Source organism: Solanum tuberosum, unplaced genomic scaffold (genome assembly GCF_000226075.1).
Source record: "Solanum tuberosum cultivar DM 1-3 516 R44 unplaced genomic scaffold, SolTub_3.0 scf00603, whole genome shotgun sequence".
NCBI classification, from domain to species: Eukaryota; Viridiplantae; Streptophyta; class Magnoliopsida; order Solanales; family Solanaceae; genus Solanum; species Solanum tuberosum.
Genome location: NW_006239544.1, coordinates 49,315 through 117,307, shown reverse-complemented (window position 1 = coordinate 117,307; position 67,993 = coordinate 49,315). Strand labels below are relative to the sequence as shown.

The window sequence follows — 67,993 nt, the reverse complement described above, 5'->3', positions numbered from 1 at the left end:
TTTGAAGCAAACCTGCAGGCCTTTGATGTTCATACTTCACTTGTTGGCAATTTTAACACTTAGCCACAAACTCTGCTATATCCTTCTTCATGCCCGACCACCAATAAATTTTCTTTAAATCTCGATACATCTTGGTCACACCTGGATGAATAGAATATCGAGAGCCATGGGATACTATCAACAATTTCTGAATCAAGTCATCAACTCGAGGAACACAAATCCTTCCCTTAAAACTGAGCACACCTTCCGCATCAAGAGTGGTTTCTTGTGCCTTACTAATCGTTGTCTTCTCCTTAAGTTCATTTAAACTTTCATCCTCAAATTGTTTGGCCTTGATCTCTTCAATGAATGTGGCCCTCACTCAATGCTAGCTAACACCCCACCTCTTTTTGAGATGCCCAACTGCATGAACTTAGACTCCAAGGTCTGAATTTCCTTAGTCAAAGGTCGCTTGGTTATACTCAAGCAAGCTAGACTACCCATACTCACCGCTTTTAGACTCAAAGCGTCTGCCACTACATTAGCCTTGCCCGGATAGTATTGAATGGTGACATCATAATCTTTAAGTAACTTCATCGACCTTCGTTGTCTCAAATCAGATCCTTTTGAGTAAACACATGCTGCAAACTACGATGATCAGTAAATACCTTAGACTTAACCCCATAGAGATAATGTCACTAGATCTTAAGAGCGAACACTACCGTTGTGATGAGTCCACGATTTGGACTCATTTAAGGCTTTATTTGAATAAACTTAGTGTCCTCAAATGTATATTTTGTGCCAATAACTGATGTAAATCCTTGAATTTCAGGTATTTGGATTAAGGAACAAATCATGGACACTATTGAGCAAAAAGGAACAAGGCAGCTGAAAGAATGATGGAAAGAAGGCATGAGGATCGCCTAACCCATTAGGCGAGTCGCTAAACGGCCACGGTCTCGCCTAATGTTCCAGAGTGCCAAGCCCTGAAGGAGAAAATCTAGTCGGCGAGAGAAAGAAGCAGTCGGTGAGTTGTCGAACAGTTCCGCGATGCAGTGCCATATCGCCCAAAGTTACAAAACCTGAAGATGCTTAAGGTCAAAGCAAAAAGGCAATGAAATTGACCAAATGGCGGATCACCGAGTGGATCGGCAATCCTGACTTACTACGCCGAATGGTCTTTCGCAGCACATTTCTGACAACTATAAATACGTTTTTAAATTCTTAGTTTAGGGGAGAGTTTTAGAATCTAACATTCAATTTTCAAGTTGAGAGCTTAGAACTGAGTTTTTGGAGAGACAATATTTCCTTAGCTTTGAAGATTTGAAGATTTCCATTTCTGAGAAATTAGAAGTGGGTGTTGATGATTCTTCATCTTAGACCTTTGCAAAGACTATATCATTCCTACCCAGTTGATGGAAACACAACTTGGTAACGACTTTTACCTTTTTACTATGTCTAGCTAAAACTCCAATTATTGAGGTGTGATTATGTGATTAAGGGTTGATTTAACTGTTGGGTATTGTTAATTGATAGTTTATTTGCTATTTAAAGTGATTTCGTTCAGTAATTGTGGTTGAATTTAATGGGTTGTAGTTGCAAATACCGTCTCCATATTCGTATTTTTGTGTTGTTTGTTGTTTTAGTTGATAATACAAACAAACCCTCTTGATATTTGACACTTGTGTCACCTATAATTTAAACCATGTTTTTATTCGTAAATGTTTTTAGCTATAATTGACTAGACTTGCCTATTGATTCTCAATTATGAACCACTCCATTGGGACTTGACCACAACTCACATAGTTGGGTTATATTACTACTCACGATCGTTGGTACTTAGTATTGGATGAAGTGTCCTGATACGTGAAATCACACTGCCAACTCCAAATCATGTGCTGGGTAATTCCTCGCATGTACCTTCAATTGATGCGACGCATAAGCTATAACATTCTTATCCTGCATCAACACAGCACCCAAACCAGAATGTGAAGCATGACAATAAACAATAAAATCTTTACCTTCCACCGATAATGCTAGAATAGGTGCGGTGGTCAAGAGAGTCTTGAGCTTTTGGAGCTCTCCTCACATTTTTCAATCTATTCAAATGGTATCTCCTTTTTGGTCAAATTTGTCAAGTGAGTGACAATAGAAGCAAAGTTCTTCACAAATCGACGATAATAACTGGCAAGCCCCCACAAAACTCCTAATTTCAGTCACGGAACTTGGTCGAACCCAATTCCTAACTACTTCAATCTTTTAGGGATCTACCATTACCCTTTCCTTTGAAACTACATGTCCCAAAAATGCAACAGAAGTCAACCAAAATTCACACTTAGAAAATTTAGCATACAACCTTTGTTTCCCAAGAACATCCAGAACAATACGAAGATGGTCGGCATGCTCTTCCTCCCTATTCGAATAGACCAAACTATCATCAATAAAGACTATAACAAACGAATTAAGAAATGGCTTAAACACACCATTCATCAAATGCATAAAGGTTGTCGGCGCATTAGTTAACCCAAACGACATAACTAGGAACTCATAGTTCCCATATCAGGTTCTATACGTCATCTTGGGCACATCCCCAGGCCTAATTTTCAACTGATGGTAGCCAGACCTTAGATCAATCTTAGAGAAAATCGATGCCCTTGCAATTGGTCAAAAATATCATCTATTCTAGGCAAATGATACGTGTTTCGAATAGTGACCCTATTCAATTGCCAGTAATCTATACACATTCTCATACTACCATCCTTTTTCTTAACAAAAAAAACTGGAGCACCCCATGGGGAAGCACTAGGACGAATAAATTCCTTATCAAGAAGTCTTGGATTTGAGCCTTAAGCTCTCTTAATTAGGCCGGAGCCATGCGATATGGAGGGATAAAAATGGGACGAGTACCAGGTTCTAAATCAATGCAGAAGTCTATATCTCTATCAGTAGGCATACTAGTCAAATCATTTGGAAACACTTCTCTATATTCTGACACCACAGGAATAAACTCAATAGATGGAGACTCAACCTCAACATCCCGAATATGAGCCAAATAAGCCAAACAACCCTGCTTTACCAGTTGATTAGCCCAAATGGAGGTTATGATCTTAGCTTGCTTAGGCTTATACACCCCTTCCTACTCTAACTTTTCCCTTCTCGGAATTTCTAAATCAGCCCAAGTCTGAAAACCCTTAAATAAAATTGGGCAAGCATGATAGACCTGGGTGAGTATGACAGACTTTCACACTGGGGTAGAAACATGGATGGGGGCATCAAGTATATCACAAATCATAGCAAATTCTGAGGCAAATCGCACGGATACATATGAATAAGTTAAACCCAGATCAAATAACACATTAGTCATCCGGTCACAGACAAGAATAGTACATGTGATCACTGCGTCAAACGCCTTTGCCTCATTCTTGCCCGGAAAGGCATAACACTGGGCCTATCATCTTGACGGGCAACTTCCCTGCGGGTACCACTGCTCTAGACTGCTACTGCGCAGAGTTCATCATGCGCGGGTGGGGACAATCTCTCCCCATATGCCCAGGTTCTCCACAGTTGTAATATGTACGATCAAAAGATGGCCTGATGCCCGTTGAAGGTGCGACTCCCTGGCTATCCTGAATCAAATTATGAGGTGGAGTTTCCGAGTAATTACCTGTAGAGGCAGGCATAGCCGACTGAATTGGCTTGGCTGCAAGCGTTGGCCTTCCGGACCCCCTAGAATAAGAACCTTGAAAGTTACCAGAGTTCTTGGCCCTTTATGCCAATGTCTTAGCCTGACCGTCTCGCCTCACCCCCTCCACTTTCTTAACAAAGTTTGTTTCTTCATTAAAGCTTCTCCCTGCAGAGGTCATATGAACAGATAATACCTGCAACTCAGAGTTTAGTCCCCTAATAAATAAACGGATCGTCTCCTCCTCAGTAGTCACCAATTGGGTAGCATATCTAGACAAGACATGAAACTTGGCCTCATAAGGAGCCACAAACATACCACCTTGCTCCAAAGCCATGAAATCATCCTTCTTGCGATCTCTCAAAGTCCTGGGCCCATATTTCTCTAGAAACAGAGCATGAAACTAGGTCCAAGAGAGTGGGGTTAAAGGTGAAGATTTGCAGTCCACATAAGCTCTCCACCACTGCTTAGCCTCACCTTGAAGTTGAAAGGTCGCAAACTCAATCCCATGTTGATGGAAAATTCCCAACTTATGAAGCCTCTCATAGCAGTCTAAGATAAACTCATAAGCATCCTCACTCTTAGAACCAAGAAATACATGAGGCTTTAGCTTCAAAAACTTGGTCAACATTCCATGCTCATTACCAGTCATAACAGAACCCAACAAAGGACGAAAGAAAACATGATTACCTCTAGTTCCACCCACCTTAGAGGCAGTGTTAGCAATAGGGGGATTGGCAGGAGCTTGAGTTGCTTGAACATAGGGAAGCACTCCAAGACCAACCAACCCTTTCAAAAATGACATGATCTGCTGAGCTAACACTGGGTCTAAATGAGAAATACTTGTAGTCTCAGCCTACACCTCTTCATTTTCCTCTTCCCCAACATTCTCCTCATCCTCAACCCCTATTTTCTCCTATATTTCATCATGATGCGCATGAGAGGCCTCATTTCCGGGAGCATCTCTAACCGGTGCTCCATCCTTAACAGGTGTTGCCCTTCCTCGGCCTCTACCCATGCCTCGACCGCGACCTCTCGCTGCAGATTTCTCAGCTGGAGCATTTACGGGAGCTACGGGCCTGACACCGTTGAACCTACTATTAACCATCTGCGAACAGAAGAGTGAAGGAGATTATATACCAATTTGAATCGCCAGATACCAATTGGAATCAAGTTATAGCACAAAAGGAGACAAAAGAAAGTAGAGAGATTTCCTAAAGTCCTATAGCCTATCGAAGAAAAGTACAGACATCTGTACCGGTCCGCGAGACTCTACTAGACTCGTTTTGGTACATCAAGATCAACGAACCTAGGCTATAATACCAACTTTGTCAAGACCCAGACCATCGTGATTGACACCCACACTAACCCTCCGATGGGAGAACCATTAATACTAATTAGCTAACCAAAGAACCAAACAACTAAGGCATTTAAGTATACGAAAGCAGGTTAAATGTTAAGGAAAAAATTAGGGAGTTCCATAAACTCCAAACAAAAGTCTAACAACTAAACAAATGCGGAAAATACACCTAGAACCTGAGAGTTAATGTACCAAAACATCTAACAAGATCCATAAGTCTAACAAGAAGGGTTACAACCCCAAACTAAAGTACTAATAACTAACTAGAAAGTCTAAGTCCGAAATGTGGACATAGATAGAAAGAGAACTAATGGCAGCCCGAAAGAACTGGCTTACCTTTGAATTTGAACGATCACTGATCTTCTAAGCGAGGTCTGTCAATAGCCGCCTGAAGATGCCCTGTACTCAACAAAGAAAGAGCAAGTGCAGTATCAGTACACAACCACAGTGTACTGGTAGGATCACACGGCTATCCCACTAAATGCAACATACATAAGTCAAGACAACAATACAATAGCATGCATACACCGAACATATACAATATCATCATCATTTTACGAACAACAAATAATTTCACGATTTGCATATACCACAGTTACATCAAGTCATTGGTCCTCTCATGGAACCCAATCCCAAACTGTTAGCATATCGAAGCGTGGTACCCGATCCAGTGATTATGCCAGAATGTGGCAACTGATCCAAGTTAGTGTATCGGAACGCAACACCCGATCCATTTAACAAGCCACAATCGCAATCACAAGTACATTCTCATAATCATACAATCAAGTTATGATTCATGTCATTCATCATTCATTTTAATCCTACATTTTACAATTAATGTGATCAATAATGCAACATTCGCATACATAAATGTATCATAATGAAGCAAAAACAAACATACATCACACAATCATAGAATCACAATCATCACCTACCTCAAACAAAGCTTAAATCCCCTAAGAAACTTGATTCTTCCCTTTCCGGATTCGTTCCTCTTGTTCTTGGTCTACAAATAATTATTTTAACACGGGAATCAATAAACAATCACTAATTACCCGAATTACTAACAATTCTATCAACCCTAGATCATACCCAGATTAGGGTTTTTTCCACCATAATTCTCATATCAAAACCCTCCTTCATCGATAATTACCCATTAGATTACGTTCTACGGATCGAAAAATGGATTCGGGGAGTTAAAATCTTACCTTTTGCCTCAAGAATGGTGGAAAAATGTTAAGAAAATCCCTGGATTCGTTCCTTAGCTCTCCAGTTCGAAAATTGCAGAATAAAACATTTTTGGAGTTTATTTCCGACTTTAAGTCATGTCTGCCCCGCCATGGCAGCACCCACCCCGCTACTGCGGCCTTGCCCTGGCGGCAGAAATCCCGCCTCAGCGGCTTGCACGGAAATAGTGAGCAAAATTAATAATTCCAAGACCCCATTTCACAACACACCTCCAACCAACGACACTCAGAAACTACCCGTTCATGCTAAGGCCAATTTTGGGAGTTCTACTCACCCGAATTCAATTCCGTAAAATCGTGCGGGTTCCTTAATGACTTATCTATCTACTCATGTGATCGAATTCATAATTAGATCACCCAATTGCTACTAGATTTCCCTAGACCTCACAGACTCCGATTTCGTCCAAATCTGGACTAGATTGGGAAATCTCAAGTTACTACGAAAAAGTTTTTTGGCCCAAAATTTTTCTCTGTTGGCTTTTCTATAACGATGGAACCCAGTCGTTACAATATGAAAGTCTCTCTATATATATATATATATAATTTTTTGAGGTTTTGGTCTAATTACATCAATTTCTATTTCTTTTACTTTGTTTGAATGTAGTGGATCGATAACATTGGGACATTTTACTTTTAATAATTATTTCTACAATTGATTAGATTAATTTCTTTCTTTACTCCTGAGCATCTTTTTTTTTTTTAAAAAATAAGAGTATATAAGCAAAAATTCCAAGTTATTTCAATAATATTTTAAAGATATTTTTGAAGAGTGCTTCCACTTTACCACCAACTTTCACCCAAGAACACCTATAGCAACTTACAATATACATTAAAATAGAAAAATTTCATCAAAGAACAAGTATAATAATTATTGTTATCTGTTATTAAGAATGTTCATGATTTGAATATAAATATTTAATGATTTATAGGGCTTATGCCTCATGTTTCATGGCTTACGTCTCTCTTTAATATACTACGTAAAACGGCTTGTCTTACGCCCCCACCTTTCAAAACACTCAAGATATTATAAATGCATTAGCGTATGTATTAGTAGAACCTTATTTAGTAGAGTTTGCATTAGTAATACGCTCTATTGTGTATAACTAATACATGAAAATACTAGCATGAGTTATACACTCTATATATTTAATGCATGCATTAAGATGGTTAAAGACTCAGTTGCCCCTCAAAATCTTTTTTTACATTTTTTCATCATATTTTTGGGGACTATTTTTGTAAATAAATGTTTTTTTAAAATTGTGCAATGAATGTCATTTTTAATACACCAAATCAAGTAATGCATAAAAAATAACTAATGCAAGCATAACTAATACAAACATTTGCTTATCCACTCTGTTTAGTATCATTCTTATATACCCTACAAAATGATTAGAAATCATTTGATAGAGTGTATTGTATAAAAATAATGTTAAATAGAACGGATATGCAAATGTTTGCATTAATTTATCTCTCTTTTTCAACATCAAACTCGGTCCGGGCCAATGAAATAGAATTTCAATAGGTTATACTATATTAAGACACTTAATAATTTATAATCTCGTGTGATTTTATACTTGTTGTGTCAACATTGTCAAAAGAAGATATTTTTAATATCTCAAGAATAGAGCCAATTTTATAAAATTAGTTTTTAAAGCTAAACTTTTATATGAATTTGAATTTATACAATAAAAATTTTCATATTTTTTACTTGAATTTTGTTTATAATAGTATTATTGTAGCCATTTGGGACATATCTATGCCATTCACAAATGTGTGTGTAATGTTTTAGTAAACATTCAAGATTAATGTAATATTTAGTCAAATTCTCATTGCCTATGAATCTCAAATTTTTGTCAATGTGTTTGGTATAATATTTTTCAATTTTCTTATGTTTGATTGGTTAAATTTTTTTAAAATGTTTTTGTTATGAAATAAGTTCCTTAAAAACGAAAAAGATAATATTTGTAATGAAAGTAGGAATAATAAGTTTTATAATAAGTGACTTTCTATTTTGTTAAAGATATAATTAATCTTGATTTCAGAATGAATTAATATCTCAAACTTGATTTTGTTTTATCTCATCTGAAAAATACGATAAACTAATCCAAAAATTATAATTCCAAGACAATAATTATGAAATAACTTTGTGTGTCTACCCTTTATTGTCTAGCCACCTTAAACTTCAAAAATTATAATCTCTTGAAATAAATTTGTCTACCTTTCCCTTGTTGTCTAGCAACCTTAAACTTTAGATACAATTTTATATTAACAAAAGATGAAAGATATCTTCTTACGCTATAGATACAATTTAAATGATTATTGTATCTTAGTACTCTATTTTTTCTGGCTATCATATTAGATTTGACATTGAGAGTTAGGGAAAAAACCAAAGGAGCATGTTAAATGAGCTATTACAGTTTACTTTAAAATATTTCTGCAATTGATTAATTTATTAATTTCCTTACTCCTGACCATTTTTTATTAAGAGTATATATATGCAAAAATTCTAAGTTATTCCAAAAATATTTTAAAGATGTTTTTGAAGGGTGCTTCCACTTTATCACCCATTTCCACCCCCAAGAACACCTATTATAACAATTTACAATATACCTTAAGATTGATAAAATAGAAAAGTTTCATCAAGAACAAGTATAACAGTTATTGTTATTTATTAATTTAGGGGGTGTTCACGATTTGGATAAAAATAATTCGATTGATTTGGCATCTTCAATTTTTAAGCTTAAAACAATTGTTTTACCGAGCCAACTTTAATTTGGATTCAGATTCTTTCAACTCCCTTCAATTTTTTTAATTTGGTCGGTTATAAAGGAGATTTAAGGTGTGTTTGGTAAAAGGAAAATGTTTTCCTAGAAAATGTTTTCTTGGAAAATAATTGAATTTCTAACTTATTTTCTCATGTTTGATTGGTGAATAGAAAATATTTTCTGGATCTTTTTTAATATTTGATTGGTGAATGAAAAATACTTTTTAGAAAATATCTTTTATTTTTTACTTGAGACTAGAAAATACTCTTTAGAAAAATAATTTCTGATCCAAAAATCAATCTCGATAATTGATCTAGGACACGACCCTGACACCCGAACTAGGACAAGACTCCGATGACCGTTCAATCTAACCCTAAGATCTGACCCAGGACCTAACCCAGGAAAATATTTTTCATGGAGTAAAAAATGATCTTTCTAAAATTTAAAATATTTTCCCTATACAACTTTTGTTTTTAAAAAAAAAATTGACGGAGTGGCCTCGATGGGGGTGGCGGGGTTGTAAAAAATAATTTTTTTAAAAAAATATTGACGGGGTGGCCTTGGTGGGGGTAGGGGTAAAAATATATTTGAAATTTAATTTTTATTTATTTTTTGGATGGGGAGGGTCGGGTATGGCGTACGGGGTAGGGTAAGAAAAAAAATACTAAAACATGAAGTAGGGTTTTGGAAAATGTTTTCCTTAATTTTTGAAGGTAAGTCATTTTCCTTAAATTTGAGGAAAATGAGTTAATTTGGGAAAAAAAACTTTTAACAACCAAACATAGGAAAATTGAAAAACATTTTCCGAAAAATATATTCATTCCTACCAAACACACCCTTAAACTACACATACACTTCTAGCATCATTAATTTTGAACAATGTTTGGTTACTACGTATTTTCTTTCTCATAAATAATAGTTTAGTTTTAGAAATGTTATAAGGGAAAATTAAGCAGAATAACAAACAATTAAAGGATATTAAATGCTATAGCTGTTGTTTTGGTAAATTATAATTCGCGGTCATAATTTTTCCAAATCTTGTTATTAGTTTAATTTGTACAATTTGGTTCCTAATTGTATAAATTTAGAACTTGTATATACTTACCATGGCTATTTATATACGATTTATGAAAATTTCACATTAAATTACCTTGTTTATATATTGACAAGTGAAATATACAAACGGAGTTCTGAAAAATTCCTAAATATATAAATACATAATTTATATAAAGTTATTCTATCTGTATATTCGCAAGCGAAATATACAAACTGCAACCTCCATAGCAAACATAACTATAGCTATGAAGGGCAATTATCGAAACTATAGCTATAGAGCCTTATTATGTTTGCTATTTCTAAAATTATCTTATGTTATAATGTATTTCCCATATTATTAATATAAAAATAATAATAAAAATATTATAAGGTAAGTTGGACTCTAAATTAATTTTATCGTTATGATCTTCTTCAACACTATTGAAGCAACAGCCATACACCATTGAAGCAATCACCATATCTTTAGTTGGCTTACTAAATGTAAGGACTTCTGTTACAATTTATATTTATCATTATTATTCATCATGCTCTTCTTCAACACCATTGATGCAACAAACCTACACCATCAAAGTAATATGAGACAATCACCATACTAGTTATTTGAAAGTTATGCTACACGAGTAAAACGGTAACAATATTGGTCTCATTAGAAGAACTAATAAATTTTTTATTTTAAAAAACACGTAAGTTTTTAAAATATATAAGAGCACTTTCAAGTAGTGCAAGCCAAGCAATGACACAATACTTTCTTAAGTGCAAGTTAATTATAGAGTAAAGACATAAAGAAACAATCAAAGTTGTCCCGTATTTGCATAAAGACACCTTAATTTTCAAAGTGTCCTATCACCCCCACAAAACTATTTAATATCGTTGTAAATGGGCCATTTTGACCCATTTCCTCGTCTGGATTGTTACCACGCACATGAGGCGCGTCATTCCGTGTTTTCACTGCCATGGACCAATTTAAAAGTGCCACATGTCATTTTCTTTCTTTATTATTAATTATTTAATCAATTTATGTCATCTTCCCCAATTCTAAACCCAAAATAGCCGTTGATAGCCCTAATTTTTTCGATTTTTATGGTTTTTTTTCCATAGCAAGATCAACGTTGGTTCTCTCTGTTTGACAACTTCATCATCTTCCCCAAGAAAATAAGGTAGGAATTCGTTTTATCTTTTAATTTTCAGTATAAAACGTTAATTTGAAGTTTTTTTATGGTTTAATTTCTTCTGAATTTTTGTTCACCAACAACAAAACATGATCGGGAAACAAAACCCGACCCTCAATTTGTAAATGCAATAAGGAACTACTACCAAAATCTTGAAATGATTGTGAAGTAGACAATAAATCAGAAGAAGACGACAATAAAGACAATCTTGAAACAACTAAAACAGGTTGAAAAACAGAGGAACTAAAAGGAATCTGATAAGAAAGAAGGAAAAGAAGAATCTCTAAACTAAAACATAAAACAAAAGACCTTACAGAGAAGAAATAAATTTAGAAGAAGAAAAGGAAAAGGAAAGTTGAGAAATAAGAAAAGAAAAGGAAAAACGACTTTCTTCAAAGAACAGGGTCGGGTCGGGTCGGGTTGAATTCTATCATAGGGAGTGAGCAACACGCGCGACTACATAGACGAGGGAATGGGTTAAAATGGCTCATTTACCAAGATATTAAATAGTTCTATGGGGTAATAGGACACTTTGAAAGTTAAGGTGTCTTTATGCAAATACAGGACAACTTTGATGATGTATTTATGTCTTTTCTCTTATATGAAATTGAGTTGGATGTCCAAATCACAATATTTCTTTGTTAGAGTAGTCTAAAATATAAGGTATTTAACTTAGTCAATCTGACCAATTATGGTTGGATGGATAGAGAAATAAAAGAGATTAAATTCCACTAATCAAATTCTTATAATCAATAATAATTTAATACTAAATTATTTTGTATGTGTTGGTAATTGTCTTAAATTGCTTCAATAATATTGAAGTAAAGGGTGATGAATAATGACAAGTGACAACCAAAACAAATAGTAAAAGAAATTCTTATATTTAGCAAGTCAACTAATAAGAATCCTAAATAAATTTCATTTAATTATTTTAGTGTTTTTAAAAAAAAAATTAAGCTTGAACCATTGGTCCCATTTTATTGAAAAGAACATCAGATGGACTCAAAATGAGACCATGAAACAGAGAGAAAAAAAAAACAAATAAACAAATATGTACATTCCCATCCATTTCTTTATCATCTTCTTTCTTCTTTGCATCTGAAAATGTCTTCTCTTTAGGGAATTAATTTAGTGTCTAATTTACCTTATAACATTATTTTTGTTATTTTTATTTAAATATTAATAATACATAAAAATACTTTATAATATCTTTAAAAATAAATCGATAGTATTAATTAATAATATTTCTAAAAATAAACTGACCATATAATTTTATCGTCCACAGTCAATAAATACTAATTAATCTCATCATTTAATACCCAATGACAGACAGAACGAGTAGTGAGAGTCAATATTTCTAATCAGTTTTCTCTGAAAGCTACATCTGGTTGAAGAAGAAGAAACCAACATGCTGAGATTAGCTCCAAGGTTAGTTCTCTTTCCACTCTCATAAATCCTTCTAACAACATACAAAAGCTAAATCTGGAATAACTATAATCTAATTATATGTATATGAAAGCAATAATTCAGTTCTTGAATTTGTAGAATACATTCTAAATCCGCCTCTATTTTGAAATCTGAATATAGCAACTTACAATATACATTAAAGTTGATAAAAATAGAAAATTTTCATCAAGAACAAGTATAATAATTATTGTTATATGTTATTAAGAGTGTTCACGATTTGAATATAAATATTTAATGATTCATAGGGTTTACGCCTCATGTCATGGCTTACGTCTCGCTTCAATATACTAAGTAAAACGGCTTGTCTTACGCCCCTGCCTTTTAAAACACTCAAGATATAATAAATGCATTAGCTTATGTATTAGCAGAATCTTATTTGGTACAACTTGCATTAGTCATATAACTCATGCTAGGATGAGTTATACGCTCTATATATTTAATGCATGCATTAGCATGATTAAAGACTCAATTGCTCCTCAAAATCTTTTTTTACATTTTTTTTCATCATATTCGTGGAGGCTATTTTTGTAAATAAATGTTTTTAAAAAAATTGTGCAATGAATGTCATTTTTAATACACCAAATCAAATAATGCATAAAAAATAAGTAATGCAAAGCATAACTAATACAAACATTTGCGAATCCACTCTATTTAATATCATTCTTATATACCTACAAAATAATTGAAAATCATTTAATAGAGTATACTATATAAAAAATAATACTAAATAAAGTGGGTACGCAAATGTTTGCATTAATTTATCTCTCTTTTTTAACATCAAACTCGATCCGGGCCAATGAAATAGAATTTCAATAGGTTATATTATATTAAGACACTTAATAATTTATAATCTCGAGTAATTTTATACTTGTTGTGCCAACATTGTCAAAAGAAGATATTTTTAATATCTCAAGAATAGAGACAACTTTATAAAATTAGTTTTTTAAAGCTAAACTTTTATATGAATTTGAATTTATACAATAAAATTTACATATTTTTTTATTTGATTTTTGTTTATAATAGTATTATTGTAGCCATTTGGGACATATCTATGCCATTCACAAATGTGTGTAATGTTTTAGTAAACATTCAAGATTAATGTAGTATTTATTCAAATTCTCATTGCCTATGAATCTCAAATTTTTGTCACCAAGGATGTGTTTGGTATGATATTTTTCCATTTTCTTATATTTGATTGGTTAAATTTTTTTAAAATATTTTTGTTATGAAAGAAGTTCCTTAAAAACGAAAAAGATAATTTTCGTAATGAAAGTAGGAATAACAAGTTTTATAATAAGTGACTTTCTATTTTGTTAAAGATATAACTAATCTTGATTCCAGAATGAATTAATACCTCAAACTCAATTTTGTTTTATCTCATCTGAAAAATACGATAAACTGATCCAAAAATTATAATTCCAAGACTATAATTATGAAATAACTTTGTGTGTCTACCCTTTATTGTCTATTGACCTTAAACTTCAAAAATTATAATCTCTTGAAATAAATTTGTCTACCTATCCCTTGTTGTCTAGCAACCTTAAGCTTTAGATACAATTTTATATTTACAAAAGATGAAAGATATTTTCTTACACTATAGATCCAATTTAAATGATTATTGTATCTTAGTACTCCATTTTTTTCTGGCTATCATATTAGATTTGACATTGAGAGTTGGGAAATTATTTCTACAATTGATTAATTTATTTCCTTACTCTTTTTTATTAAGAGTATAAAGTATATATATGCAAAAATTCTAGGTTATTCCAATAATATTTTAAAGATGTTTTTGAAGGGTGCTTGTAACACTCCAGAAATTTTTTCGAACTGAGACTCGAATCATCCTTAGTTGTGAGTAGGATTTTACCGAGGAAATTAAAATTTCTGGAGTGTTAAGGTCACTAGATGTAGCACCTTGAGTTCCAAGAAGACCTAAAGAGAGTTCATTCAAGTCATTCCTAAGTTCTTTTAAGTTTTGGGTCAACTTCAAACAATCATAAAGATGAGTTAGGTGGGCTACAAGGTATCCAATGAAAGGTTTTTGAATTATCTTTCCAACGCCACCAAGTATGCCCTTTTGAAATAAGGTTGTCCAAATAAGGAAATTACCCGAAAATAGTAAGGGGTATTTTGGTCTTTTTCTTACCAAATAAGATTTAATTCATGTTTAGTAATGTTTTAGGGGTCTAATCTGATTGGGTTCAGTTTTATAATCCTAATATACACCTAGGGTTTTAGTTGAGAGTTCAAGAAGAGAAAAGAAGAGAAAAGAGGAGAGGAACAAGGCGTTCGTTGAGGTTTTTGAGTTTCGTTGCGGATTTTTGCCATGGGTTTGATCCCTAAGAGGTATGTAAGCTTCCATAGTGTTGGGTTTGTTCACCACACGCCAATCATGTTATTTTTAGCGTAAGTTCATTCTCAAAAGTTGAAGGAATTGAGTTCTTGATGGGTGTTCTTGAAAGTCATTCTAAATCTTGTTTGGTTGGGGTTTTGATGATTTCTTGAGATGGAAAGTGATTGTTTTGAGTGTTTTTTTAGTGGATTAGTGTGTACTTAGGTTGGGTAATTGAATCTAAGGAAAACTTGAGAATTTTTTTTTGATTAAAAGCGATTTAGGATTAGAAAACGAGAGACGAAATTCGTCGAACTTGGCCTGGAGAGAGGCTGGGGCGGCGTGCCCCAGATGCTCCAGAGGGTCTGGGGCGGCGCCTCAGCAGTGTGCCCATAGTGAGGTTCTGAAGTTTGGGGCTGGCACCCCGCGCCCGGAACACGCCAGGGTCGTCTGCCCCCACTTATTTTCCGTTGGTTGTTCCGTTTGAGCTCCTTTGAAGTGTATCTTCACCCTTTTTTATTCTAAACACTCTAAACTACTTCTAAACATCTAGAAATCATTCATAACATGAATCATAACCTTGAATTCATAATTAAACTTCAAGGTAGAGTTAAGAGTTAAGTCTTGAGAGTTCTTCCGAATACATTTTGAGAAAGTCCCTTTGAGTCCTTTTGAGGAGTCTTCTACAACTTCTAGTAACTTGTTTCAAGACTCGAGCAAGTGAGTATGAGAATGATGAGAATGTATTCATGAGTCTACTTTGTCTTCACGAGATCCTTCATATCATGGACCATAACTCTTGAATTCATAATTCACATTCAAGAGAGAATTAAAAGTAGAGTTCAAGAAACCTTTGAGTTCAATTGTGAATCCTTTGAGATCCATCATCAATTTGAGTTAAGTTTGAGGAAGTAAGTATGAGAATGAGAAGAGTCGTATACACGAGTTCCATATTGTCATGTAGACCCTCGAGTCGAGTCGTTCATGCCCATAATTTTGCATGAACTTCATAAATTCAGCATCTTTGAGAGGAGTAGTATCTTCAAGTTCTAAGTCTTGAGTATTGAATTCCTAATCCCTTTTAAGATTATATTCCTAATCATGGGACTATTACATTTTATCCATGAAGTCCTTGAGTTGAGTTGTTCATACCCAAAAATCCGCATGAACCCTATTAGTCGAGCAGTCTTGAGATGAGAAGTATCTTTGAATCCTTGAGTTAAGTAGTTCATGCCTTTGAGTTGAGCATTCTTGAAATGAGTAGTATCATTGAAGTTCTTGAGTTCCAAGTATTTAGTTCTATCTATGGTTATTGAAAACCTTGCATTGAGTCGTTCACATCCCTAATTCGGCATGAACCATATTTTAAGAAGTCTTTTACAAATGCTTTAAACTTGTTTTAAGACTTGAACATTGAGTTGAGTAAGAGTAAAGGTGAAGTTCATTTTCTTCAAAAGATTATATGGAAACTAAGTATTCCCAAAGAGTAAATGTTTTCACATTTAAACAAGAGAGGAAACGCCGATTTTCCAAGAGAGACTTTGAGTTCATGTTTCTTTAAAAAGTTCTATTCCTAATTATCGAATTTATATAGTGTTATTGAGATCTTTCATATCATGAATCATAACTCTTGAATTCACAACTCAAATTCAAGAAAGAGTTAAGAGTAGAGTTCAAGAAAGTTTTTGAGTTCAATTGTGAATCATTTGAGATCAACTGTCGATTTGAGCTAAGTATTGAGGAAGTAAGTATGAGAATGAGAAGAGTCATATACATGAGTTCCATAATGTCCTTTAGACCCTTGAGTCGAGTCGTTCATGCCCATAAATTCCGCATGAACTCCATCAGTTGAGTATTTTTTAGAAGAGTAGTATCTTCAAGCTCTAAGTCTTGAGTATTGAGTTACTAATCCTTTTGAGGTTATATTCCTACTCATGGGACTACTACATGTTACCCATGAAGCCCTTGAGTTGAGTTGTTCATCCCCATAATTCTGCATGAACCCTATGAGTCGAGCAGTCTAGAGATGAGTAGTATCATTGAGTCTTGAGTTCTGAGTACTGAGGTTCTTTATTTCTATTAAGATCACTGAGTTGAGTCGTTCATGTTCATAATTCCAAATGAACCCTATGATTTGAGTTATAAATTTTAAAAAAGCTTTTTAAAGCCAACATTTGAGTTCTTAAACTGAGTTTTGAGAAAGTAAAGATGAGTTTTGAGAAAAGAGCTTTTAAAAAAATGATTAGTATGACAATCGAGTATGTCATCAATGTATGAGTAGTATGGTATCTAGATATACCATCAATGTTTATGCAGTATGACTTCCCGAGTCATCAATGATCACATTATTATATGGTTTTGAAATGTTTTTGAGAAAGAGAGCAGAGTTGAGTTCATTTTCTTTAAAATGATATATGGGAACTAAGTATTCCCAAGAGTAAATATTTTCACATTTAAGATGGGAGGAAAATAAGATTTTCAAAAAAGTTTTGAGCAATTTGAGTACTATCTCTTTTAAGAGAAAGATTTTTGAGTTATAATCTCAAACCACAGAAAAAGTTATATTTTTAAACATATGAGTCAGTATATTTTGGGAGTAGTATTGAGCACCGATATGGGAGAGTTCAGATAACTCACAACCCCATAACCATGTAGTCAACGTGGGTAGAAAGGGTCATACTTTTTAGATGATTCCTTAATGCTTTTTAGCATAGACTAGTAGATCCACTTAGTTGAGAGGTTCTATACCCTAGCAAAGTATAGGACAGTTCTGGTAGCGTGGGCAAGACGTTGTATCATCACATAGCTCATAGTGATGGTTGTCGGTTAGAGACACTCCCACAGAGTTATATTGTATTTTTATATATACAAACTGAGTTATTATTGTATTCTTCAATACATTGAGTTGTTATCTACTATTTTTAAAAAGCTTTCCATATATATTGCATCTTTTACTGTTGCTTTATCCTTGAGTATCATGAGTTGAGTATCTTGAGTTGAGTACCTTCGAGTTGAATATCATATCTTTGAGTTGAACATCTTATTCTTGAGTTGAGTTAAGTGAGTTCAGAAGAGGTAAATATGTTTCCTTTTTATCAAGTTCAAGCCTATGTTTATGCTTTAGAATTTCCCTTACCTGCTCGTACATTCCACGTACTGAGTCATTTGGCCTGCATCATTTCATGATGTAGATACATATATTCAAGATCATCAACAGGAGCTTCGTTGATACCACATGGAGTTCGAGTTAGCTATGGTGAGCCTTCTTGCTTCCGGAGGGTTCCACTTGTACTTTCAGTTATATACGTTGTTAGGATGTCGTGAGTCTTGTCCCGACTTTCATCTTTGTCAGTTAGAGGCTTCATAGATAGACAGTAGAGTTTCAGAAGTCTGTTAATTTATTTTGTTAAATGTATTAAAGACTTGAGTTGCCTTTTGTTGGCTAGTTGAATATTCCATTTATATTCAGAGTAAATTAATTTGAGTTAAAGACTTTGTATTTGAGTTTCTATGAACTTTATTTAGTTTTAAGTCTTTGTTATGTTTGTAGTTAGTCTTCCGCTTGTAGTTAGCCAGGATGAGGGTTCACTTGGGGACCAACAATGGTTCTCGAGTGCCGGCACGTCCAGAGTGTAGGCTCGGGTCGTGACACTTCATAGATAGAGAATAGAGTTTCAGAAGTCTATTCATTTATCTTATTAAATGTTTTAAAGACTTGAGTTGCCTATTTTATGGCGAGTTGAATAATTTATTTGTATTCAAAGTTTTTCATTTGAGTTAATGCTTTGTATTTGAGTTCAATGATTTATTCAGTTTTTAAGCTTTGTATGCTTGAGTTAGTCTTCCGCTTGTAGTCAGCCATGATGAGGTTCGCTTGGGGACCAACAATGGTTCTCGAGTGCCGGCCACGTCCAGGGTGTAGGCTCGGATCGCGACAGTGCTTCCACTTTATCACTCATTTCCACCCCAAGAACACCTATTATAACAATAATAGGAAATAATTTTCAAAAATTATTTTATTAAAAATGATCGCGGGGGTGTAAAAATGATTTTTATTAAATTTGAAATAATTTTCAAAAATAATTTATTTTTTTAAAATATTGACGGGATGGCCTTGGTGGCGGGGGGCTGGGGGAGGTAGGGGTAAGAATATATATGAAATTTAATTATTTTATTTTTGGATGGGGAGGGTCGGGTATGGCGTACGGGGTAGGGTAAGAAAAAAATATTGAAAGATGAAGTAGAGTTTTGGAAAATGTTTTCCTTAATTTTTGAAGGTAAGTCATTTTTCTTAAATTTGAGGACAATGAATTGATTTTTGAAAAAAAAAAACTTTTAAGCCAACCAAACATAGAAAAAATTTCATTCCTACCAAACACACCCTTAATCTCCATAGACACTTCTAGCATCATTAATTTTGAATAGTGTTTGGTTACTACGTATTTTTCTTTCTCATAAATAATAGTTTATTTTTAGAAATGTTATACGGGAAAATTAAGCAGAATAACAAACAATTAAAGGATATTAAATGTTATAGCTATTGTTTTGGTAAATTGTAATTTGCGGCCATAGTTTTCCCAAATCCTGTTATTTGTTTAATTTTTACAATTCGGTTTCTAATTGTATAAATCCAGAAATTGTATATACTTACCCTGGCTATTTATATACAATTTATGAAAATTTCACATTAAATTATCTTGTTTATATATTGACAAGCGAAATATACAAACGGACATCTGAAAAATTTCTAAATATAAAAATACAGACTTTATATATACTTACTCTATTTGTATATTCGCAAGCGAAATATACAAACGGACATCTGAAAAATTTCTAAATATAAAAATACAGACTTTATATATACTTACTCTATTTGTATATTCGCAAGCGAAATATACAAACCACACAAAATATACAAACCGCAACCTCCATAGCAAACTGAACGTAAAAGAAGAATCTAGAATTTAGAGAGAGAAAATATCTAAGGAGGAAGAAGAATCTTTCATTGAGTAAAGCTTACTGATTACAATGAGTAAAGTAGCTATTTATACATGATTTCACTGTTAGTAACTAATCTTACTGTAACTAACAACTAGAAGATTAGTTATAACTAACTCATGTAAATATTATATTACCCTTAATTGATCCTAGCAGTGTTACCTAACTACCATTTATTTCTTCACATTACAACACTCCCCTTCAAGCTAAGTAGTGCAAAGACATTTAACATTCCTAGCTTGGATATAAGATGTTCATGTTGCAGTCTTGATAGCCCTTTAGTTAACATGTCAGCAGGTTGTTCTTTGGTAGGTAGGTAGTTTACTTTGATCAGTCCTTGTTGCAACCTTTCCCTTATAAAATGACAGTCAATCTCAATGTGTTTGGTCCTCTCGTGGTACACTGAATTTGCAACAATTTGTATTGCAGCTTTACTGTCACAATACATTTGAACTGGTAGTTGTACTTCAGCATCTACTTCCTTTAATACTCCAAGTAACCAGACTAGTTCAGATACAGTAGAGGCCAGGCTCTTGTATTCAGCTTCTGCTGAGCTCTTTGACACTGTGGTTTGTTTCTTGGCTTTCCATTACACTAGAGAATTTCCCACTTTGATCATATACCCTGTTACAGACCTTCTGGTTAGTGGACAAGAGGCCTAGTCAGCATCACAAAATGCAGTGACCCTTTTATCAGATGTACTAGCTAAGAGTAACCCCTGTCCAGGTTGTCGTTTTAGATATCTCCCCACCCTTAGTGCAGCATCCATATATGACTTCTTTGGTTATTGCAAAAATTGGCTTAAGGTCTGAGTACTAAAGGAAATATCAGGTCTTGTCATGTTGAGATATAACAGTTTCCCTATCAATTTTTTGATACTTTGTTGCATCTATCACAGGGTCTTCTTCTGAGTCCTTTTGTCCCTTGTGTATATGATCATCGTACAACTTAGATGTTAGTTTGACATTAATGTCAATAGGGGTTCCAGCAGGCCTTGCTGCTGACAACCCAACTTCTATGGGCTTCTGATATAAGTTCAAGGACATACTTCCTTTGATGCATTAATATACCATCTACTGATCTAATGAATTCAATGCCTAGGAAATATTTCAACTCTTCTAAATCCTTCATTTTAAATTCTTGTTGTAGTGCCTTCTTTGTCTCTTCAATCAACTTTAGACTACTTCCAGTTATCAGCATATCATCTACATACACTAGTACAACAACCATTCCTTCTTCTGATTTATTGATGAACAAAGAGTAATCATGTGAGCTTTGTTTGAACCTGAGTTTGATGAGAGCTTCTGTCAGCTTATGATTTCACTGTCTTGGAGCTTGTTTGAGTCCATATAAAGACTTTGTCAGTCTACACACCTTCTCCCCTTGGCTGACAAACCCCTGAGGTAACTGCATATATATTTCATCATCCAGATCACCCTGCAAGAAGGCATTAAACACATCCATCTGATGAATATGCCAATGTCTAGAGGATGCCAAAGCTACAATGGTTCTTACAGTGACCATCTTAACAACTGGTGAAAAGGTCTCTTGATAATCAATCGGTTCCTTTTTGTTGACTACTTTAGAAACTAACCTTGCCTTGAACCTTTCTATTTCACCAGTAGATTTGTACTTGACTTTGTATATCCACCTACAACCTATAAGCCTCTTCCCTCTTGGTAAATCAATAAGTTCCCAAGTTTTGTTACACTCTAAAGCTTGTATCTCAGTCTGCATAGCATCCACCCACCTTTTATCTTTGATAGCTTCTGCATATGACATAGGTTCCTTAATAGTGGAAGTAGCAGCAATGTAACATTGATAAGATGGAGACAGGTGATCATAGCTAATATAATTACACAATGTATACTGTACATCCTTAGTTGTATTCAGTGAAACAAAGTCCTTCATCCATGTAGGAGTTTGTGTTTTTCTGGTAGATCTCCTACCTACCGGTACTGCAGACTCAACTACATGATCAACTTCATCATTAGCTATTAGAGGAGCTACATTCTTAATAACCTGATCAATGCTATCAGTTACTTCCAGCTCTTGCTACTCTATTACTTCCTACTCTTGATGCTCTATGATATCTTCTGGCACAATATTTTCCTCATCACACCTTAGTGTCATATGAGTGAACTCAGTGAAGACTTGAGACAACACCCCTGAACCATGTACCATGTCTTCAAATATAGGATGATTGTTAGAATCACTCTTATTTGCAAAAGGAAATATATCTTCCCTGAAGATGACATCTCTATAGACAAAGAAGGTTTTATTAGTCAGATCAAAAACACATATCCCTTCTGGACTTCTGAATATCCCATATGAGCAGCTGGCCTTGATCTTACCATCAGTTTGTCATGTTCAGTGAGGTTTTTAGCAAAACATAAGCACCCTAATGTCCTTAAATGAGACAGACCTGGTTGGCTTCCATATAACTTCTCATAAGGAGTTTGATAACCTATCACACTACTTGGTAACCTGTTGATTAGATAAACTGCAGCTAAAACACAGTGCCCCCAAAACCTCAAAGGAATGTGTGCCTGTAATCTGAGTGCCCTAGTTACTTCAAGTATATGTCTATGTTTCCTCTCAGCAACCCCATTTTGCTGAGGGGTATATGGACAAGACCTCTGGTGTATAATTCCCAATTCTTTAAACAAAGCAGTGCATACTTAGTTAACAAACTCAGTCCCATTGTCAGACCTTAACACCTTAACATTTCTCCCAAATTGAGTCTTAACATATTGCAGAAACAGTTTCAAGGAGACACACACATCAGATTTATATTTAAGCAGAAATACCCAAGTCAATCTTGAAAAATCATCCACTATTGTAAGGAAGTACTTGTTACCATCAAACGTGGATGTACTATAAGGACCCCACAAGTCAACATGAATCAAATCAAAACAAGCACTACTTCTTATACTACTTGAAGGAAAAACAGACCTAGTCTGCTTAGCACAAGGGCAGTTTGAGCATTTAGAGATTTTACATATACTATCTTTGTTCATATCAAAGATTTTTGCAAGAACTATAGAAGATACATGACCTAATCTTTGATGCCACAATTCCATGTTGGAAAGTACTCTAGGAACAACAAATGCAGACTTCTTCTTTTCACTTTCAGTCCCATGTGTCAACTGTTGTAGTAGAAAATACAATCCTCCTTCCTCTTTACTAACCTTCTTCACCTTTCCACTGTAAAGTTCCTGAAAAACACAAAAATGAGGGAAGAAGGTGACTGAACAACCTAGTTCCTTTGTGATTTGACTTACAGATACTAGGTTATGCTGGAATTCAGGTAGGTGAAATACATTTGTAACCACACTGTTAGCTGACAAATCACAATTACCCACATGAGTCACTTGAGTGGTGTTACCATTAGGAAGATATACAAATCTAGGAGCATCAAGTTGTGTCACAGACCCTTTAGACATCATATTCAAGTTAGACACCATATGATGTGTAGCACCAGTATCTACAATCCACATTTTTTTATCTTCAGAAACAAAAAATGATTTACATGTCGTATTAACAGCACTGCAATCAGATATAGGTTGATCTGACTTTTGTTGAAACACTTTGAGAATGTGATCATATTGATCTTTTGTGAAAGTACATCCCTGAAGTAGTTGTTTGACATCTCTCTCAGCTTGGCTTAATGGCATATAGTTCTTAACCCATTCATTTGCAGAATTACCACCATTACCATTTTGAGACTCATCAACCTTTCTCCCCCACTCAGGTATATGTACATTTGTGTTAAATCCATAAGAAAAATGAGCATGGGATGCTGAAGGCTGACCAGACTCACTACCCTGAATCTTTCTTTTAGACTTGAAGTCAGGTGGATACCCGACAATTTTGTAGCAAAACTCCTTGTTGTGGCCTTTACATTTGCAGAAATCACAAATCAGCACATAATTCTTCTTGAACCTTTGATTCACCCCTAAGCTACTGGTTGTATTCACCCATGAGCTACTACCAGCTTTGGAATATAGGGCAATAGATTCCATACTGATTGAATTTAGTCCCATACTGCTGTTTGATGTGTGAACGACTGCCTTCTGACTTTCATCTCCCACAATCATAGCATAGGCATGATTAATGGATGGCAATGGGTTCATCATAAGAATTGGCTCCTAGCCTGATGGTATGATTCGTTCAGTCCCATCAAGAACTAGTACAACTTCTGCCTATTCATATGTTCCACAAATCCTTTTGATTTCTCACAATTACAACAAGGGCATGGTACCAACACCTCAAACTCATCCCACAAGGTCTTAAGTCTGGTAAAATACACAGAAACAGTAGCAGTACTTTGTTGTAAAGAAATTATATCTTTGTGCAAACTGTATGTTCTGGATCCATCCACCCTATCAAATCTTTCCTTCAAATCATTCCACACATTCATAGCACTTGAGGCAAAGGCAATGCCACTTAATAAACTCTTAGAAACAGAGTTCATCAGCCAAGATAACACTATAGCATTAACTCTTTCACAATGTCCCCATAGTTCTTCACCATATACTTCTGTCCTGCAACTACCATCAATTAGCCTTAATTTATTTCTCCCTAACAGAGCTAACTGAATTGATCTACTCCACAACATATAATTTTCAATACCAGTCAACTGAAACGAAATCAGGTTGATCCCACTAATATCAGTAGGACTCAAAAACAGAGGATGATTATAATCAATACCTTGATTTGAAAGAGAACTGTCATTGTTATGAGCAGATGTACCACTGGTTTGACCAATGTTGAGATTCTGAGACAGATCCACCGCTACATTATCAGGAGCCATTGAACAAACTCTGATTCAACCCAGGATTGGAACTGTTTTTGCAGAATCTCCTTTCGCGGAAGCAAAATACAGATTTCAAATTGAAATCTACTGCTGAAGGGAATCAGCAACAATGAATCGATGGATTGACAGTAATCCTTTGATTCTATACCAAAATCGTCTTCAACAGTAGCTACTGTGAAGGCTTCTCTGATACCATGATCGTAAAAGAAGAATCTAGAATTAAGAGAGAAAAAATATCTAAGGAGGAAGAAGAATATTTCATTGAGTAAAGCTTACTGATTACAATGAGTAAAGTAGCTATTTATACATGATTTCACTATTAGTAACTAATCTTACTGTAACTAACAACTAGAAGATTAGTTATAACTAACTCATGTAAAGACTATACTACCCTTAACTGATCCTAACAGTGTTACCTAACTACCATTTATTTCTTCACAATACAACACAAACATAACTATAGCAATAAAACGCAATTATCGAAACTATAGCTATAGAGCCTTATTATGTTAGCTATTTCTAAAATTCTCTTATATTGTAATGTATTTTCCCATATTATTAATATAAAAATAAAAAATATATTATAATGTAAGTTGAACTCTAAATTAATTATTGTATATCGTTATGCTCTTCTTCAATACCATTGAAACAATAGATATACACCATTGAAGCAATCACCATATTTTTAGTTGGCTTGCTAAAAGTAAGGACTTCTTTTACGATTTATATTTATCGTTATTATTCATCATGCTCTTCTTCAACACCATTGAAGCAACAAACCTACACCATTATAACTAAGGTATATGAGACAATCACCACACTAGTTATTTGAAAGCTATGCTACACGAGTAAAACGGTAACAATATTGGTCTCATTAGAAGAACTAATTAACTTTTTATTTTAAGAAACACGAAAGTTTAAAATATATATGAGGAGCACTTTCAAGTAGTGCAAGCCAAGCAATGACACATTACTTTCTCAAGTGCAAGTTAATTTATGAAAATGAGTTGGATGGCCAAATCAAAATATTTCTTTGTTAGAGTAGTCTAAAATATAGGGTATTTAACTTAGTCAAATCTGACCAATTATGGTTGGATGGATTGAGACATAAAAGAGATTAATAATAATTTAAAACTAAAATTATTTTGTATGGATTGGTAATTGTCTTACATTGCTTTAATAGTGTTGAAGTGGAGTGAGAATATTGACGACGAAGACAAATAGTAAAAGAAGTCCTTATTTTTAGTAAGGCAATTAGTAAATATCCTAAACAAATTTCATATAATTAATTTAGGATCTAACTTACTTAATAATACTTTTTTTGTTATTTTTATTTAAATATTAATAATAAACTCTCTCCGTTCATTTTTACTATCAATGTTTAACTTGACACACATATTAAGAAAATAGTAATTGATATAGATATTTTATCATACTATCCCTATTAAATGACGTTTAGTATTACTAGATCTCAAAAAATGATTTGGAGAATAGTATTTAATGCTAAGGTTAAAACATGAAAAAAATAGTCTTTCCTTCATATGTCAAAAATAACAAGTAAAACTGAAAATCTATTTTAGGAATAAGTAACAAGTAAAAATGAACGAAGAAAGTATAAAAATACTTTACAATATTTCTAAAAATAAACTGATAGTACTATCTCCGTCCACTTTTAATTGTCACAGTTTTCCTTTTTAGAGTCAAACTATAAAAAACTTTTACTAGTATTTTGTGATGTATTTTTTCATCATATTGATATGCAAAAAATTGTAATTTATAGTACTTTTCGTATAGTTTTTGAATATCTAAATTTTTTATTTAACATATCGAATTAATGTAATCTAATTTAACTTTAAAAATTAGTCAAACTGACTTTCGAAAAGTACAACATGACAAATAAAAGTGGACATAGAGAATATAATTTTGTTGTCCACTATCAATAAATATTAATTAATAACATTTCTAAAAATAAACTGACCATATAATTTTATTGTCAATTGTCAATAAATATTAGTTAATCTAATCATTTAATACCCAATTGACTTGAGAGACAGAGTGAGTAGCGAGAGTGAATATTTCTATTCAGCTTTCTCTGAAAACTACATCTAATTGAAGAAGAAAAAGAAGAAGCCAACATGCTGAGATTAGCTTCAAGGTCAGTTCTGTCTCTTCACTCTCATCAATTCTTCTAACAACATAGAAAAGCTAAATCTGGAATAAGTATAATCTAATTATATGTATATGAAAGCAATAATTCAGTTCATGAATTTGCAGAATTCATTCTAAATCCGCCTCTATTTTGAAATCTGAATACAGCTAGTTAGATGTGGGGAAAAAAAATAATATTCTGATTGGTAATAATCAGTAGCGTTTAATCATAAATTTCAAATATTATGATGTATTCGGTTTTGTTTTTATTTTCTCTCGTATTTTGCATCTTATCTTTACATCTCATTTTTTTTGTTTTCTTCTGTTTAATTTTGAACCAATTAACAGGGGCGGCCTCAAATCCAGGGCCCTGCTTCGAAATTTCAATAAATACTTCTCTACTCACGTTGAGAGGTGTGTTTTCTCTCTCACATACACAAATGTTTCGCTTTATGTAGCACAGTTCGAATTACGAGGATTAAGTTACTTAATTTATGTTGTAAATTTAGATGTAAAATTTTGAAATGATCTAGCTAGCCAATGAGAACGAGACATTAAGGCACCGCGATCGCTAACCGTTGCATCTTTCGTTTATGCTACTTATTTGTGAAGGTTTCACTTTGCTCTTTGATAAAAATATGAAATGACTTTTTAGAAAGTGATTTTTTTGTATTTGATATTCATATTGGGGTTCGATTAAATGTGAATTCGTGCCGAAAAATCCTACATACTCCCTATTAGAAAGAGAAGTAAGAAGACATTAACTCTCTTGGATATTTCAAAGTAAAAATTTATATATTTTAATATTGTATAAAAATATTGTTATAGATTATAATAACAATTATAAAATTTAAAATATTTTATTAAAATTATAATTATTATTTCTTTGATTTTTTTAATAATAATTGTAACACATTATGTGAGTGAAGGAATATTATTCTTAAATGTCACATGACCGTTGATATATCTTCTTGTACCGACAAAAATGACAAGAGGCCATTTTATTTATTCGCATAGACAACATTGCATGTCAGGTATCATAATTTGAGTGGTAAAAAGACAAGGGGCACGATAAAAAAAAATTATAATATACTTGAGGAATATAAAGTTTATAGATTTCCATTAAGATGCGCATAACTTTTCATAAATATCGTTCATAATTTTGAAAAACATAGTGATAATCCGCATATTTACTAAATATAGGAGTAACAATTTATTTCAAAATATAACTATTACGCACGCACGCAAAATATCATTTATATAAATACATTTTACGATAGTCTCCCAAATCATTACATATGCTTGAATTTTAGGAGATACACTTGTATTATTATCAGAATCGGATCGTACTTAGAAATATCCGAAATCGATTTGGTGGGCTTGTTAGTAGCAAAGATAATTTGTATGCCTACCTGAAAATGTTGCAATCTGAAATTCCACGCTGGAAAAATAGCAGCAGTTGCGTATTTAGTAGTGTTTTTTGGGTTTCATCGAGGTCTTAGATTTAAGCCTCGAAATAAAAAAAGTCTTGCTTGAAACTGTTTTTTCTTTTTAATTGGTCTTGCATGTCTCAAAATTAAATTAATAAAAAAAATTCAATACTGATATTGAAATTGATTTTTTGGATCGACCAAAATTTTGGGGCAAAAACCTTTCTTTTAATGGCTCGACCCTCTGGCCGGCCCTGAGTACTCTGAATACAAAATTTGAAAGTAAGTTTATTTTGTGAATGCAAGGAAACTAGAAGGCAAGGTGGCGCTGATCACCGGAGCAGCAAGTGGAATCGGAAAAGAAACAGCCGCGAAATTCATCAACAACGGTGCCAAAGTTGTAATAGCAGATGTACAAAATCAGCTCGGCCAAGAAACTGCCTCCGAGCTCGGGCCAAACGCCTCCTTTGTGGTCTGCGATGTCACAAAAGAATCCGACGTCTCCAATGCCGTGGATTTCACTGTCTCCAGCCACGGACAACTCGACATTATGTACAACAATGCAGGTATTTAGAGGCGACTTCAATGTACAAAGTAACTCATACTTTCTCTGTTTCAATTTATTTGTCAAATTTTAACTTGAAACAGAGTTGTCTTAAACATGTTTGTGTATAGAATTAAAAAAAATTAAAATTTTGTACCCCTCCCTGCACGTAGGTATAGCATGTCGTACTCCACGGACCATAGCCGATCTTGACCTCGATGCATTTGATCGGGTCATGGCTATCAACGTCCGTGGGGTGATAGCAGGAATTAAGCACGCAGCTCGGGTGATGATCCCACGGAAAACCGGTTCCATATTGTGCACAGCTAGTGTCACGGGGGTGATAGGAGGTCTAGCGCAGCCCACGTATTCGACAACCAAATCCTGTGTGATCGGAATCATGAGATCCGTAACAGCAGAACTAAGTGAGCACGGAATCAGAATCAATTGTGTATCACCCTTTGCCATTCCAACTCCGTTCTATTTGGATGAGATAAAATTGCACTACCCGGAATTGGAACCTGAAGTTCTTGTTAAAATGTTGCGTCACACGAGTGAGTTGAAAGGAGCCTACTGTGAGCCAATTGATGTGGCTAATGCTGCTCTGTTTTTGGCTAGTGATGATGCCAAGTATGTTAGTGGCCATAACTTGGTGATAGATGGAGGTTTCACCTCTTATAAGAGTTTAAATTTCCCCATGCCTGATCAAGTATAGTACTCATCCCGTTTCAATTTAAATGTCTTAGTTTGACTGCGCACAAAGTATAAGAAACAAAAGAGTACTTTTGAATTTTATGATTTTAAATTCAAAATGTGTGTAATCATTTAATCTTGTCGTCTTAAAGTTGTTATATGAGATGTTGAAATTTAAAAACTTGCTAAATATAGAAAAATTATTACTCTTTATACATCATCTATAGTTTATCATTGGTTCGATTTGAGTTTTGAATTTTAGCTTACCGACCTCCAATTTATTTTTATGATATAAAGAGGTCTTCAAAGTCAGTAGTCTGGGAAAGACGCAGATTACCTTGTCCTTTTCCATTATTCACACATGAGTGATGGTATTCTTCGTTTATTAATTATATTATATGCACGACGTAAAATGTCAATCTCTCCTCTCTTGCATTTTCCCCTTTATGACATGCACACTCATAATATAAACGACCGCAGCATGGACGACCTCCATGTGCTCGACCCTTACTCATATTCAATCTAATGTCAATGTATATACACAACATAATATTAATAGAATAGGGGATGATGATGCATCTCATTTCAATCAAATACTGAGCATGACATATATTCACCTCGGCTATCACAAATATAGGGACTCAATAAAGAAATATGAACACAAACAACATCAAAGCAACAACTCAACAACCAAGGTCCATATGCTTTGTCATTTTAGGATTATAATAAATCATTTTTATAGTATTTAACTTTCCCTTATAACACAGATACTAGAAAAAATGTCCGTCACATACGGGTACGCGACCCCCATTTTTCGCTTTCATCCACTATCTATTTCTTTTTTGATCTTTAATTTGTAAAACGTCTCTCAATGGCGGAATCAAAAATTTCACGAAGAGGGTCCAAAAATTAAACAACAATAGCTCTTTTTAAAAAGGGAAAAAAATTGTTCCAAGTGAGATTTGAACACACGAGCACTGACTCATTAAAGATGTCTAAACACACATTCAAGACATCTTAAACCACTAGGCTATAATAACCTATTATGTCAAGGGTGTCCAAAATATGTTCTTTAATCACTTCGTGTGTCATTTTACTTGTATATGCGGTATTTTTTTCCGACGAAGGGTGTCCAATTCATGCGCCTACGCCACTAACGTCTCTCAACAAAATCTAGAAAATCTTAACGTACGTTGAATATTGAACAATGTGTTACGAATCCTTAAGATTTTGTCTTTCCTTTTCGTAAAGCTTCTGAACATTCCTAATTTATGATATGAAATCATGAGATGAAGTTGAAGTTTTGTTTGGACATGCAATTTGGACTTTTTGTATTGTATATTTTTTCATAAACATAAGAATTCCATAAGTTGTAAAACTATTATAATAGCCCCAATTATTTATTCAATCTTACCAAATAAACAAAAATTTATAAAATCGCATAATAATTTGTTCTCCACTTAAGTAAAAAAAAGTTTTGTAGCATAGTAAAAAGTAGAAAAAGTCTATTTCCATCTAACTCTTCCTACTCTAACTATGGTTATTTCATTGAGAAGGTCATCTTAATTTGGCTTCTTATGCCCTCTGAAGTGAAGTGAATGTCTTACTCACATTTTCAGTGCATTAATTTTGTGCTAAAATCACACATATTGGAAATAGTGATTATCAAGCACACATCACCAATTTTGTCCTTTTTTTTAATATTAAATTGCTTTAAACTTTTTCATATGTAGCTGAAAGAGAAGTTTTTTTTGTTATTATGAAAAACTAAAAAGTATTACTCCCTCCGTTCTTATTTATATTCACCAAATCAATTCTTACTTTATCATTTATATTTACCAAATTTAAAATAATAGTAATAAATTTTATGTTGATGAGGGTAATAAATTTTTAAAAGTAATGATGCGATCATAAATTTCATGTACATATGAAATAAATGGTTAGTAGATACTCTCTCTGTCCGTAATTACTAGTCAATTTTTCATTTTTTATTTGTCCATTTTTACTTGTCCATTTTGACAAATCAAGAAAAGACAATTTCTTTTACCTATTATACCCTTAATTAATTATTTTGAAAAATGTGGAACTTCTTAAAAATCTTAAATTTTTAATTCATCCTCATCATAATTAATAGGGGTAAAATGGTAAATTCACTATGTCAATCATTGTTTTCTTAATAGATATGTCAATTCAAAAGTGGACAAGTAATCAGGGACAAATGGAGTATAAATGGGGGTTGTTTTTAACAAAATACAAACTTGTGGATCAATTTTTGTATTTAAAAAAAAAACTCAAATCATGATTTGAAATTTTTGAATCATGATTTTTGGAGAAAATGAGATTTCATGTCATAATTTGAAATCAACATGAAATCGCATGTCCAAACGTTGATTTCATTTCACGATTTCATATCGTGATATGATATCGCAAGGCCTAACGCCTACTTGATTAATAAATATTGTATTTTTTAAGAATATATTTGTGATAGTGTTTTATGCAATTTTATAAACTTATGTTTATTTAGTAAGATTATACAAAAAGTTGAGACAATTTTAATAGTTTTACAACTTATAGAGTTTTATATTTATGAAAAAACATACCACATAAAAAATCCATGACATATCCAAAACAAAACTTTAATTTTATCTCATAATTTCATATGGCACGATGAAACAAGCCCAATGACATGAAAGAGAGGAGGCGCCAAAAGGGTTGTGAATAAGTACATTAGTATTTACTTTATTGCGGATAAGGATACAGTCCATCTTCACTCTCTTCTCCATTGCATAAATATGGCAGCTGCAACCTGCTGCTTCTCTGCCGGCACCGGCAACGGCAATTCATTCTCCTTTCTAACATCTCACCGCCCCTCCACCTCCCTAAGACCACCTCCTTCTTTATTTATTCCTAAAGCTGTACATCAAAAGTCATCATCTTCTCCTCATCATCCCCCTTCACAGGTAAATTACATCTCTTATTTTCTCTATTTCCAGTTAAGCATTGTCTTTATTACTTATTTCATTTCAATTTCGACTGTTCCCCAATCTCAGGTCTTTTTATTGCGTTCACTTTTTAGAAAAAGCCCACATCTTGGTTTATGATTTCACATTACTCCTTTTGTTCTTTCCATTGGGTATGCGAGACTGCAATTCGTTGGAATTACTAATATTATACGTCTTGAGGTTAGTGCAATAAATGACAAATGACGACAAGTTCAAGATTTTGGGTTCCATACGAGTGTTAGTGTAGATAATTAGAGAAATTGGAATTCAAAAATTTTACTGTCACTTGAATGAAAAAAGTTATAACAAGTGAAGAAATACCCAATTGTTGTTGTTGCTGGTTCCTTCCAGTAAGTGTGATGATTCATACAGCCTGAATTACTCTTATGAGTTTGCGTTTTTCAATACTTGCGGCAGTGCTGATTGTCACATTACTGTGTCCTAATTTAGGAAAAATGTAGTTTTCTTTTTGTTCATGAGTAAAGATTTTATCTAACAAGCTAATGATGGATTCAGAAAGCAGTTGGTAAACAGAACTTCATATGGAGATCAAAAGACGAAAGACATTTAGCAAATAAAGATGGAAGAAGCAGTAAAAATGAAACGGAACGATCTAAATCAACTGCATTTAAATTTTCTGGTCTGCAGAGGAAAGGATCAGGAAAGGGGGTTCCATTTGAGTCAAAGGAGCCGCAGGTACGGTGACAGTCGTAATACTTCTGTTTGTGCACATGAGTCATTAATTTGCCTGGTTGGATGCCATATGCATTTTCTTCTACTTTTTTTGTCTGTGCGCCCTTAACTGTATTTTTCTGCGCTAGAAAACAGCAGCAATATTTTTGAGATTGATTTTTTCTAGTCATAGGTATGTTCTCCTGGACAAAATCAAAGTTCACTTGGACATTGATACATCGACGTTCTTTCCATTTTTGCTTCCATTCACTTGTTTTTTTAATCCTTAACAGTTGTATCATTGAATTATATTATTTTGGTGCTGGTAAGTCCTTTCCACTTTATCATGTCCCAAAAGGAAGTCACACATTCTCTTCAGTTGTTCTATACCACTTTATCTTAGTTGAGTTCTTTTCCAGGTAGAAACTGGTATCATTGAAGATGCAACTTTTCTCAATGCAGTTGTGAAGGTAAATATGTGGTTAAATGACAATATTTTTGTTGTGCTCATTTCCTTTTGAGGCCTCTTCTTTGTAGCTCAATATTTCTTTTCCACTTTGCTAATTGTTTTACTGAAATTTATCTGTTTTTCCCCTTTCTACGATTATTATCTGTGGAGAGTTGAACATGTAACTCCTACCAAATATATCCTTTAGCTCCTAGTTTCCTACCCACATTCTATACTGACCCTTACTACTGAACCTCTAGCAAACTGTTGATCCCAGCTCATTCTCGCTCAGTGATCTCTTCATTGCTGTGTTTAGGAGTTGAGACTGAATTCCTGTTATCTGATGCCCAAGCCATATATGGTTATGTACGCATAGAGAACAACATAATCTGATCTAACTATTGTATCCTAGTCTAAAAAAGAACTGTTGGTGGCTCCTATTTTGTATGTTTCGGTAGCTCTTGCAATCTTTGTAAGTTCAATATTTTGGCATTAAGGTCTAAAAGCCAGCCTTAACTTCTCACATATTTTAAAAAGTTAACTATACTATAGTTTTATGTACTGTGAAATATCAGAGATGTTGGAATTCCATTGAGTTTATGAACATATTGGAAGCATAGAGGAAAATGATTATAACTCACTTAACAATACTTCTGTTCAATCTGTCAACGATTGCCAATTTAATGAAGGGAGTGAAGGACAGCCAGGATATATTGACATTATTGAAGACATAAAATGTAGACTATGATTCCTTTAGATCTACTGCTCTATCCTTCTTTTCACCTTAAACACTTATAAATGCTTGAGGTTCTCAACATGTGTTTCTTCACCATGCTTGCATAGAGGTTTTGTTTGCTTTGGTCTAAAATATAAATAATATTCTATGATTTCTTCGATTAAATATGAAGCTATTTCTTAGAGTCAAAAGAATTGATGTCCAAATCGTTATATTTGCATTAGATATGTTTAGGCTCTATCATTTAATATTGTTTAGGCCATGTTTTATTCTATTGAGTAGTTTCCTAAGATGATTTCTGTGAAATGATATTGAAGAAAAAATGTTTGGGGCTTAAAAGAGAGAATTAAAAGGACATGAACAAGGAGTTACGGATAGATCATGTGAGGGGGATGGGCTGGTCAATTTGATTAAAAATAGAAGCTCATAGCTATTTTTATAGAGCGGGTCAGGGTTGATATAGGGGAGACCAATTCCAAAGCTCACCTAGACCAGTTCCATTCCTATTAATAGTTGGTCTGTACATAGCAAAAGAATTTTTCGGTGAGTCTACAGTCCTAAAGTTAGGGTTGTCCATGGGATGGGACCTCACTCAACCTGCCTAATCCGTCCCAGAAAATAAGGGCTTGAACATTCTGTTTAGCCCTATGGGGACTGGGTTTGGACAAAAGTTAGACCCTGCCAAAAAATATGATTTTGGTCTTGAACAAAAACAATAACCTTCAGCTAATGCATGACTGGCCCTTCTTGCCATTATTTTGATATTAGTCATATGATTGATTTATTCATTTGAAAGTAATTTGCATTTTGATATTTTATTTAGATTGATTTAAAAAGTTATTCGGTAACAATGATAAAATTTTAGACTACTTTGTGCCTATTTACTTGTTATTGTTGTGTGCTCATAGTTATTAACTTGTTTAGTCTAAATCACATGCATTCTCAAATAGACTAAACTTATTTCGTTCTAATTAATTTGTTTTTGATATAAAATTTGATGAATATTCAATGATGTGATTGTTAAATTGGATGATAAAATTGGGTACAAGTTCTGATGGGGACCATTTGCTGCCCAAAACTAGTCCTTACTCCAATTTGGCTGGTGTAGACTTGAGAATAAGATTGTGAAGTCTTGGGCGGTACATAGGTTTCTGAGCCATTAAAGATATATGGTCTTGTGCTTCCCTAGAACAAATCTTTTTACAACTAAATGGTTTAGTTCTTCCAATTGGAAGATAATGTAAATGTACCATGTGAAACTAACTACTGACTTCTATATACTTCTGCTGTTATGTTGCATAGAGTTCCTAGACCTCCATAAACAATAAATGTCAATTTTTTTAGCATCAGAAGGTATATCAACAATATGAATAGTTATATTTTTTTGATGACAAGGGAAACCCGCAGCCGCTATCCTTTGGCAGGGTAAAACCCCCGCTCCTATGCAGTAGTTCGCAAACCACATATGAATAGTTATATCACATATATCGGCACGTGCAGTTGGATTTTGATAATTTTACAATGCAATTGACTCACTTTTTCCTTCTCCATCATGTTTATCTCTAGGTTTTCTGTACACACACTGCTCCAGATTATTCCCTCCCGTGGCAGAAGCAAAGGCAATTTGCAAGTACTGGAAGGCATGCAATTCCAGCTTCTCTCAACTTTAGTACTTCCTTTAAAAGTTGTGAGAAAAAAGTAAAATTTCTTGTAAAGAGTAGTTTTCGATTGGGCCTAAAGGCTTCGATTCACATTATATTGCCAATTTATACATAGAAGACAGAATTTTCTATGGGATTGGTGCATACAAACATTGTGCCTATTGAAAGATCTACATATAAAGATTCACTCATTGACTTATAATAACAAATTATCTCAAGAAAATTTCACTCTCCATCCCATTTTATATGGCAAGTGTTTGATTATACACAGAGTTTAAGATATTAATTTGATTTAATTGTTATGTTAGTGGTAGTAGAAGAAAATATAGGCTGACAGGTTGAAAGTTAGTTTCACAAGGAAAAAACCACATCAAAATTTGTAACATATATAATTAAATGATTTTAAATTCCTGAAAGTTGTGCTACTAGTATAAAATAGTATTGTAAGTGTAATGATGTCAAACATTTTAGGATGTCCCAAAATGGAAATGGTGTCATCTAAATTTGGGTGAAGGGAGTATTGACTATTGAAGCATCAACTAAAGTTTTTCTTAGCATATTGCATATATTATAATAGGATGACCTTTAAAAAGAATTTCAGTAGAAATAATTTACATATGCCAGTAGAAAAAGTATATTTTGGTTATTCTATATCATATATGTAGTTATAAGGGGTTGAAAATATTTCTGTATAGACGAGGTTTTTGGTGTCACTTGTACAAACAAAGTTAATTTTTGTACTGATGATGAGAGCATTCATGTGCAATTCCTGCTATTTGTAAAAAAATTGGAATAGTTACGAGTTATCAATTAGTGTAAAAGATTTGGTGCTCTTGTAAGTAATGTTTTGTAAAGAAAAATGTTTTTGAATGATGATCTCTACTTTTTGAATACAGTTTGTATGTTGAAATTATCTCCTTCATATTAATAAAATGTATTGGATGTATATTAATTAGAGTTACGTTGCTACATCTGACAATGCATGTGTTTCTCTGTGGTAATTAAGAATCTCAAGTAAGTTTCTTCAAGAAATTATTAACTATTGGCTTTTAGAAATATTAACTATGGGTCTTGAAATTTAGTTGGTTCCTGTTAATTACTTCTGAAGAATTGCTGGTTTGTACAATTATTCACTGTTATGTGTGTATCTGTTACATCTTTTAGGAGAGGGAGTGGGACTGTCCACAATTCTGACTGTTGTTTTCTTTGTACAGTGCTTTCATGATTGGTGACGGGAAACTCCTGACAAATGCTCATTGTGTTGAACATGGTACCCAGGTAAAGTCTCGCCTTTGCTATGTAGACAATATTCCCATTAACTGGCTTCTATGTGCCTGTTTCTGTCTCCTCCTTTTTTCGTTGAATGTAAGAAACCCTGAAGTTTTCTCAATCTGCTTTTATTAGAATAACAATTTTTTATCATAATGGAAACTTATTCTCTAGAAAACTTTTTTCTTCATTATATAATACAAAGCCCTTAAACTAAAGCAAATGGTGTCATGAGAATTGATTATCAGGACCACTAAATCATAATATTTTTCCTTTTTGATTACCAAGAAATCCTGAAGGGCTAATGGTGCAAGGTTTGGAATTCGGTGGATAACGGGCCAATCCTCTATCCTTCTCCAATTATATGCTAGGCTTTCGTTTGTGGTAGGGTTTGAACCTATGACGTGCGCCTGACCCATACATCATACGTGCTTTCACCACTAGACCGGGGAACTTTTTTGGTCATTCTCAAAATACCAGGCTTCCGTTATTCTGTTTTGTTATGTGAACCGTTCTTTTTCCGGGTCGAGAGCATATCTATGTTATCCAGAACCACAGTCTTCTGATCAAGGCTTACTTTTAGATTGGTACTGGATTTTGGGGAAAAATGATTGGCGTTCACTTTTATTCTTCTTTTTGTAAAAGGTGAATCCGTGAAGGATAACTTACTTTTTTTGGTTATATTTCTACAAATAAGTTGTTATAGAAAAGAAAAAGATTGGAAGATGTGGAAGAGAAAAAGTAACTTTGCAATCTGTCTTATTTACTCTTTAGGCTTTGCATGGTGCCTTCCACAAAATATGAGATTGCACTTCTCTTCTAGGTTTTTGAACTTTATTGTAGTTTTTCATCCTAGGCAACGTTGTTTTTTTGGTCAAAAACTGCTGTTAAGGATATCTAAATGCATGGAAACAGTATGTATGGTAAATGAAAATTTTGGTGCACTTTTTCTCTCTAATTACATTATAGGGGTGTTGGGACTACTCATGCAAAAGGAACTAGACATAAAAAGAAAGTTGAGGCATTTAACCAAGTCTAGAGAAATGTAAGTTGGCTTTAAAGAAACTTAAAGAGGTCACATTTGGGTTATCTAACCCAGAAAAATATATCCCACCTAATCCACATTACCACGTCAAAATCCATCCTTTTGGATAATTTGGACAAAGCGTCATCCATTTTCAAGCCCTACTTTTATTATTCAGTGTTCTCTAAATGACATCTAACTTGCTAGTCATAAGTGGCGGAGACCTCTTGCAAGTTTTGAAGTTTTTTCTTACCCACATCTTTATCAATTTCTTTAGTATATGTAGATTTAAAATGCACTTTTAGCTGAAGTGTCTTTTTGGTGGCAGGTTAAAGTGAAGAGAAGGGGAGATGACACTAAATATGTTGCCAAGGTATGCTTTTCATGTTAACTTGTGAATGCCTATATTACCTGGTAATCTTCTTCTTTTTTAATTGGTAGAAGTCTTAAAGATGCAAACTTGGTGTGGTAGATAAAAAAAATACCCAGCTCAACCGTTTGCTGATCTAAACCTAGACATTCTATTTGGGGTCTGGTAAGAGGAAATGTGAAACCCAACCCAATTAACCTGTTTACCACAGGGCTCATTGGGTTAGTTTAGTTAGTTGATAATGAACATTTCCCGTCTGTTGGAACGTCAATTTGGAGCTCCCAGCTAATTTCTTCTAAATTGCATTTGGCATTATGATTTCATTTATAAGATGGAATTTTATGTTTATGGAAAGTAAGATGTAGCAAAAGAATAAAAACACTCTATTTTCTCTCAAACTTGTGGAGCTTCAATTAAACTCTTCGATCAAAAGAATCAATTTTTATCAATGCCTAGATGAAGTGGTGCAGTTCCAGATTTTGGTATAGTTATAATGTGACAAAATAAAGCATTAGAGTTTTTATCTTTAATTAACCATACTGGATGTGAAAATAGGTACCAAACGGATTTTCTTTACTCTTTTCAATGTGGTTTAGTCACAAGCTAAAATTACTTGTTTATTATTTGAGTGTAAACACTATGGTGTGGTGAAGTTGTCTGCGTTAAGACTGTGCCTCAGCTTTAGGTGCTAACTACTGGTTAGAAGTTTATGTTTCAACTAGGTCTTGTGCTATTTTTTTAAAAAGAACTACGGTCTTCTCGTTATCAGTGGGCCCATTCCTTATCCTCTGCATATTCAAAAATCATCCGCCTCTGGGAGCTCCTGAAAGTTTTTTCAATTTTGAACAATTTTAGATTAATTAAATAGGTCCCTCCTGGTTATCAAAAATAAATAAATTCAATAGGTTAATTCTTTTGTAAGGAAAACAATAAATTGAATTTGCAGTCTTGACAATCAGTATGTACTTTAAGACGATGCATTTACTGATGTATGCTAATTGTTAGATTATAAATGGAACAAAAAGATGCTATGAATATTCCATAACAAGACTCTTTCATGATGTTGAGAATTGTAAAGATATGGCACCTGGGCCAACTCTACCCCCAAAACTAGCTTATGAGGAAGGATTGCCCAAGTTCATAAAAGTAAACCACAAGTCCATTCCCCAACCAATGTGGGACTTTGACCCACTCTAACACCCCTTCATGCCCAGGCCCAACTGGAGCTTGGACCGGGAGCCCAGACGAGAATGAACCTAGCTCTAGTACCATGTAAAGATATGACACTTGAGCCTAACTCAACCCCAAAAGCTAGCTCATGAGGGGAGGATTGCCCAAGTCCATATAAGTAGACTACCAGTCCATTTCCCAACCAATGTGGGACTTTGACCCACTCTAACAAAAATCACTAGGTGAGTCTAGGCAGATAATTGGAAAATTAGTTTCTATAGATGAAAAGTTGGGTCTAACTTTAAATAATGTAATCGATTTTTGGTTCCAGGAGTATCTTTAACAAGATTTCTTTTATGTTGTTGAAAACCGGAAGCTAAGTGAGAGATGACCACATAGGCCAGATCCATCGAGAAGATTAGTGTTGTTAGATGAAAGTCGTGTCAGAAGTGCTAAAATGTCATTGAGTTTTGGTGCTTAATTTCGACATCTATTGAATGCAGGTTCTAGCTAGAGGAGTGGAGTGTGACATAGCCTTGCTATCTGTGGAAAGCAAGGACTTCTGGAAAGGAGCTGAACCCCTCCGCTTTGGACACTTGCCTCATCTGCAGGTGCGTCTCACATTCATCTGTACAGATCAGTTCTGGTGCCAAACTTATGCATGTATTTTGGAAGATATCTTTCTCGTTTATGTTAATTTTGTTACATGCAACGTTTACCAATCAAACTTAATTTTGGAGAAATATATAATGGATTTGCCAATGTCCTATCATGGGATTGAGATTTTTCCTGATATGAATGATTCTGTGTCTTATTATGCCAACAGTTTTGTATTATGTTAGGCTTCAATTGAAGATTTAGTAGTTGACACTTAGTTTTTCCTTGAATGTAATTATTTGGTAACAAGTAAGAATAGTAAATCTACATGAAATTTTGTAAATATTTGCTCGGAGAACTTGCTGAATTTTTAGGAATAGTTTCTGGCTCATAAAGAGTGTAAAAACCACTTAGTGCCATAGTTGTGTGTGTGTATAAATGTCATTTAAGTTTGCTGAACTACTATCTTCTTCTTAAATTGCTGTATTCAATTGAATCTTAGTTGAATTCTTGACTTATTTTTTAATACCAAACTTAAATCTGTCCTGTTCTGTTGCAATCTATATAAGTGTCATTCTTAAGCTGGAAGTTACTTCTGACTTGCAGGATGCTGTAACTGTTGTAGGTTATCCACTTGGAGGAGATACCATTTCTGTGACAAAAGGGGTGGTATCAAGAGTAGAGGTTTGTGTTTGTATTGTTTGGTTTTCAGTTTAGTGTTGCATAAATTTATCTGTAAAACCAGGCAGTGACTGAACCTTTTTATCTTCATTGAAAGTTTGTATTGCTCTACTCACTAGTGCTGCTCAGCTGCCATTTTCTGGGTACACTATCTCGATAAGCATGTTATGATTGCTATTTATCTTACCTCATCAAAATTGAAGAGTAATGGTCAGCTAGAGTTTGAAGAACTGTGAAATCTTTACTCTGGAGCCTCCATAAATAGTACACGGTTTTCACAAAATTTATTACATGGTATAGAAGCAATAAAGTGACCTATGCTCATCATTTGTTTGATGATGAGCTTTTTGTGAATACACAGTTACCTTTATCTCAAAATAAAATAAAATAGAAGCAATAAAGAGATACCACATGAATTGTTCCATCTCCTTCCAAAACTTGAACATATACTTAAAGCAGTTCGTTGACCATAGATGAGGTTCCTCAGCAGTAACTAAAATGAGCAAAATCTTTTTATTTCATGACCTAGTCAATGGGCAAAATGACATTTCATCAATGGCCTTCAGCAATTTAGCTTGTTGATGGAAGCTAGGCACGCAGGCAAATTCATTCTTCTTTGTGATAAGTACTTTTTGTTCCATTTTATTTTTCTTTTACGTTTTATTGTTTTGTTTCTTATATTTCCCACATTTTAGAGGTTGTGGTTATATTCAAAGTTTTGCAAGCTTGTGTGGCTCTCTTATTCGACTTACAACAACAATAACATACCCAATGTAATCCCACAAGTGGGGTCTAAATGATAAGTGCTAGCAGCTTCCTTGGAGTTGGTTCTGAGTTGATATGTATATAGAGGAAATTGTTTGAAAATAAGACAATCTTCCCTTTAACTGTTCTCGTAAATGTTGAATACTTGTGACAACTCATATATTGGTGTTCATCATTAGGTCACATCATATGCTCATGGATCATCTGAGCTTCTGGGGATTCAAATAGATGCAGCAATAAATCCTGGTAAGTATGGACATTGATGATATGGCTAGTATGGACATTGATGATATGGCTAGTCCTATATAACACTAAGCATGCCCCATTAATTTGCTCCTATTAATATAACTTGTTTATACCTTACAAAAAAAATTAAGGAAAAAGAAATTCTTGTTTAATAACTTCTTGCATGTGCTTGTACGAGGATTACGGGGCTGTGCTTTCTTGCTTTACTGTAGTTTCTGCTACTAATAGCAACTGTTTTAGGTAATAGTGGTGGCCCTGCATTCAATGATGATGGAGAGTGCATAGGAGTGGCATTTCAGGTAGTTTCTTATCAGAATTTGATAATGCTCTTGTCATGTTAATAAATTCTGTCTTCTTTTTGGATTTTACCATTTGGTCTGTAAAATATAATGTCTTTATCAAAATTCGAGTACATCTTTCGCTTTTCAAGTTTCAAATTGTTTATGTCTACTTAATTTCCCTAGTTCGTCATTCTACACTACTGTTATAATCATTGGTTGTGAAAGGCAATTTTTGAAGCTAGCTCGAAATCTTGTGCTCATCAGTAATACTTTTTTTTACTTATTTGAATATTTTCTTGATACATGTTCTACTTTAAGAAGTTCAAATTTTTCTTGTGCATTCCCTGCTGAAAAAGATTTTTATCATCGTGCTGCTTCTTCACAAACTGCTGAGTCTTCTCTGGATTCTATATTTTATATCAGGTTCTTTTGCAAGTTTGTGCTTTCTTTAGGGTATATGTTTTCACACGACGAGTCCTTTAGGTTTACAGGTCAGATGACGTTGAGAATATTGGTTATGTTATCCCAACTACGGTAGTGTCTCATTTTCTGGAAGACTACGAAAGGAACGGGAAGTACAGTGGTGAGTCTCTCACCTTTTTTGAAAAAATGTATTCTATGTTGGAAAATTACCTAAATGTCTAGGATTCTGCAAACTTTATTCCAATTGCTTTTTCAATTTGGTATACAAGAATTTTGATTTTCCAAAATGACACCTATTGACCACTGGGTGAGTCACAGGGAAAGAACTTTCAATTCAACCCGCTTGGGTTTGAATCCTATGATTAGTCTTTTACATGCTCCAACCTAAATATCTGAAATTCTATTGAAGTTTGGAAAGAAAACTGACCTATTCAGAACCTGCAAATGTTGACTATAATTAGTGTTTTTAACTTACTTTTTGTTAAGAGTGTCCGACATTGATTGAGGAAATGGGTTAATGTATCCTTAAGGTTTTGAGCAATCGTTGCCTATGAGTTGGCCTTTTGGGTTGAATTAGGCCCAAGGTCTATTTTCTTTACATTGTATCAAAGCCAGACCTACCCATATTCTTGGTTTACTCAATTGTTGGGGCCCCGTGTTAAACTGTTTACGCTCCCGATGTCTAGCTGTAGGCGTGGGGGAGGGGTGTTAGAGTGTCCCACATTGAGAGAATGTGATGTTGTCAGCCTGTCATAGAGGGTAGGTTGCAAATGAGGGACCTAAGCATTTCATTTCTGAGCCATGGACGTTTATCTTGATGCTTCTTGGTTCTGCAAGATAAGCAAGGGTGGGTTTATGAGGGAGTTTTGCTAAAGAATTTCAAAAGTCGGTTTTCCATGTGCCCCTTTCTATACAACACTGTTCACAATTAGGCCAAGAAAAGAGTTTTCATCTTTTACTAAGATGTTTTATTTCTTAAATATTTATAATAAAAAATTATTTTGATTCATAATTCCTTTTTAAGTATTTCAGTTCTGACCATGGACGTTTATCTAGACTAGAAGCAAGCTCTGATGCTTCTTGGTTCTACAAGATAAGCAAGGGTGGGTTTATGAGGGTTCTTTGCTAAAAGATTTCAAAAGTCGGTACTCCATGTGCCCTTTCTATACAACACTATCACAATTAGAGCAAGCAAAGAGTTTTATCTTTTACTAAGACGTTTTATTTTCTTAAATATTTATAATTATAAATGATTTTGATTCATAATTCCTTTCTATGTAGTTTCTTAGTATTTAACTTTTCCATCTTAAAAGATAGAAGAGTTATGTCTGAATGCACACCGATAATAAATGATTTGACCCTCTTTCTCCAAATGCCTTTGTTATTTTCAATAGGATAAAGGGCCTCAGCTGAGATTCAATTTCTGAGAGAGAAGGGGTGGGAGGGCAGGAGGCGAGCTGGGCCATTATTTTTCCTCAACGCCTTATTACAAAAGATGACTTCGTTTATTATGTTTGCTGCTCTTAAATCTTAATTATTAAGCACAAAAGTAAATCTTTCTATTATGTAGTGGTTTGTGACCCCTCAAAACAATATAGAAACTAGTGCTACTTAATTCTTGCTTGTTCTTATGGTTCCTGCCAATTGCATGGCTGTTTTATAATTATGTCAAACATAGGCTGAAGTTTTAACCTGTAACTTTCAAACTTTTAATTGGTAAAATTTTGTACTAGTTATTAATTTGTTGATTTTTTATAGTTGACGCAAACCATTTATTCATTTTTAAAAAAAAATTAAAAAACCATTCACAATTCATTTATGTGGTGCCTATTTTTGTTCTTCATTATTTTGGAGTATATTCATTTATAAACGACATTATTGCATAGTGAATTTGGCATTTAGTTGTTTTGGAAGCCTGAAGATTATCTCCCAGCCAAATATCTAGTTAACCAAAAAAAAAAAAAAAAAGAAAGAATCATCCCTTGAGCCAATTTCAGCCACATCTTTACAGAATTGCCATAACAACCCCCTCGCCCCCGCAAAGCTTCTTTTGTTTCTTCTTTCTTTTGCTAAAGCTGCAGCACAGTACAATTGTTTATTGAATTTGTTAGTCTCGTCCTTATGCGTTAAAGAACTACCAGTGCTCCATATGATTTGGAAGCTTCTTTGCCTGTAGGTTTTCAATAGCTTATCTAACAGTATTGTGATTTCAGGTTTTCCTTGCCTTGGGGTAATGTTGCAAAAATTGGAGAATCCAGCACTACGTGCCTGCTTGAGAGTTCCTTCGAATGAGGTCTGGATTTGTACCTAGATATATAAAGAAGTCCTCATTAGTTGCATAAGCTTTTTATAACAGATGTCTTTCTTTCTGGAGTTCCTTATCCTTTTCTCGGTAATTCTCTTTTGTGGAGGTAGGGGAAGAGAGGGAGGGTGGGAGGGGCATATTTCAAGCAAATGAGACCATTTTTCTTCTTTATTTAGCTGTTCGTTTGATCTTGTTTCCCAGTACAACTCTATAATTCCTCATAATACTAGAGTGGAAATGGTTTCTGCAGCAATATGAATTGTGTGAGAGTGGTGGAAGGATCCAGTGGTTAAATTCCTACAAAGAGATAGAAAGGGGGTTGTCGTGGCTAGAATTCAGTAAATCTTTGCTTAAGGCCTTATATATGAGAGAAAAAAGTGTATAATTGAATAAAAACATTCTTCAGTTACACAGCCAGTAGCAAAGTAATTTAAAGAAAATAGAATAAGTGTCATTAGGCTGTTAACTTGGGAAAATTGATTTCATGGTAGGGATTGAGCTGAGCAAAGGTAGCTCTTCTTGATGATGAATCCTCCGGGCTCCGGCCAACATCTTTCTACACATAACTGAGCTGTCTTGAATGGAAAGATTGGAAATACCCTGTTTGAGTAAGTTCAATAATATCCTCTTCTGCGACGTCTCCAGATCTCTTGAAGGAATCGTTGTGTCGACTCCTTCAAATTGGTCAATCATGGTAGTAGTTGATGTAATAACCTGTCAACTGAATCCATATCAGATTTTCTAATTTATGCCTCATCTGAAAGCAAACCTATTTTGCATTTGTCAACTGAAGATACCTTGGCAGATCATGTGTTTGAGAGTGTCAAATATAAATTCTATTGATAAATTTGTGTGGAGAGGTTAATCACTAATCTCTAGACGCCCTTGTTTAATACATGCTGTGTAATTGGTTTTGCAGGGCATACTCGTACGGAAAATCGAGCCTACTTCCGATGTTAGCAATGTTGTGAAAGAGGTACCGTCCATATATTACTGTTCACGAGTATTTTCTAACTTTCTAAATATTTTGCTGTTATGTGTGATTCTGCTCTACGACATTTCAGTGTACTATTTCATTCTGTTTTACTTATTAATGTCCTCAAAACTTATAACCGTTAATGGATGGAAGGACCATGAGAAGAAATGATGTTTTGAATGGGAAGGGAGAGATTGATGTGTAGCTGAGAAGCGTAACATTGAATTGTTTTTCATGAGAAACTCGCTGAAAGTAATTGTTTATAATAGAAGTCTATCATTTTTGGCATAAAACTGTAGTATGATAGTTTCTAGGTTGTTTTGCTGCTTCTGCATTCATTTCTGTCAATTAACTTAATGTATTAACTGTTAAGTGCTTGTCCTGATTTTCTTACCATATTTGGATTTTCTGTTTTCTTGGAGTAAGGATAAAACATTTACCATAATTGGTTTTTATATTGCCTAAAAGAAAATATTATTTTTTCATATTTGGCTAATCCTTTTCTTGAAGAAAAAGGTTTAGCACTAAGTAAATTAATGATCCTTCCTTCTCCCTTTACAACATCCACGGTATAGTCCTTAAGAAAGTTATGGATTAGGGCTCCAGTCGTACCATTTGTATTATGTCATTCAACATTGATAAACATGTGCTTGGATGTAATTTCTGCAATTCGTAAGTAAGCTCTCATTTAAACGTGAAAATGGATTCCATGAGAATGAGTGTACATGAGTATCCTTTTGGAGTTTGGGGAGCATGGTGCACTATAGATGTGTTTCTACAACTCATAAGTGATCTCCTCATGGAAAAGCGAAGATCACTCTATGAGAATGCAAGATTAGACAGGAGTATCCTTTCTGAGTTGGGGGATCATGTTGCAAACGGATATAGGTATTGTCCCAGGACCAGCTTAATAACTTGGAGATGAAGAGTATAGTGTACATTTGACCATTTTAGTTAGTACTTAGTCCTACCTACTTCACATCTGTGTGTACCTGTCTCTTTGGAAGGTTTAGTTTTTCCGTTATCATTAGGATGGTATTTTGGTATTGTCACATAGTTTCATAATACCTTGTTCATCTTTTCAGGGCGACGTGATTGTTAGCTTTGATGGTGTTCGTGTCGGGTGTGAAGGGACAGTGCCATTTCGATCAAGTGAACGCATTGCATTTCGCTATCTCATCAGTCAAAAGTAAAACTTAATTACTTCTTAGATTTGTATTTAAGCACAACCCTCAGGGCAATTCTATGTTGACAAAAATTATTCACTTCATTTTCAGTTTGAATGGCTAACTTTGGAACTGCTTGTTAAGTCGTAATACCAATTTGTAAGACACTGCCTTGATGTTGCTCTGTTTTCTGCATCATTTGATTTTTCCTTGGCTAGTGGGATCATTGTCGTTGTCTATACAATCAGGGTTAAATTGGAATTTCCTTGCTCTTATTCTATTTCTCGGTGACCTTGAACTGTATATTGGTCAATGCACATAATCCACTGAATCCTTAGCATAATTTGAGTTTCCTCATGCTCCTTGCCCATATGACCCCCTCTTTGTAAAGTTTGCTCCTATTCCTGTTTATATGTTAACAAGGGCCTTGTCCTCTTCAGGTTCACTGGTGATGTAGCTGAACTTGGTATTATTAGAGCTGGGGAACTCCTGAAAGTTCAAGCAGTTTTGAAGCCACGTGTGCACTTGGTATGTCAGTCAGTGGACACTTAGTTTCTTTATTGGCGTCATCACTTGAATCGCTGTATAATTGATTTAAATCTGTTGCTATCATCTATAGGTTCCTTATCACATAGAAGGCGGTCAACCTTCATACCTAATAGTTGCTGGCTTGGTGTTTACACCTCTATCCGAACCCTTAATAGAGTAAGTTTTACTAGATATCCTTACATTTTCTTAATGATGGGGTAAGCATTTCGGTATCGCTCGAATATATTCTGGTCTACCAATTCTCATCCCTGAAAGCAATTGTTTGTTCTTTGTTTTGTCAGGGAAGAATGTGAAGATACCATAGGGGTGAGTGTAACAAATGGGTGCTGCTCACAAGATTAACAAGCATTCCTCTTTGATTTAATTTAACTGGTTTCTTTGAATTCTTCAGCTAAAACTATTGATAAAGGCTCGATACTCTTTTGCAAAGTTCGAAGGGGAACAGATTGTCATACTATCACAGGTATGTTAAGATAAAATTTCAGCTTTTGACAATCAATCTGCAGCTACTCTGTCAAGTAAAGAAAAACAGAAGTGAGTCTGCCACCTGCTGTTTTGCATATATGACTTGAAACTTTGGTCACACCCAGCCCTGAGCCAGAGATGGGAGCACAGGTGCTAGGAAAAATAAAACTTTAGGTAAAAATATGATGTCATGGAAGTGAAAAAATGGGTAAATAGGCTTTAGCGTAGTTCACTAGTTTTCCCAATGCCGCCACCTTTATGATGCTGACAGGTTAAATCTAAGTAAGGAATGATATGTTGATCGTTATTTTACTTGCAGGTCTTGGCAAATGAAGTGAATATTGGGTATGAGGATTTAAGCAATGAGCAGGCAAGTTAACTTTTCCACTTCGATTCTATAATCCTATCCAGTTGCATCAAGAAGAATAATTAGCATGAACATCAAAATTTCATTTTCAGTCATTTATATATCTTGAATGAAAATCTCAATAACAATTTCTTGGCAGGTCTTAAAGTTGAATGGGACTCGAATTAAGAACATTCACCATTTGGCTCATCTAGTGGATTGTAAGTGTTGGAATAGATAATCATTTGAGCTTTGTTACTCTTACTCAGTCATTAAAATGCTCATATTTTGTATATTCACGCAGCTTGCAAGGATAAATATCTAGTGTTTGAATTTGAAGACAACTTTCTGGTTGTTCTAGAAAGGGAGGCAGCGTCGTCTGCGTCATCTAGTATTCTTATAGACTATGGCATTCCGGCTGAAAGATCATCGGATCTCTTGGAGCCATATGTTGATTCCATCGGACCAGATGAAGCAACCGATCAACATGAGTTTGGTGATAGTCCAGTTTCTAATTCAGAATTCGGATACGATGGGCTTCTTTGGGCTTGATCATGACATGTGAAGTTCAATCCAAGCTTCTAATTTGGAACTATTGTTCCTTCATACTTCACAGGAAAAAGAACACAGATGATCGATCAGGCAACATTGACCATGCGGAATCTGTGGCAGGTGTTTTAGTTTGCTGTCTCCTTTGTCAAAGCTGTTGCAAGATTGTCCTCGAGCGTGGATAATGTTCTATACAAATGAAGTGAACAACAAAAATGTCCCGAGGTACACACATTTTTTCACGTGTAAGAAGGATGTTAGAGAAATTGACTTGATGTAATCCATAGGATGTGTAACCCTTTAGCATGATTCATTTTATGTAAAACATCATTACAAGGAGAAAAAAAAAGTTTTAGAAACATTAGTTTCACATTTTAAGGTCTAGTTAGTCTATTTGACTGGGCTTGGTTGGTAAAATTAGGGTCTTTTCACATTCTTATCTAAAAAAGCAAGGGACTACTCTCTTAATTGTGGTAGAATGAAAGCAAGGCTTGAACCTTTAGGTGAGCTAATCAATCTTGCTTTGCCGCAAAATCTCTTCAATTTATTAACTTTTGGGGTAAGTATCCAGTTTCATATCTTGAAGTATGATTAAGGTTAAGGGAAGGTACCCACATTGGAGTCTTGACTATTCTGAGGATTCATGCCTTGTAAGGCCTCATTCGGGGGGAAGCACTCCCTATCGATTTTTCCAATAGTCAACATTGTTTTTTCAACTAGGCATTCATATGGTTTTCAGTTTAAGTTGTGGAACATGCTCAACCTGTTTTGGACAGTTTTCATGTGTGGTTGGGGGTTCAAAGAGCACGTGAAATCGCGTCAAACAGACAATCCAATCAAATTGATTGAATGATATGATTTTATCAGTATAGAATGTGTGTAGTGGATGGGGTTGCTCAGTGAATTTGGATTAGTTGAGATACCGAGCTAACAATCATGTAGCGTTGAACAACCTCATGGTTAAGAAATAACTTTCATCACTTAAAGATGTAAAGTTTTCCAATACATATACTCCCTCTATTCATATTACTTGATTCATGTTGACCTAATACGACATTACTGAAATTCCTTTATGGAGATTTTACTAATTAAGAACCAAGACTCATGATCTACTAAGGTTTATATTGATTCAAAGTCAATTGTGTCTGGCAAGAAATTTGACTACATAACAATTAGCACACACGCGTTAAACATCTACTTCTTAGAGAAACTTTGATTAGAGGTTTATTTTACTTAGGTAAACATGAAGCACGGGACATATGTATATAAGCAAAGAAAAAAGAGTTGACATATATATTGACTATAACCAAAATAAGTCTATAATGTAAATTGTAAAGAGACAATAATGTTTATCCTCACATTACATAGAAACTAGATCTCATAATTTAATTTAACTAACCAACATTCACATCCCTTCATGTCTAAGACTCTAAAAACTTTCACTCAACAAAAGCAATAAATAATTATTTAGAGAGCAGAGAGTTGATACGTGTGGCTATGTTTTGGGCATCAAATGTAATCCCATAAAGTCCTCTTCTTGATAACCCCACACAATATAGTCCATTCTTCCCCTTCCAATGTTGTGGAAATTCTGGCTTTGGTAAGCCATCTTCATTCAATAGATAATCATCTCCCTACGCAACAACATATTAAGTTCAAATGCTGGCTCCACCTCTGAACTCTTGGTGAAGTGTTCCTTTCATTGGAACAAAAGTCGTCTATAACTTTATTGTTGTATTGAGAAAGTTCATTTATTAAAAATTTAAGACTACAGAAATATAGTGAGTAAAATTTCGTGATCATACGCATAATTAAAAATCCTTGTATCACTCATTCCAAATTTTATAATTCAAAGTTTTGTAACTGCTTAGTTCATCTCAACTTATTGTCATTTTCTTCAAAAACGCAAATGTTGAAAAAAGAGGAAAATGACACAACAAAGAAGACAATTTATTATTATAATATAAAACAAAATAAGTTACCTACCTGAAGCCAATTGTGAGTAGTTCTCTTAAAGCCAGTAGCAAAAACAATACCATCAAATTGATGAATTTTACCATTTTCCAACACAACATCATTTCCTCTTATGCTTCTCATTGCAGGTAACACCTGTCACCATCATTTTTTTTAATCACATGAATCAGATACAGTTCGAATTTCGAGAGTCAAACAATTTATGTTACCTGAATTTCACCGGACTTGATCTTTCGATAAGTCCCCACATCAAAAACAGGGTACTTGCCATACTTTATTTTACAAGCAAATGGTCCTTCTTCTGGCCTTGTCACACCATAATATTTGCTTATATCTCCATACATCAACTTGCTTAACATCACCATTATAGTATCCACCACTGTATATGCAACTTTGTACTTCAACAACATCAGCCCTAAATATCCCATTTCTCTTGATATCAAGTGCATCTGTAACATACAGACGCATGATTAGAAATTTGGGGTTCTAAATTTTAGGACAGAAAAATAATGATATAACGAACAATATTTAAAATAAAATTAATTGATTACCGGGCTTCGAACAATGATTGAAGTATTAGCACCATTATTAGCAAGATCAAGTGCAATTTCCATGCCTGAATTTCCACAACCAACAACTAGGACATTTTTACCCTTATACTTCTCACCATTTTTGTATTGAGTAGAATGAAAAGCATCTCCAGTGAAACTTGCCAATCCAGGGACATCAGGGGTAAAAGGGTAACTAGCTTCACCAGTAGCTACAACAAGAAATTTACAAAAATACTCTTCCATTTCATCAGAATTACCATTTCTAACCTTAACATTCCATTTTTTAGTAAATTCATCAAATTTAGCAAATTCAACATTTCTTTTGTAAAAAGGTGTGATATTAAAATGAGTAACATAGTCATCCAAGTATTGAATGAATAGTTTTTTTGGTATATAAGTAGGTGAAGAAGAAGGAAAAGGAATATAAGGAAGTTGACAAAATTGTTTAGCTAAATGAAGATGAACTCTATCATAAGAATATTTTTTCCACATAGGAGAGTAACAATCTTCTTTTCAAGGATGAGATTTGATATACATAATTTATTTAGACATGCAGATGTAGCAAGACCACCAGGGCCACCACCAACAATGATAACCATAGGTTCTTCATGGTTATCAAATGTTGCCATGACTAAAATTGAGAAGAAAATTTGTTGGTGTTGAGAAAAAAAAGAGAGGAGGGATATGTGTATATATATATATACTAGATGACAACTTTGGAGTCATTAGAATTTATTTAATTTTTTGACTATTTGAGGCTTCATTTATGGTGACATTAATTTTTCTTCTCCTTTTTTTAATATTTTGGTTTGATTTGGTAGATTGTGTTACACAAATTATTAAGTCAACACTTATAAATTTACATTGCTAAAATTACATTTTGTCAACAATTTATAAGTGTTGACTTAATAATTTGTGCAACACAATCTACCAAATCAAACCAAAATATTTAAAAAGGGAGAAGAAAAATTAATAAGTCACCATAAATGAAGCCCCAAATAGTCAAAAAAAATAAAAAATTCTTCTGAAAAAACTGAATAAATGACGATATAAAGATTATATATTACTAGTACTAACATGACTTTCTAGTTTTCGATATATAACATTAGATTCCTATCAATTCTTAACAAATTAATAAATAAATTAAAAAATAAAAATGAAAAATGTTTTCTTTTTTAAATTCTAGCGTATTTTCCTTTAATTAACTAGAGTAATATTTTTCTGCATAAATATAATATTTTGCTAGCGTTTGATCATAGATTTTCAAATATTTTTGGCAAATATTATTTGGGTGAAAATTTGGGCGAAATTTCACCATGTGTTTGACCATAGTATTTGGGAAACATATTTCACTTTTTTTGAAAAATATGATTTATACCCATAAGTTTTAAAAACTATCAAAACTAACTATAAGTTTGTATTACAAGTCAATTGGATCTTCGTTGCAACAAATAACAAGTAGTGTCCATGACAATGGAGGAATGTGGTAGTTTGGAGTGAGTGCAACAAGCATTATTCCATACAACGTAAAGTAGACAAAGCACATAACATTGTTACCCTGAGCCGATTGTTCATCATTTTATTTTTCATCAACAACCATATCGTCACTTTCATATTCACTGAATATTTCATCACTACTTTGGTGTTCATGTAAAAAAAATTATGTAATAGAGCACAAATAACTACTATAGAGAGTGTTTTTGTAAAAGATAAAAATTTGGTGTATAATTTAAATTTTTAAAAGATTCCAAATAATGAGATTTGGCCCAAATACTAGTTTTTTCTAGTATTTGAGAATTTGGGTTATTTGCCAAATAATGACAAATTGTATGGACAAACACTATTTGTCAAATCTTTCCCCAAATTTTACTTTGAAAATCTATGGCCAAACGGGTCTAATTGTAACTTGCATGATATATTGATTCCCCAATTTTCTCCTAGCCAGTTGGTTAAAAAGATCACTCCTTCCTAAAATATCTCTCTCCAATATTTTCTCTTCCTAGTCTTCTTCCATAATTCAAGATAAAAATAATTGTTCCTAATCTTTTTCCCAAAAATATATTTCTTTAATATTCACACAATTTTCTCCTTTAAATATTTTCATACAATTTTTTTCTTAGTTTTTTAAACACAATTTTTTCTTCTTTTTCCTATTTGTATGCTTTCATCCCTGATTTTTTAGTTTTTTTTTTTTATAATTTAAATCTTGAAAAATAACAAAATTTATTATTATTTTTTCAGTACGAAAGATGGTATCATTCATTCAATACGAAAATCGATAACATGAATTTTAAATTCAAATTGGTATCATAGTGTATGAATTAGTATACAAATTGATATCAGTTAAATAAATATCACAATTTTATTTTTATTTATTTTTAATTAAAGAGGGCTCAACGACCCATTTTTTCATTAATGTAAAGCAGATTATTACAGTGCCCAAAATCCAAAAGAAAAAAACTTAATATAAAACTAAAGAAAAGGAAAGAAATAAGAAAAGACACAACAAGAAAATGTCTGGTAATGTGAAAATCCATCAGATCTGTGCTCTCCTGGTTGGTTTCTTCCAACCTCAGCACATCCAAATGGAACCCCATTGGAGGTGTGAGCTCTCATAATTCTTCAAGATTATTACTTCTGGTATTTGAGGTACAGCAAAGCACTACAATATCATGTCAGCCCCCAATTCTCAGAGATATGATTTATAGCCAAGTTAGACCAGGTATTGTATCCAACTTTTCGTTCCATATGTATCATCCTATCTATTTCTCAAACTTATGTAGCTTATGTAAATATGCCATGAGACCCTTAATTCCGACCATAAGTTGAGAAAATTGTGTTTTGCTACTATCAATCATGATTTCTTTCCCTTTCTAGATCCCGATGGGTTGAGTCTCAAGAGACTAATACCACCATCTGAGATAAAAGATTGGGTGAGAAAGTCACAACTTTTAGTAGCTGAAAATCATGTGAACTTTTGCAGATTACAAAGAAAAATTGGAGTCATCAGCTTACCTTCCATCAAAACTAATGTCCTGATTTGGTATTAGGCGAACACCTCAATGCTCTCACCAGATGCAAATACTCAAACCATTACGAAATTACTTCAGACAATAGTTAACGAATTTAGATACTAACAACCAATTCCCTTTTATTTCTACCAGAACTTGTAATCTTCATAAATATGTTATCAGTGTATTGATTTAATCTACTAGTCTTCTTCTAATGTGAGGAGTGCCACTCTTGTCCAAGTTTAGAATTCTCTGCCCTTCCATAGGAATGTCTTGGAAATGGCTAAATTGATAATTACCTGCAAGATCAAAAACTAGGTTAGCAAAATAATCATCTAGAGTATTTCCTTCTCGAAAGATATGTTGTACTCTCGCTGATAATGATCTCCTCAAATAGCTTATGGAATTGACCTCTAGTGTCACACTCTAAGGGACATCCCACCTCCCTTCCAAGATCTGTACCATGGCCATAGAATCAGTTTCAATAATGACATGTGATAAATGATGCTCCTTACAAAAAAACAATCCTTCTCTAATAGCTCTAGCTTCAGCTACCAAATTAGAGGTATCTTGTATCTTGAATCCTTTAGCCACCATCAATGAGCCAGAGTAATCTCTTATTCAAAAGGCCGCAGAGCTAGGTCCTGGATTACCCCTAGATGCACCATCTGTATTGCATTTCACCCAATTAGTAGGGAGAGGGATCCATCTCACAATGTTAATGCTATAGTTATTTCTATGCCCCTGTAAATTAGTAATGATATCCGGCCAACTGTTCCTTCCTATATCTCTTTCGAACCTTATTTTAATCACCTTCAGAATATTGTCATTAATCTCCCAAATGACCTTTCTTTCTGAGAATGAGCCACCATGTAAAATAGTGTTCCTTCTCCTCCACAAACACCACAAAATGACAATGGGTGATTATCTTCTAAATTGGATATCATAATCCATAAATATTAATTTGTACAATAATTTTATAAATAATTAATAAAATATAAAATTTACTAAGCATCAATTTTTATACTAATTTTTATAGTCATTATACACATTACATATAAAACATGTTTATATATAACTGATATAAAAAGATTAAGTAAACCAATTTGTATATTTATTCCATACATATTATTTATATATATCCATTCTATATACATATATAGTTTCCGATTATATATTGTTTACGCTCCAAACGTGAACATACCATATTATATATCAATTCCATATAATGCATAATTAAAAAAATCTCTGATACCTATTTTAAGACCAAATGAATATGTTAAGAACTCAACATAAATATCAATTAGTGTATTTAACGGGTATATAAATTGGTTAACAATGGTAGATTAAGCTAAAACATGAAAATCAAATTTAATACAGTTTTCATATATTAATAAAATTTTACTAACATACAAATTTGTTGGGCATCATTTTTCATACATAATTAGATACAATTGGTGGCCTTCATCTTCACTGATGCAGATCTCTCTCAAGTCTCCAACAAGGGTTCATGAAAAAATCAAGAATGACTTGAAGAAGGAAAAAAATATTGAAATATAGTTAAAGAATCACTAGTTGAAACTAACTCACAATTAGTATTGCTACAATGGAGAGAAGATTCACATGAATTTCATCATGGTTGTGAATTTTTTTTAAAAAAAATTAAGGAGAGATGTTTGAAATTTCAAGTACTATTACGAATTATTACCTTTTATGGAGGCATGTAACATTATAATTCCTAAATTGTAGTTAGATAATTACCTTGGTAACTGCTATAAAAAAATGCTTCTTATTTTCTCTTTCCAATATTAAATATGAAAATAAAATTTAAATTAAATAAATTAATTTGAATCTGTTATCACTAGTAATTAAGTTGTTGTATTAGTAATTCCTAATTAATAGATTTATATGATGTAATATAAGATCTTAAATACATATAAGGAGTAAATATGACAAGTCTAAAAACAACCACCTCCCCCATCCCCACTCTCACCCTCAATTTACTTTTAACTCTCAAATTTATAAAATTATATTTTAGCACTAATTCTTAGCTATAATAAGACATATTCCTTCATTTTTCCTCACCATTCTAACTATTAACTAAGCTTGTGCACAAATCGGTCCAACTCGAATTGTCGGACAAAATTTGGAGCGATTTGGATAATATAATTTAGTTATACAATTCGAATTTGATTTACAAATTCAAGTATAAAATATTATGATTTTTTTTATTGCATCCGATCCAATCAAGAAATTGAACTGTGTAAACGTGGCTAAAAGTTATTAATACCAAAACATGTGGTTGCATATTTGTGAAAAAACTCCGATAGGTAATTGAAGTATTTATTTATCAAACATATAGGAATATTTATTTTGAGAAGGTTATTTTTTAGCGTGAAGAAATATACAAAGCGTGTCTTAATAAAATATGTTACTATTATGCTCGCAAGCTAGTAGTAGCACAATCTATTTATTTATTTGGAACCCTCGGGGTAATCGATAACCTTTGCCACAATCTCTATCCGAACAACCACTCAACTTTGTTCTTGCATACGGACGAGTAGCATAAATTATGAAGCTCTTGTTTTGCCATTTATATGCTATAATTAATAATGTATTGGGCATGTGCATTTCTAACCGTACATGCAGGAGTAGTAGGTATCAGATGAATGAATAGGGATGAATGTCAAAAATTGTTAAGACAAATAAGAATTTGAAACATGTATCAATCATTATTTTTATTTCCAAATAAATCTAAATTATTTAAAATGTATGTAATTATTAATTTTTTACATTCTATTTTGTGGTGACAATTTGAGATTACTATACGATGATAATTTGAAAAAATATTATTTTAACCTTGATTGTTTCTTAAAACATTATGCAAGTATTTATGAATGGTAGAGATGTGTAAAAGATGGCTACAACACAACAATTACAAACAAATCCAATCTAAAAACATGGAAGAATTTTATTATAAAAAGTCCAAACTCCCATTGAAGTTTGATTTATATATAAAGATGTCCTTGTTCTTTACGTATTAAAAATAAAACTTCTTTCTATTTTGACACAAAGAGTATAAAGAACCACTAGAAAATTCAGTAAAGTATGTTATTCAATTCTTGAAATTAAAAAGAATGACAAGTTTAATCAATCTTGGTCATAATCTGATTAAGTTAAATGAGGTTTGAACTGTAAAAATTCTCACATTCTTTTAATTCTAATCATTCTCCATTTTCTCTAGCTATGCCTCTTTCTCCTTCTTCTTTTTTGTTTCTGAATGATTTTTTCTCCATTTTTTCTGTTACTCCATTGTTATTGTTTTTCTTCTACCTTACCCTTGCTCTTTTTTCTTCCTCCTCCTCTTTCTCCTTTTATTTTCTTGTGTGTTCTTGTTGTTCTTCATCAATTTAGAAAAAAAACCATCTAATTTATTTGTATAGTACTGGATATTACCTAGAACTAATATTCGATCATTTGATAAGCTAATAATGTTGTGTTATAACAATTGTTTATATTGTGAAGTTGCATTTTCAAGAAATTTCAATAACAGTTATCCATGTTGCAATGAGAAAGTTATTATATAAAAACTTTTAAGTTTTTCATAACAACTAACAAAGAAGTTACAACAATTATTGCAAATGCTACATATTATATGAATAGCTTTTAAACATGTAAAGAAATTTGTTGCAATAGTTGATGTAATTAATGCAATTTTCAAATGAACAATTGAATCTATTAGAACAACTAATAAACTTCTTGTGTATATAGCAATAATTGTTGTACTTGGCAAGCATTTTCAAACAAGTAAACTACCAAATTGTACAATTTCAAGTTCTCTTATACTTTAATTTTATTTACGGGACTAAACCTGAATGCAAAATAAAGATAAATAATAAATTTTATTTTAGTGCTTCTAATATAAAAAAAAAATATAACTTACATAAATCCCATAGTTTTAATATGAAATTACAATATATCCCTCATTAGTTTGTAATTACATTAATCCCTTAAAAAGTAATACAAAACGGGTACATAATATGTAGCTCGGATACATTATAACATAAACTGGATACATAATATGTAGCTCGGATATATTAAAAACTAGCTCGGATACATAATATGTAGCTCGGATACATTAAATACTGGCTCGGATACATTAATATGATACATTAAAGAAATAAGGGATTTTAGAGATTTTTAAAAATAGAAGGGGATATTGGAAATAAGGAAAATATAAATGTGTACTTCAGTAATTTTTCCAAAAAAAAATGTGTTGATAAAAATTGTATTAGTTCAATTAGTTGAAACATACCTATTGTATAATGATGATATCGTAGATTCGAGCCTTATTATATGTTAATACTTTTTTTTTAATTTCAAAAGGAATGACCTAGTTTGACTTGACACGGAGTTTAAGCAAATAAAAAAGACTTTTTAATTTTGTGGTCCTAAATTAAAGTTAAGTCAAATGTACCAAAATATCTTTAATCTTGTGAACTTAAACTTGACACGATAAATTAATGGTTTACCAAAAATAGAAATGAGTCATTATTTTTTAAACAAACTGACAAGAAAAATACATTATTCTTTTTGAAACAGGCTAACAAGGAAAGAAAAGTATATTATTATTTTTTGAAACAGAGTAATAATTAATAAGAATTTTAGTACAATTACAACAGATGTAAGGCTACAAATTGTAACTGAAACTACTACTTGTACTATAGTTACTACGAACACAAAGGGTTTCTAACACTTTGTTTGGATGGTTGTTACGTATTGTTTTATAATGTATTATATTATATTATATTATATTTGTTGTATTGTATTGTACTGTATTGTTTTAATGAATACAATGTTTAGATAGATTGCAACGTTCTCTGTCATTACATAATGTTACACATCCATAATTTGAATGATAAGCCTACAAAAAAAGTAGGGTACGGGATCAGTGGCGGAGCCAGGATTTTCAGTAAGGGGGTTCAAAATCTAAAAATATAGACACACGAAGTAGCCGAAGGGGGGTCGACATCTACTATATATACCTAAAAAATTATTTTTAACCATATATAAATCATATAATTTTTCCGCCGAAGGGGGGTCGGATGACCCCCCTCATTGTAAGGTGGCTCAGCCACTGTACGGGATATAGCTACTATGAAAAGGTAGGATAAAATATGAAATATGATTCTTAAATAATAAATAAAGACAAAATGAGAAGAAAATATTAAGGTAACGACACGATAAAACCAAATTGATCGTTACATAAAAATTAAAATATGTCTTTTTATCGTTACCTAACGATGAATTTAAACAATACGATATAAGAACAAAGAACAAATCTAACTGTTTTTTCTTTTGGCTTATATATTTTGACATATATAACAACTTTTTTTATTTTGGTTTTAAGACCAAATGAGCTTGTGGTCATTAATTGCCTGCGTAGATGGTTAAGCTTGAAGAAGTCAACAAAATTGAGAGAGTTGTACTTTCACCTCACCTAGGTATTAAGTACGAACTGTATACTTTTCAATCATTTTTACTCACTAGGTAAACCCCACTTGTAATAGCCTGCTGCAAACTACATCGAAGATATAAATCGTACTAAGCAATTACTATGCAGTAGTTTTTCAATGTTAATATATACAATATTTAAATAATTACATATTTATTGTTCATATTAATTGAAATTTTTAGTTTGTACTCAATCTTTTACTAATCATTATGTAATATTTTTAAAATTTTTATTATTTGTTAAAATACAACTGATGTAATTATAATTAAAAGTTGTAGGTAATTATATTTATAGCTAATTTCTACTTCTTAATTTGTTTAATGCATTTCAATTTGAATCAATCACGTTTTAATATTGACTTTCTAAGATTGTTATCAATTTTTTCAGGTGTCTTTTTAGACATTTCAAGCTCAAACCAATTATATTATCGAATAATTAAATTTACAAAAACATTGACTAACTTTGAATGTCTTATAAAGCGTAACAATCACTATAATATTGATGAGTTAGACCTATTTTTATAATTTAAGATAATACGGAATATTATACAAGTAAAAATAATACTCCAATAATTGACATACTAGGTGATGTCTTAATACTATTTTTTTATAAATATTTCTACTACTTCTAGAATAATTTTGATAGTTTATGTAATAATTGACTCAATTTAAAAAGTTTTTAAGACTATGATCAATAAGAATTTACCTAGAATATAAACATTTGTGGTATTATGTAACGTATAATAATTTATATATAACTATTTCAGTCCTATGAATTATTACAAAAAATATATATTATACTATCGATTGAAATTTAAAAAAATATTGTACTAACAATTGAAAAAGAGAATTAACTATCAAATTTATAATTAACTATTAGAATATATAAATGATTACATAAACATAAGATCTCTTTTTTTTAAATTTAGTTTTAGGTCTCGCATCCTATTAAGTTGTCCCCGATATTCTGGGTGGGGTGACATCTCAATATATGTGGTAAAATCCATCAATCACATACTCAACCTTAGTATTATGTCTTCTCCCTTCCTAAATCTTCCTGCTTTTTACATCAGGCATCATCATCAGAATTGTGTTTTCTTTGTGACTTCTTATTTTTAGCATCACAGACATCATCATACTCAGTAACATGTCTTATGTAACGACTCGAACCGTCGTTAATTAGGAAAAGCAAAAATTCGGGATAAAATGTTGGTTTGATGGTAAAGTACCCAGCAGAAATGGGCCACTATCCCGTCAGGGCGGACCAGATGCCGCTAGGGTGCCGGCGCCAGGGCGGGGTAAGTTGGCGCCAGAGTGGGATAGGCGAGAAAAAATGTAAATAACACGAAATCCTATTTTCTCCTTTTTCCTAAAATACCTAAATTAGTCGTAAAACACCCTAGAAACTCTCAGAAAGCTGCTCTAAGTTTGGAAATGAAGGAAAAGGAGATTTCTAGTGTGAGAATGGTGATATCTTGCGGATTCTTGGCCAAATTCACCATCATGTCGTTCGGAAAACCAGAAAATTATCTGTAATTACTCCGTGCAGCTGCTTGGCGCCCAGTTAGGCTAGGTTTTATTAATTGAATAGTTATAAATTTGTGTTCACCACGTAGCATATGTAAATCAACGGTAGAATTATGCGTATGCCCTTGTGCACCGAACAAAATATGGTTAAATCCTAGGAAGAAGCCTTAGAGAATGATCTAGAGTTAGGTGATGGTTGTGAGTCTATGATTGTGTGATGTATGTTTATTCTTGTTTCATTATGATACATGTATGTATGTGAATGTTGCATTATTGATCACACTTGTTGTAAAGGAGATAGAGGGACGATGAATGCCATGAATCATGACTAAATTGTGTGACCTTGAGAATATACTTGTGATTGTGATTGTGGTGTGTTGAATAGATCGGTTGCCACGTTCCGGCATAAATATGAGATTGGTTGCCATGTTCTGACATAACTAACATGGATCAGTTGCCACGTTTTGGCATAACTAATTTGGATCGATTGCCACGTTCCGGCATAACTAACTTGGATCGGTTGCCACGTTCCGATATAAATATGAGATTGATTGGCACGTTTCGGCATAAATCTTGGATCGGGTACCACGTTCCGGTATGCTAACAGTTTGGGTTTTGGGTTCCATGAGAGGACCAATGACTTGACATAATTGTGTACTTCGAGGATTGTGAAATTGAATGTGGTTCGTAATGATAAATGATATTGTAATTCCCTGGAGTAGTCGTATGGTAATGAGGACTTTTATCTTATTGTTCTTTGTGTTGGATGAACTTGTTGTGTATGTGGTTGTTGGGTGAATCGGGAGGCCAAGGGTTCAAGGGTCGTAATAATTGAAAGCAAGGGCAGTCCGTATGTTACAAGGGTGAGAAGTAGAGGTAGTATACGTGATGTAAATGCTTAAGTGGATTTCACTTGGAAGAAAGGGATTCGTATTTAGTGGTTTGAAAGCTTGACGTAATGTACTATGTGACCAGGGCTGGGTAATACGAAGAGAAAGTAAGGGTGTGACGTGAGCGGTTAGTTGGAACGCTTGTAGTTATATTTGGGGATTTTTTGTGTGCTAGAATATATGGTTAGTCTATGACCAAGTACCTAGTAAGTAGGTTGACTGAAAAGATTGTTAGTAGTTAGAGTACTAATGTAATTTGGAGGTATTTCGAGAGAGAGTAAAGGTGGAGAAGCGAGTGGTTTTATTTCATGATCTTACTAGTTGGTTTCTTATGTTATGTGGTGTGCGTCGAGTTCGTGTGGTTGTACTGATACTACTCTTGCTATGTCTTTTGACATAGACTTGATGCAGGTTGGTGATATTCCATTAGGTGAAGACGAAAAAATTCTCCAGCAGCTTCTATCTTTCTTTCCGCATGGTGGGAGCGATGTCTTTTAAATTATTATGTCCAGTTGTACTCTTAATAGCTCTTGTATTTGTTTAGACTAGATTCTTGGGGGTGTTAGTTACTTTACAAGTTTAACTCTAAATTGTTTAAATTTTTATTTAGAGAAAATACATAATTACCCCATCAAATTTGTACCATTTTTTGAAGTAGACGCCTAAAGTTTGCGGGGGGAGTCCTATTACCCCATCCAACCATTTCCAAGAATTTTAAATACACTGTTTTTATAAAATTTGCAGTCTCATAATTTGTGCGTGTGTTTCACCCTCTTACTTGTTTAATAGTAGGTCGGGTAAAACCCTGACCCACTTACATTTTAACCCATAAACCTTTTCAGAAAAATTCATGTTCATCTTTTCCAATTTCTTTTCCCAATTCTTTCGATTTACTTTACTTCAAAAGATTTATTTTTTTTGGATGTTTATTTAGTGTTTGATTTTAATTTGTTTCCCCAAAAATTAGTTTAATCCTTTTTAACTTTGTGGGTATTCCGAAATCAGCCTAGCTTTGAGTTCTATAAGTGAATTTCACATTTTTTTGAATTTGTACAAGTAGATTCTTTGATACTTTTGTTCTTGGGAAACTATATGAACGGAAATGGGTTCAAATTTCTTTGTTGAAAGGTAAATTATGTGCTAAATTGACCAAGTATTTTGTCGTTGTTAAATAGATTTTTCTAATAAAAGACCTTAAGATGGATTGCTAGAACTTGATGATAGAGTATACAGTAAAGCAATTCGCTTCGCGTAGTAAAAAACCAACTTTTGTTGTTGAGAAAAGCTCTCAACAATCATTAATGGTGGTTTTGGGAAGAAGAAACGTGGGTCTCTTTTCACTTTGGTTTAACAATGCCATGTGTTAGCTTTTCATTGGTTTGTGGCTGCAATTTTACCCTTTCACGCGCTTCTCTAGTGTGAAATCACAATTACCTTGAAAATGAGTCAAAATGATGTATTTATTGTGGATTTAAATGATTTCGTGGGGTAATAGGACCTCCGCAAACTTAAGGTGTCTTATTCAAAAAAGGGTTTAAGTTTGATGGGGTAATTATGTATTTTCTCTTTTATTTATGAAAACTCGATGATTTCGTTTATCTCCGTTTTTCGTTAATTTTTCCACATGTTTTAACTTTTGCGATATGATGTTTCTCCTACTTAGACGTTAGAGTGGGTGTCCGCACGGCCCAGTGGGTTGGGTCGTGACATATTCTAACTTCATGAATTTTCCTACTTTTTACATCACGATCACTACCATCAGAATCGTCATCAGAATCATGTCTTCTACCTCTCTGTGACTTCTTGTTTTTACCGTCACGACCATCATCATTGTCATCAGACTTATGTCTTTAACCTCTTTGTAAGGTCTTGTTTTTAGCATCACGACCATCATCATATTTATTCTCAGCAACATGTCTTTTCTCTTTCTGAATCATCTTGTTTAAGCCATCACAGTCATTGCCATGGTCATCCTCATCAGAATCATGTCTTCTACCTCTTTGTGAGGTCTTGTTTTTAGCATCACGACCATCATCATATTTATCCTCAGCAACATGTCTTTTATCTTTCTGAATCATCTTGTTCATGACATCACGATCATTGTTATGGTCATCCTCATCAGAATTTGTGAGGTCTTCTTTTTAGCATCACGACCATCATCATATTTATCCTCAGCAACATGTCTTTTCTCTTTCTGAATCATCTTGTTTTTGACATCACGGTCATTGTCGTGGTCATCCTCAATAAAATCATGTCTTCTACCCTGTTGAAGCTTAATGATTTTTGCATCACGGCCATCATTATCACCCACAAAATGTCTCATATGCAATTTCACGTGTTTCTTCTCATGATCAGACTCTGAATAAGAGTCAGAATCAGAATCAGAGGATGAATCGTCACTGTGATGCCGCCTTCTAACCTTCTTGAACTTGAAAGACAACTTTCTTGACTTTTTACCACCAACAGTATCAGAATCAGAACTAGCATGAGCCTTCTTACAGGTTTTCTTAGACTCTTTGGCATGGATTTCACTGCTGTCAGTGTTAGACGAATCGTCACGTCCTCTCCTCTTCTCTTTTTTCTTATGACGCTTACCCTCGTCCTTTTCTTTTGCCAAGTCATTAACTTCAGGGGCGTATCTAGAGGGGGTGTTGTGGGTTCACGTGAACCCATGCTCCCCTCTCTAGATCATATATAATAGTGTTATATTTTTTATAAAATATTTAAATATAGATGTGTGAACCCACGTTCAAAGTATTGTATTATACGATGATGATTGGGTGCACCCCTCTAAGTGAGGATAGAAATTTAAATCTTATATCTATCTTGTCTTTTACTAACACCTCTCTCTCTAAGTGGTTATTGGTTACACTTTTGGCGTTTCAACTAATTATTCTTTTGTTTTTTTCCATTAATCTTTCAAAATTTTCAAGTGTGTTACATTGAAAATTCCTAAAAAAATTAGCACTGTAAAATTTTTATATCATTAAATCAAATGTGTATATTAAAATTTAAAACTAGTAGCATTATATGTTTTGGACCTATAATTTTTAAAATTTAATGGTTCATATTAAAAACTTAAAAGTCAAACCGATCAAATTTATATTTAAGATACATTTTTTTTGTAATTGTGCACCCATCTTGTGGAAATCTTGGATACGCCTCTGATTAACTTCACCCTCTTCAAAATGAGCTAAAGCATCATGCTGCTTCTTCGGAGTGTCGTGTTCAGCCCCTATCTTGAGAGCAACTTTTAAGTTTTCCATTTGATTTTCTTTCAAAGCAGCGATCTGGTGTGTTTGTGTTTCCAAAACCCTGGAATGAACAAGTTTAGTTATTGCATATCAACCTCACGGTATCTATAAAAATACTGAAAAAATGATCAAAATAGTCCCTAATGTATGAGGGTTGCATTATTTTGATCCTTAATATATTCAACATGATTCATATGGTCCTTAATGTATTATAAAAGATACTCAATTTGGTCATTTGCCCTAAAAGTAACAAATCCATCAGTTAACTTTAACGTCAGGCCCACTAAAAAATAAAATACCAAAAGCTCCCTTTCTCCTTCATCAGGCATAGCTGAAAGGGATAATTGTACAAAATGACAAACTTATAATCTAAAATAAATGGAGTAGCTACTGTTTGATTTAATTGCGCCCTGTAGCAAACGTTTGCCAGTCGCCTCTCTCCCTCCAAATTCTCGCTCGCCACTCTCCCTTTCTCGCTCGCTCCCCCTGTGCTCGCCTCTCTCGCTTTATACAACAGAATTGTATAAATTGCGTTTTTGTTTGTATAAAGCGAGATAAAATTGTATATACACATGAAAATACATATATATTCGTCCTATACACTTATAATTATACAATAAAAATATTCCCCTGCCTAGTTCTCTTTTGCCTTTCTCTCTTTCTCGTTTTATACAAACACAGATTATACAATATAATGTAAAATTTATGTTTGTATAATGTATAATTTATGTTTGTATTAAAGCGAAAGAAAATTGTTATATACACATGCAAATACATATATATTCGTCTTATACACTTATACTTATACAATACAAATATTCCTCTGCCCAGATCTCTTTTGCCTTTCTCTCTTTCACGTTTTATACAAACACAGATTATACAAATATAATGTATAATTTATGTTTGTATAAGAGAAAGAGAGCGATTTTTTATATATAAATATTTTTGTCAACGATTTATACAAACGAGAGGCTAACAACAATTTATACAAATGGCCTGCCAGCGAAATTATACAAATCTGAAGAGGAGCCAACGAATTATACAATTGCTTCTTTTTGTATATATGTATAGCGAAATAGACATAACTTTCAATTTGTATATGTATAAGCGAATTATACATATATTATGTTTGTTATGGAGCGCAATTATGCAAACTTTGCTATAGCATACAAATATGATTTTTTTGTTTGCTATATGTGAAAGTTGCTCCAGCTGAAAAGCTTGGCCTAATTGTTCTCCCTTCTCCGGTGATTATAATGTTCTAGGCCATCGACACACCACCGGTCGTCCACCAGTCAGCCGTTGCTCTCCACTTTAGTCCCTCCGCCACCCATCCTCTATTCCCACGGTTTATTAGCCCTAATCCAAAATTAGGATTTCTAAAAAAATTATATGTATAATTAAGTTAGAAAATTAGTTTTTTTTTTACATTGTTATTGATATTATAAGATTTGATCCTATATTTAGAATTGTTAATGTCTCTAGTGAGAGCCAATTGTATATGTGTTGTCGTCATAATTTTTTTTAACAGACCGTGTCCCTGTGTTTGTGGCAACATTTTTCAGCTTTAAAATTTGTCATAAGGGGTTGATGAAGCAAATTTCTATTTCCTTATCAATTCTGCTGGCTCCAAATATAATACATCTAAACACGAATGATAACAGAGTCAAATCTAGAAATTCATTAGCTAGTTTCAACTAGATTTTTTATTGGGTAAGACTTACCCGTATTGGGTGTTTACATCAAGTCAATACATGCATGTCATGTGTTTAAATTTATTGTACATTTTACTTAATCATAATTAATTAACATATGTTTTATTTCATTAAATCATGTAATAATGGAAATTGCATTAGTTTGGTGTATACACCTGGTGCGGGTA

General features: G+C 33.5%; 3 protein-coding genes and 1 pseudogene across 4 annotated transcripts; 2 read left to right on the top strand and 2 right to left on the bottom strand.

Annotated features, from left to right (window-relative positions):
- Positions 1-20,882: 20,882 nt before the first annotated feature.
- LOC107058749 (uncharacterized) lies at positions 20,883-24,155 on the bottom strand. The gene is made up of 7 exons (XM_015304843.1): positions 23,340-24,155; positions 23,109-23,273; positions 22,866-23,015; positions 22,456-22,694; positions 22,237-22,315; positions 21,430-22,077; positions 20,883-21,080 (listed from the first exon to the last, which is right to left on the bottom strand). Exons 1-7 carry the CDS (start codon positions 24,153-24,155, stop codon positions 20,883-20,885), a joined length of 2,295 nt encoding a protein of 764 aa, XP_015160329.1.
- Positions 24,156-26,922: 2,767 nt separating this feature from the next.
- LOC102591888 (zerumbone synthase) lies at positions 26,923-29,901 on the top strand. 2 transcript variants are annotated; one of them, XM_006366307.2, is made up of 4 exons: positions 26,923-27,029; positions 27,371-27,436; positions 28,759-29,018; positions 29,170-29,901. In XM_006366307.2, the coding sequence occupies exons 1-4, from the start codon at positions 27,010-27,012 to the stop codon at positions 29,709-29,711; spliced, it is 888 nt and encodes a 295-aa protein (XP_006366369.1). In that variant the 5' UTR covers positions 26,923-27,009; the 3' UTR covers positions 29,712-29,901. The 2 variants fall into 2 exon arrangements, with proteins under 2 accessions (XP_006366369.1, XP_006366370.1); XM_006366308.2 differs by lacking the exon at positions 27,371-27,436.
- Positions 29,902-32,407: 2,506 nt separating this feature from the next.
- On the top strand, positions 32,408-49,774 carry LOC102591219 (protease Do-like 2, chloroplastic). The gene is made up of 21 exons (XM_006366306.2): positions 32,408-32,649; positions 33,208-33,387; positions 33,783-33,833; positions 36,114-36,187; positions 37,423-37,486; positions 38,830-38,874; positions 40,545-40,652; positions 41,245-41,322; positions 42,264-42,330; positions 42,571-42,629; positions 43,095-43,194; positions 45,248-45,327; positions 46,259-46,315; positions 47,401-47,504; positions 47,922-48,009; positions 48,101-48,186; positions 48,312-48,336; positions 48,422-48,493; positions 48,815-48,865; positions 49,002-49,062; positions 49,146-49,774. Exons 1-21 carry the CDS (start codon positions 32,482-32,484, stop codon positions 49,391-49,393), a joined length of 1,866 nt encoding a protein of 621 aa, XP_006366368.1. The 5' UTR covers positions 32,408-32,481; the 3' UTR covers positions 49,394-49,774.
- Positions 49,775-50,719: 945 nt separating this feature from the next.
- LOC102591544 (probable indole-3-pyruvate monooxygenase YUCCA10) lies at positions 50,720-52,557 on the bottom strand (annotated as a pseudogene).
- Between the last annotated feature and the right edge of the window lie 15,436 nt (positions 52,558-67,993).

Excerpts from the sequence above, each read along its gene's own strand:
- LOC107058749 (XM_015304843.1), bottom strand. The coding sequence starts at position 24,155 with ATGATTGTGGGAGATGAAAGTCAGAAGGCAGTCGTTCACACATCAAAC. Across the intron at positions 23,274-23,339 it reads TCCAGCATAACCTAGTATCT|GAACTTTACAGTGGAAAGGT; the intron begins GTAAGTCAAATC and ends TGTGTTTTTCAG. Across the intron at positions 22,316-22,455 it reads TCTCATTTAAGGACATTAGG|AGATGTCATCTTCAGGGAAG; the intron begins GTGCTTATGTTT and ends CTTTGTCTATAG.
- LOC102591219 (XM_006366306.2), top strand. The coding sequence starts at position 32,482 with ATGGCAGCTGCAACCTGCTGCTTCTCTGCCGGCACCGGCAACGGCAAT. Across the intron at positions 40,653-41,244 it reads GACACTTGCCTCATCTGCAG|GATGCTGTAACTGTTGTAGG; the intron begins GTGCGTCTCACA and ends TCTGACTTGCAG. Across the intron at positions 45,328-46,258 it reads TGAGAGTTCCTTCGAATGAG|GGCATACTCGTACGGAAAAT; the intron begins GTCTGGATTTGT and ends TTGGTTTTGCAG.
- LOC102591888 (XM_006366307.2), top strand. The coding sequence starts at position 27,010 with ATGCTGAGATTAGCTTCAAG. Across the intron at positions 27,437-28,758 it reads TTCTCTACTCACGTTGAGAG|GAAACTAGAAGGCAAGGTGG; the intron begins GTGTGTTTTCTC and ends TGTGAATGCAAG. Across the intron at positions 29,019-29,169 it reads CATTATGTACAACAATGCAG|GTATAGCATGTCGTACTCCA; the intron begins GTATTTAGAGGC and ends CCCTGCACGTAG.